Raw genomic sequence first — 62,784 nt, 5'->3', positions numbered from 1 at the left:
GCCTCCCAAAAAGACAGCCCTTGCGGAGCACAAAGCTCTTCCTCCCCGGCCCTTCTCCCCCTTGCGCTGACTGGGAGGCTGGAGACAGCTGGGGGAAGTTAGCTCAAATGGAAGAGCAGGGGAGAAGTCAGACCCATACACACATTCTCCAGCCTGCTCTGCTCTGCTTTGCTCTGCTGGGCTGGGCTCTAGTGGGGGACCTGCACCTTTCTTTCTGAGCTCTCACTGGAGCACAATCCCTTTCCTCCTCCCTCCCTGCTGGTCTACGCCAAGCTCATTGGCCGGGAGGGAGAGCCACTCAAATACAGAATTACTCACATCCCAGGGGTCCATGAAGGGAATGAGGAGATGGGCGGGGTGGCATGCGATACCAGCTCAGCTGGGACCGTGAGACCTCGCAGCCTCCTGATCTCAGGCAGCATGGCAGCCGTGGAGCAGAGCAGAGCACGCAGACAGCTTGGAGACAGCCAAAGCGGGGAAGGGCTGCGTTGGTCTGGAAGAGGGAGTCGGTGGCTGTCTATCCTGGTGGAGGCAGGGTCGCTTTGCTGTATGCTGGGCCAGGGGCCAGGGAGTCTGCTAGAGTTGCTGAGCTGGGCCTGCTCCGGGCTTTGCTTGGGTTAGAGGAAAGTGGTGAAGATAAGAACGGCCCTCCTGGGTGAGACCGATGGTCCAGCTAGGCCACTATCCCGTCTTCTGACAGTAACCGATGCCAGGCGCTTCAGAGGCAATGGCCAGAGCAGGCAATCGTCAAGTGATCTATCCCTGCGTTGTCTTCTGAAGCTTGGTGCTTGTTTCAGGGGCTAACTCTCAGCCCAGACACACTCCAGGGAGGGAGCGTTGGTGTTTGTGCCGAGGAGCGTGGCTGGGACTCGGACCCCGTTCCCCAGCTCTGGGTAGCGCCCCGCCCCCATTTCAGGCTGTGTTCTGCTTAAGGCCACAGAGCCCTTGCCTTTTTTTGCCCGGTGCCTGAGAGTCAGGCCAGCTGCGGGGAATTAGCTCAAGCGGCAGAGCGCTCGCTTTGCATGCGAAAGGTAGTGGGGGGCGATGCCCGCATTCTCTGAGCCTGTCGACTAAGGGCTCCTGATGAGCGTGGTGGATGGGAGAGCCGGCCATCTGACTTTTGGCCTTGCTGCCCGTAGCGGTCAGGCCGAAAAATCAAAAGCCATCCTCCCCAGGCCCACAGCCACCCAGGGGCTCCTCTGCACCATCTGGCCTGAGCTGGTGGAAGTGGAGCCTGGAACTGACCTGATGCGCTGAGGGTTATTTGCACTGTGCGCTTCACACAGAGGTAAAAACACAGGGCACAGATCTTTGAGCACAACCCTTGTCCTGAGGAATGGGGGGTGGGCTGCATAAAGAGAGACCGGCTCTCTCTGGCGGGGCTGCAGTGGCTCTTGACAGGGGCAGTCCCACTGTCTATTGGTACCAGAGTTTTGCCGGCCTCCTTTCCTGGGTATGCTCTTCTCTCCCTTGGGGGAACTGGCGGCCCCAAACTTCCCAGAAACCATCATAGCGAGGCCAACCTGAGCACAGACACCTGCTCAGCACCCCGGGGTGCAGCCCTGAACTCCGGCAATAAGCTACACTCAGCTGCCCACCCAACAAGCGTTACACGCAGGAGCCTTCGTGCCCCGGGTGTTCAGGTCCCTCCCAGCGCCAGCTTCAAACTCCGCTGCTCAGTTCTAAGCTTTGGCCACACGGGGGCAGCCTGGAGCTCAGCCAACTCCTCCCGTTGCTGGTTGCGTTTCCCGCTCCTCGTGGCAGGTTCACACCCCGCAGGCAGATCTCTGAATCGGAGCCGAACCGTTCCCCAAATCCAGCGCTTTAGCAGCAGCTTTGCTAGGAAAGTGCTGACGTCCCCAAGTAAAGTAAGAGCCAGAGCGCGGTGTCCAGGATCCTCTATTGGGCCCCTCACCGTGGTGTCTGTCAGGCGCAAGGAGAAACCAGGGAAATGTTTTCATGGCGTTTAAGGGCAGAAGGGGCCACTAGCTCAGCTATTCTGACCCCCGAATAACACAGAATTACACCATGACACATATTGATCCCACAGACCTTAGACAGATCAAAGCGTTTCAGCCCTCAGGAAGGAGGCTAAACTGGGTACCAGAGGCAGCGAACAAGGGGCCCCCAAGGCAATGGCAGGGAACTGACGAGGTGAAATATGCCCAGATGATCCCAGCAGGCGACCCACCCCCATGCTACAGAGGTGGGAGTCCCTGTTTCTCCTGCCCTTAAGAATCTCTGGTGGTAAGTGGGTCCCCCCAGTTCCCCAGATAAGAATCCTCCATGGGATTTCCCTGGCTTCACCTCCAGATAAGAACATTGTGTGGAGGGGGTGGGAGGAAGGTTGTCTGGCAGATATGTAAAGGGGGACTGCGTCTCCCTGTCTGGCCCAGGCTCCTGGGAGGAAGTGATCTCAATGTGTCTGGCTGTCTCCATTCCTCCCACCCATAAGAATCCCTGGTGTGTGGGTGCACCCTAGACCATTAAGGATCTCTGGTGGGTGGGTGTCTCTCTCGCCCTAGTCAGGACCTCTGGGGCGTGGCTGTATAAAAAGAGACTTTGACTCACCCAGGCTGGGCTGCCATCATGGAACAGACCAGGTCCTTCTGTGGAGGGTTTGCGTTCCTCCAAGGACGTGATCTGAGTGTGTGTGGGTGTCCCTGTCCCTTCAACCCTTAACAATCCCTGGTGCGTGGGTGCGCTGGGCCCCATTATAATCCCCTCTGTCTTACCCCCCATGAGGGATCCGTTGGATGTGGGGGTTCTCCATGCTACTGGGGGTGTCTGGTGCCCCTGTCCCTCCTGGTTAATAGTGAAGTGTGTGGGTGTCCCCCAGCTCGTTAAGGATCCATGTTGTGTGGATGCCCCTGTTCTTCTCATTAAGAATGTTGCAATGGCGCATAAGGGTGTGTCCCCCCACCCCATGAACTAGCTCCCATGTGTGGTTCCCCTGCCCCCATCCAGGCTCTGTGGTGTGTAGTTGTCGCTGTTCCTCTTTTCAAGATCCGTGTTGCTTGGTGCGTCCCTCCCCCCAAGTCAGATTCCCCAGCGTGTGGGTGCTCCCACCCCCTATCCAGGCTCTGCGGGGGAGGGGGGTGTATAAAAAGAGACCGTGTCTCACTGTCTTGCCCAGGCTATGCTGCAGGGGCTACTCACAGGCGCGACCCGACTACTGATCAGCACAGGAGTTTTGACCTGCTCTGTTTCCGACCTGGGCCGGTTCACCCCTCCTCCTTAGGCAACCTGGGGACCCCCAGCTTCCCAGGGATCACCATATTGATGCCGAGCTTAGTGCGGACACCCGATCGGCACAGCCCCCTGACCAGGCCAGAGAGAGCAGCAGGTTTCCCGTATTGTTTCCCGTGCTTGTTTTCTTGACTAGTTTCTCCTCTGCACCAACTTCCACTTTTCCTTTGTGAGCCTAGCTAGCTCAGTGGGCAGAGCATCAGACTTTTAATCTGAAGGTCCAGGGTTCAAGTTCGTGGTCAGATGATAAACTACTCCCCAAGGTCTTAAACTGTCTTGCTGGAGTCCTCTTTGATGTTACTTTTTCTCTGCAGGATTTTCCCTTTCCTCAGAAGGGTCTTTTTGTGTGTGGGTTTGAAGGGGCAACTTCCTGACAGCCCCTCTGTCCTTGCAGCCTGGAGGAATAAAGGCCTCTGGGCATATAGCATGTTCCTCCCCTGCACACACACATACACACACACACACACACACAGAATATCCCTAAGGAATTAGAATCACCTGCTGCCTTCCCCTGTCCTGCTGGATCCCCAAATGAAGATGCTCTTCAGCCTAAACCCATGTCCCCTCTTTTCCCAGTGCCCCTCAGACCCAACCCTCAGTCCCTCCTATGCTCACTGCTCTTCACTGCCAACCAAAGCCTGCTCCTCTTCACCCTTCTCCTCTGTCCCAACCCACAGCCCCCTCCTATTCCCAGTGCCCCTCAATCCCAACCCACAGGCCCCTTCTCCTCACGCTGCTCCTCAATCCCAACCCACGGCTCCCTCCTTCCCTCCAGCAGCAGGTGCTTCAGACCCCCTCAGGAAGATTTTCTTGCAAGGTTTCGTGTATGAGTCTGCATGTAGATTTTACAGTATGTTAGAAATAGGTTGGGTTGCTTGCCAAAATGATCACTTGTGGCTGGTGTTGGATTCCCAGTCTCCATGTTACAGGGGCAGGAGTAAAATAAAGGGTTGTTATCCTTGTTGTGTGACTCGAGGGCAGCACAACTGGGCTTGGCAGACCCTGATGGAGAGACTCACCCTCAATTCAATAGCACTTGCTGGACAGGGGTTCCAAAGCCAAGGGGGTTGTGTCCTGGGTCCTAATACTAAAATTTAGGTGTTAGACCAACTCTAACACAGAGTGGCAGTGGAGGGATGAGTGAGTCCCTAGACAACATAGTGAGTACGGTGCCTTCTTATTTTCCCCCTTTTCCACCCAGGATGGGGGGTGAACTGTACAGAGGCACCTCTGGGCTTGCACTGACTAAGGACAACAGCTGTGAGTGGGGTGCAGAGAGGGGATGGCTCATGTTAAAGGACTTTTGGTTGCTGGACTTATGAACCGTAGGGAGAAGGACACTGCCCAGCTTATCTGGGGGGTGGGTCTTTCCCTCGTGGTTTATGTTTATGTGTTGGGGCTGCTGACATGACTTCTGCTAACCCTGGGCTTACACTGCAGTGTAGACATACCCTGAGAGGGCATCTATACTGTGATAAAATCCCCCTGGCCCGGCTGGCCTGGATGATCTGATTTGGGCTCCTGGGGCTCAGACTGGAGCCCAGGCTCGGAGACCCTCACCCCTCGTGGGGTTTCGGAGGCTGGGCTCAAGCCCAAGTGTCTACACTGTAATTTTATAACCCTGCAGCACAAGCCCCACAAGCCTGAATCAACTGACACAGGGTTTGAGAATAGTGACTTGGGTGTGTTAATGGCAGTGTAGACATAATGCTGGGCTATGTCCACAATGCAATGAAACACCCACGGCTGCCCCGTGCCAGCGCAGGCTCCCAGGCTAGGGCCGTGGGGTGGTAAATTTGCAGTGTAGACATCTCAGCTCAAGCTCAAGCTCTGGGAGCCCTCAAGGTTGGGAGGGAGTTTAGCAAACAAACAAGGTAGAACGGCAGCGGAGTATTACCCTGGACTCAATGGCATTTCTCCATTGGTCTGTCTGCTTTGGGGCAGGGACAATAACACGTCCTGCTGCATTCGTTATTTCAAAGGGTGGTTTAGGATTTTCTTTCTCACACACGGTGCACAAAGCAGGACTCAACCCTCAGTGCAAACTAAATGAGCTGCCCACAGGTTCTGGCAGCCACAATGAGCCATTTGGTGTGAGAGCTCAGACCTGCCCCTGTCCCAGAGGGAGGGTGTCATCTGTGACAGGCACGACCACTGACCTATCAGCTCTTAACTCTCAAAGTTTCAGTAATTCTGTTATCAGTGCCTTGTGAGTATAATTTAAACAACCATACTGGGCTGAAGCAAAGGCCCCTCTAGCTCTGTGTTTTGTCCTCCCACATTAGCCAATACCAGGTACCCCAACAGTTACTCAACATGGTACCACGAGGAGTTGAACCCAGGATCTCCTCTTTACAAAGCAGGTGCTTTAGTCAGCTACGCCATGGTGCCTGTGGGTGGCTAAAATACAGTGTCTGCCCACACCTGACTCCCTGCCATCCCCACTGGGGCCTGAAAAGCTTTGCTTGTGTTTGGATTCTGCAAAGCAGAGGAGCAGGTGAGGTTTTCCTTGCAAGCTGTGTTTGTGTGTGTGTGACTGAATCTTTGGCCAGGTCTGCACTACAAAGTTATTTCAGCATCATTATATTGCTCAGGTATGTGAAAAACACACAATGCTCCCTCGGTCAGCAGCTTGTAGCTGGTGCACACACTGCAATGCCATGTCTGGTGACAAAACTGCCCTGTTTTGGTGACAAAATAAAACCACCTTGACGAGAGGCCTAGAGCTTTGTTCAGCAAACTTAAAGTGACAAATTATCAGTGTAAATGCTGCTGGTCATTATATCACCATAACGGGCCTCCACCAGTATCCCACCATGCCTGCCATGAACTCATCTGCCTTGCATTCCTGTTACAGAGGTTGGGTCCCTCCCCTTTCATAGCTCCAGAAAGTTCTGACAGCTGAGTTGCTATGTACACCGGGATTAGGTTCATATAACTGCATTGTCAGCCTAAGTAATGTAATTACTCCAATCTAATTTCGTAGTACAGACCTGTCCAAAGAATTACACACACACCTGGGGAGCAAAACGTCACCTGCTCCTCTGCTTTACAGAATCCAAACACGAACAACACTTGTCAGGGCCCAGTGGGGATTGGCAGAGAGTCAGGTGTGGGCAGACACAATGTTTTAAGTAACAACAAGCATCATGGCTTAGCTAATTAAAACACCTGTCCTGTAAACAGGAGATTCTGGGTTCAACTCCCACTGGTGCTGTGGGTAGTGGCTTTTGGGGCACCTGGTATTGGCTACTGTCAGAAGACAAGATTCAGAGTTAGATGGACCTATGGTTTAAATTACACTCACAGGCACTGATAATAGAGTTACTGAAAGTTTGGGTGTTAAGAGCTGATAGGTCAGTGGTCCACTCCCCTCAATGCAGTTTTACCATTTCCACTTACTAAACTCCCTCCCAACCTCTATAAAATTACAGGGCAGACATATGGGTTTGAGCCCAACCTCTGAGGCCCCATGAGGGTTTCTGAGCCCAGGCTTCAGCGTGAACACAAATATCTGCACCACAGTTTTTAGCCCCTCAGCTTTAGCTCCATGAGCCCAAGTCAGATGACCCAGGCCAGCCCTGCTGCCATCTTTATCCCAGGAGAGATGGACTCTAAGGGTACGTCTCCACTGCAATGTAAGCCCAGGTGTGGCACGCTGTGCTCAAAGCAGCACCCTGCAAGCCCCATATTCACCACTCTCATATAATGATGACATGGTTTGTACAAAGTCTGCCTGGTGAGGTATCATTTCAAAAGCCTTGCTCTGTTGAACATTAATATCATGTTGGATTGTGTGTGCTCACATTGGTTGGGAAGTTATGAAGTTTTGCTCTGTGTGTGTTACTGAGATATGTTATGAGGTTGGGAAATGCCCCCCACCAGCCTTTCAGGTGCGACAATGGAGGAGCCAGACTCGCTGGTGGCCCATTGAAGGGATCCACACTCCCAAGGACTATCCCAGGAACCGTGTACAATGCAGGCTTCTCCGAGATAGCACAGAGACAATGGACACTGCTTGACTCACATGGTAGCAAAGGAGCTTCCTAGCAAGTTGGAAGAAACTATGAAAGGGGGAAAGAGACATCATGACTTGGCCTCTCTCCCCCACAACTCAATACCTGTAAACACATCTGGATGGCAAACACTGAACTGAGATAAATCAGAAGAGAATAACAATAATAAATTCAAATCAAAGTCCCCAAACAGACTAGTATGGGTGTTTCAGCAGAAAATTTTCAGTCTGGGGAATTTTGTTTTCTCAGTCAGACCTTGCCAAGGGAAGCAGGGAGAAAATGTATGAGTTGCCTCCTTCAGAACAGCTTGGCCTAGACACTAGCTCTGGTTCACTGCTCTGGCCTTGCTCGGGTTGAGGGTATTTTAATAATTTGGGCAGGTCCCAGGGTGTTTGGGGGACAAGATGAGGATGTTCCCTTTTGAGATAAAAACTAAGAAATACAGGACTAGAGAATTATTTTTTTTTAGAAATCTGGGTTTTAGACATTTTATTTAAAGCAAGGGAGTTCTGAGTTTCTGAGAAGGTTTTTGTTTGCAAGAAGCACCGTTGTTTGATCTGTCATTGTACCAAAGGGGGAGAAGGTTGTCTATAAAGGATGGGTGAAGACTAAATGCATCCGATGAGGATAGGATTCAAACCCATGCGTGCAGAGCACAATAGAGTAGCAGTCCATCACCTTAGCCACTCGGCCAGCTCATCATAACTGTAAAAAACAAGGACAGGAGGAGAAATCTAAGGTCAGCAGAGACAGGGCCAATAAGGCATTTTTAAATACTAAGCGGAAGCAGGGGCTGAATGAGCTCCCCCCTCACATCTAGTGAGGAGCTGGGGGAAAGACTTCAGGAACAGACCGTGTTTGCACAGACACACCTACTCTGCCTAGCTATGCAGCATGATGGGGCCACTTCCCCAAAAAGACCAGTTTTGGCTGGTGGTGGGTTACAAATCACTTTAGGATTGAGTGGAATGAAATGTTATTATCCTTCCTGCATGAGTGAAGGGCAGCAGAACATACCTAGTCAGTCCTGATGGAGGGGTAGGTGGGTGAGGAATAGCTTTTATTGGACTTCATGGAAGTGATTGAGAACGTCACCCTAAAACAGTGGTCCCCAAACATTTCACACTGTGCCCTCTTATCCAGTTGGGGGAGGGCAAAACCAGAGCTTTAGGGATTCAGCCCTGGGTGGTGGGGCTCAGACTTTTGGCTTCAGCCCCAGGCCCCAACAAGTCTAATGCCAGCCCTGGCGACCCCATTAAAACAGGGTTATGACCCACTTTGGGGTCCTCACTCACAGTTTGAGAACCACTGCTCTATGCTAAAGGGAGAGAGTTTTCCTGTGGGTGTAGTTAATCCACTTCCCCAAGTGGTGGCAGCAATGTCAGTAGGAGAAGCTATATCGGTGGGTGCGCAAGCTGTGGTGTTTACCACATTTAAGAAGTTTAATCAAACCCCATTTTTAAAACCACCTGTGGTCTGGGAATGGCAAAGGACCTCGATGAAGCAGGGTTTGTCCTTCAAAGTCCTGGAGATCATGAGTCCATACTCCTTTGGTCATGGTGGTATAGCTCAGTGGTAGACTGCTTAATAGCAGATCAAGTGGTCCTTGATTCAAGCTCCAGTGTTCTCTTATAACCTTCTTTTTTTAAAAAAAGGAAAACATTTTCAATTCCATTCTCCATTATGTTCAGGAGCTCCGCTATACGGGAGTGCTTGATATGTATGTAAACACTCAACATTTCACTGTCCAAATGCATAAAAACCTAGCAAAGCTGTCCATCAGCTGAAATCAGTTCCAATCCTCTAAGTATCAATTTATGCTTTCATCAATTAAACAAAGGTATCATATGAATGTACATTTGCAGATCCCTCTTCTCCAGGAGCTGTGCTGTGCAGAAGAACAAGAACCACATCCAGGTTCAGTTCAGGAGTCTGATAACCAAAGAGCCAATAAATGTTCTGAGGGCTGGAGAAAAATGCCTTCTAGTGAGCTATTGAACAAGCTCAACCTGTTTAGCTTATCAAAAGAAGATTGAAAGGTGACTTCATTGAAGTGTTGAAGGGCCTTAATGGAGAGAAAAGATGGGGTATGAAAGGGCTCTTGAATCTAGCAGAGAAAGGCATAACAAGACCCAATGGCTGGAAGGAGAAAAGAGACAAATTCATATTACAAATAAGACGCAAATATTCAACAGCGAGGATGATTCACCACAGGAAGAAGCTACCAAGGAAAGTGGTGGATTCATCATCTCCTGATGTCATTTAATGAAGACTAGATGCCTTTCTGGAATGTGTTTGCCCCAAAAGTAGCTCTTGTGTCATACAGGAGGCCTGTGATATGCAGGGGGTCAGATTAGATGCTCTAATGGTCTCTTCTGGCCATAAAGTTGACTAATTTCTGAAAAACTGAGTGTAGCATGGGAGCAGCGTCTGATGTTTTCCTGTATAGCCGGCTTGCTGCCTAGAACGAACACTCCTTGAGTGGGGTGATCCACAGGGAGTAGCTCAAACCTCCAAAGTGCCTGGGCAGGGGCAGGACATTAGCACAGCAAGGGAGGGGTGTGGCAGTGACATCACAAAGGCCTTTTGCAGGACCTCAGACTATTGGTCAAAGGTGGTGGGGAGGTGGTGACCTCACAGAGAGATGCTGACATCAGCCAGGCAGGAGAGGGGTGAGGGGCCAGGGAAACCTCAGAGACCCCTGTGGCTTTGCTTCAGCAAGTCTCCTTCTCGAGGTCTCTCTTTGAGGACTGAGAGAGTATTCGGGTTCACGTACGTGAGCGCCAGGAGGAACCTCTTTCGAGTTTTCTCCTTCCCTTTTCCTGATTTTACTAGAAAACAACCATCCCTGTTTAGAAGGTAAGAGTCTCCTCAAGGTTTGAAACCTGTTCAGTCTGGTCCATCTGGTGACAGTTGAATTTTAGGCATGGAAAACACTAGCTTAAGAGGCAGAATTTTATTCCGCACCTGGGATTTTGTCCCTTAGAACCACTGGGGTCATTAGGGTTTGTCCTTTTTGTTTCACCTTTTCCTCCATCCATCCCTTCCTCCTTTCTCTTTGTCTCTTACTTCTTTTGTCTTTTCACCTGTTCTCCTCCCAACACCAGGAGCTGTGTGTGTGTGTGTGTGTGTGTGTGTGTGTGTGTGTGTGTTGCGGGGGAGTGCTCTGCAGCTCCCACTGTGGGAGGTCCACCCAAAAATGTGGGGCTGAAATAGTGCTCGGGCAGTGATCCCTACCCGTGACCTGGGCCATCCTTTGGGCTCTCTGGTGAGAACCCTTAGCCTCCCGTCCTCAGTCTCTATCCTGATTGGCTGATCAGGGGGTTATTGACAGGGAGGAGACTCGGGTCCTTGTTGTTCTCTTTTAAGCCCAAGGAAATAAGTCATAACCTGTTATATGTTTGACAAATTTTGCTGCTTCACTGCATTAATGGTCTCTGAGCAATTCATGATTCTCTCTAACATTGCAGTTCTCCTCAAATACTTGCTGAATAATTACTGTGCACTGTTGTTGGTCTGGAGCTCATCTGAGAGCACTTTATTCAGGTCATTCAATGTGTGAAATTTAAGTTCTGATGGTTAGTTTGAAAATCAGGGCTCTTAGGTCCTATTCCCATCTCTGCCACTGACTGGCTGTGTGACCTAAGACAAGTCAATTCTCCTTTCTCAGCCTTAACTTCTCCCTCTTTCAAGTAGGGATAATAATGATCCGCTCCTACCTACCTCATGGCGAGTGGAGGATGGGGATCCATCGGAGAGTGTCACTAAGAGTATCAGAGGGGTAGCCGTGTTAGTCTGGATCTGTAAAAGCAGCAAAGAGTCCTGTGGCACCTTATAGACTAACAGACGTATTGGAGCATGAGCTACTGCACATGGCTAAGCAAACAGAACAAACCCCCAATCCCCCCTGTGCTTTGGGAGCCAGGTTTGTGGTGGGAATTCTGTAGTTCAGATGACTTCACGCCTGGACATTGTGATTCTTTACCAGTTTCTCTGGCATGGGGGCAGTTTTGTGCTGATGGCTGAGTGGTTAAGGCGTTGGAGTTGAAATCCACTAGGGTTCCCCTGCGCAGGTTTGAACCCTGCTCACAGCAACGCCTGTGTTTTAGCCAGTCTCTCACCCAGGCAACACCTCTGTACAACCCCCTGAGACACTCTCAGTTCTCTCCCCACCCCAAGTAAATCCTGTTCTGCTCCTTTCATAGAGATGCCTGGGACACCCCCTCACACTGTGTCCCTGAGGGGTCAGGCAAACTCTCAGCACCTGAAGCCTCTGCCACTCACCTGGTGCCCCATAGATCAGCCATAGCCCTGGTTCTGCTCCTCTCTCTAGAGTGCGAAAGGAGCTGAGTCAGCGAATCCATGGGAGCTGCAGAAGCAATAGAGAAAAAATAGGTGCTCAGCGCCCACTGGCAGCCAGCTCCCCCCTGCCCACTACAGGCCTTGCCGACAAGCTCCTCCTCTTCCCCTTCAGCACCTCCCACTTGCCAGTGATCAGCTGTTCAGTGGGGTGCAGGAGGCGCTGGGCGGGGGATGGGGAGGAGCAGGGACGGGAAGAGGTGGGGGAGGGAGAGGAATGGGGCAGGAAGGTGCAAGCCAGGAAGAAATGGGACAGGGGTATGGCCTTGGGGGAAGGGGTGGAGTGGGGGCAGGGCCTGGGGTGGAAAGGGGGGGCTTTGTCACAGACCCCTCTAGGATCGGCCCTGAAGGGAAGCACCGACTATCACAGTGACAATACAACTGACCAGCCTTGCGGGGGAGGCTGAGGGAGATCCGCACTCACCAGGTCTCTTCCAGACACTGCTCTCTCCTGGCTCTCACTCTAGCAGCTGGGCGCCAAGGAGCCATTTCCCCACAGGAAGTGCATTGAGTGCCCCTGTGGTGCTGGGGGGCTGGCGCTGCTGCTGCCTGTGGGGCTGGCAGGGGGGCCGATGTCTGCGCAGACTCTCAGCTGCCAGGCCGGAGGGGGCACTTGGGACCTTACCAGACTGGCTCAGTGAAGACGGGGGGTTGACAGAGCAATACAGACGCTCTCCAGAGCACGGAGCAGCAGCCGCCCATGCAGCCAGGCAATGAGCATTTCCCACAGCCTGGAGCCGAGGGGGAGGCGGCAGCTGCTGTTCCAGCTCCTCAGGGACAGGCCCTGTCAGCCAACAGCCACTTCTTACTCCCCACAGCTAAGGGCGGCGGGTTCCTCTGGTGGGGGTGTGGAGCAGCCGTTCGTTTTCCTGTTCGCACTCCTCTGCCGTGTGAAAATCGGGGAGGGGAGGCAGAAGCCCCACTTCCCTCCCGAAATGATGTCCAGTGGGGGAAGCCAGGAGAACAGGGTGGGGTGGCAAGTGGTGGCCAGACTCTCACCGCCAGGGTCTAGCCTAGCTCAGGGTCCAGCTCAACTTCCTCCCCGTGTCACTGGCCCCGAGTCCTCTTCCACCACCAGGTCAACCCAGGCACTAGGGCAGGAACAGGGTGAGGCAGCAAGTCAAGCTGAGAGAGGCAGGCAAAAGCGAGTCTTGTCTTCATGGGCCGCTCACAATGACGTCCTTTTTGTGTGCAACTGCTGCAAAAAATATCCCGAACAGAGAAGCAACAGGCCAAAACCTTAATACACAGCTACCAAAGTAGCTCAGTTGGGAGAGTGTTAGACTGAAGATCTAAAGGTCCCTGGTTCAATCCTGGGCTTTGGCAGGCACTTTCATCTGCCTTTGTGCAGGGGTGGCTTGTTTTCTGGGAGCACAGCAGTGCCTGCACCCAAGGGGAGTCCCTGAGCTTGGGCTTCCCACTGGGGGGGAACACCTATGGGCTTCTGCCCCTAGTTGGCTGGCCTGACCTTTAACAATGAAGAATGGGAGCTGTCTCTCCTACATGAGTTATTGGTGGACCCAATATGGCAGGAAGAGAGTGAGACAGGGCAGCCCTCAGGAATGGTGGCAGAGGGCTGCTGGGCAGTGACAGGCAGGACTAGGGGCTGAAAACTCCTCTATGCAGATGAGCGAGGGCAGTGCCCTGGAAGGGGCATCTGTGAAAGTGGCCCTGTGGAAGGGATTTGGGGGCCCAGGAGGAGGCACTTGATGTTCAGTGCCTTGGAGCAGCTGGACTTGGACAGGGTGGGTGTTCAGGAAATGCACATTAACAACTCTAGGGTAGCTCGATGGGCAGAGGGTGATTGGTGGAAGGGCCCATCTCTCTGATCCTCCAGGCCAGTGAAGAATGATGGGGCTGGAGTCTTGTTCTTCACATTCATGGTGCAAGTACAGAAGGCGCTGGAGCTCCCACCAGGGAGAGCATTGCTGGTGGGCTTTGTGCTCTGTGGCACTGGTTACGGCTATATTAGTGTCTATGGTCCCCAGTTAAGGCATGAAAGGAAAGGTCTATTGAAGGAACTGGCTCCCTTCCTCTAGACTGCATGGTTTTTGGTGTCGGGGGGGATTTCAATTGGTGCAGCCGGCCTGAGGACTGCTGGTCCTGTTTTCCTGACCGTCAGAGGAAACTCTTCTATGGTGAGCACTACCTGGTGCAGGTCTGTAGCAAGGTCAGCTTAGAGGACGTGTTTCTCCACAGTGGAACCAGTGGAGGGCAGGTGGTAGCCTCCTTTTTCTCTGACCCGAGCTCACACCAGCCGCAGAGGGGATACACCTTTCTGCGAGGACAGGCCAGGAGTCGCAATGACAGGATTTACATGAAGGGGAGCGCGTCGACAGCCCAGTGCAGGGTGGTGCCAATGGACTGTTCGGATCACACAGCTCTCACCGTGTGCTCAATGTGGGCAATTCCCTGACCCAGGGCAGAGGATATTGGAAGCTGAACATCCAGAGCTTGCAAGATAAAGGAGCAGGGGGGCGAGGTCTGGCGGTGTTGGCAGAACGGGAAAGCATCAGAGGGTTCTATGGCAACCAGGGGGATTGGTGGGAGTCGGTGAGGGAGGAGTTGGCGGCTTTGTTCCGGCAATCGGGCAAACACCACAACTTTAAAGAAACCAGTGGTTCCAAGTCCTGCAGCGTCACCTGTGGGATTTCCACAAAAGCATCCAGGCAGGGGAGCCAGTCAGCGTGTGACTGTACGATCGGATCAAGCGACAGCTGCCCGAGTTCCAGGAGATGAGGCTGCAGCTGGCCGATATGAGCGGGAGCACTGAGTGAAGGGAGAAGCAGCCTCCCCTGACACTTGAGGCTGCTTGAGGCTCCCTGAGAACGGAGACAAAGCAGGGGGATGTGGGGTCTCAGGGCAGGACCCACAGATCCGGTAGTGCAGGACTATAGTCACTGGAGGAGGAGAGAGAGTCCTGCGAGAGGAAGCCGCTGGTGGGAAGCAATAAGTGCAGAGTGCAAACCAGCCAGCTGAGAGTCACAGGGGTCTAAAAAATGAAATAGTAGCAGGTCCCATGGTGTAATGGGCAGCACTCAGGACTTTGAATCGTGGATTTTGAGTTCAGATCTCTGTGGGACCTCTAGCAGGTATGTTGGTTTCCTGCAAAGCCCTGGAGCTCAATGTGTCTGGCTACTCTCTCTCAGGATGAACTAGAGTGAGTTCTTTCCCTCCTGCTAGGTGACTGATGCCCACTGGAGATAGGTCTTTGGTCTGGCTGGTTCAATGAGCTGGCGGCTATAGGTTGAGGTCCTAGAACTTAACAGCCTGGCTAGAGATTCCTGCGGGTTGACCATATGGTTGTTTCTTGCTGCTTCACCTGATGCCCGCAACTTTGGTCCCTGCAGCTGCCACACTCTTCCTCTTGCCCACATGGCATTTAAAGGAAGGAGTGCCAGGGCCAGGCTTCACAGTCAGAGAAAGGCAGGAAGGGGAAGAGTCCCAGGCTACCCTGTCACTGCTCTGCTGGCCACTGTCTCTCCTCTGGGATGTCTTGTGGTCCCACCAGGAGTGGCGCAGGCTCTCTAAAAGCAGGGCCACCTAGAAGATTTGGGGGCCTGGGGCAAAGCAGGGAAACGGACATAAAAAAGGCGCCACCTGCTGGGGTGCTTGTACTCACTGGGCGGCGTCCGAGTCTTCAGTGGCAGCGGGTCCTTCACTCGCTCCACGTCTTCGGTAGCACTGAAGGACCCGCCGCTGAAGACCCGGATTGCTGCAGGGTGAGTAAAAATTAAAAAGGCGCCTCTAGCCAGGGAAGGGATTCTCGGCCAGGGCTTGCAAGGGCCCCTGTGGGGCTTGAGGCAAATTGCCCCACTTGCCCCCCCAGGGTGGCGCTGCCTAAAAGTAGCAGCCACCAGAGCCCGAACAGTAGCCCCACCCCTGCCACTCGAGGCCACGCCCCTGCCCCACCCCTTCTCCCCAAGGCCCCGCTCCTACGCTGCCTCTTCCCCCAAGACCCCACTTCCCACTCACTGCTCTCCGTCCCCTCCCCACCCTCACTCGCCCTTACGGTCATTACAAAGTGGCAAGGCAGAGCCCTCCCATTTTTAAAAACCCTGGGGTGTTGTTCCCCCCTGTTCAGGCACCCCTGGGGCCCTGCACGTCACACAGCTCTCCCTGATTTCAGCTGTTAGTGAGGGAGCCTCACTGCTAGCGCAGACTGGGCAGTTTCTTGCATGAGAGACACTGTCCCAAAGCAGGACTAATGCTTAGAGCTGGTTATCAGTGATTTGAGATCTGTTGGTCTGCAGCAAGACTCTCCATTGAGTCTGAACCAGCTCTGTTATTACACAGGGAAGAACAAAAGGGTCAAATGGGGCCTGGAAGCCTTAAGAAGAATCCACCCCACCAAGTACAACACTTGTCGCTACCTGCTCTCAGCTCTGCTGAGAATGTTTTGGGGTCACTCCTCACCTTTATCAACCTAGGGGTCTTGGAGAATCACAATTAACAGGTGCTCCAGTGGTGCAATTGGTTAGCGTACAGTGCTAAGAGGAGTTATGCTGAGGTTGTGAGTTCAAACCTTACCTAGAGCACTGGTTTTCATTAACCAAATGGCTTCACCCCCTTATTTGCCCCTGTGGAATGTAGAATTCTAGCCCTGGGGACACTGAGGCAGGGGAGGAGTCAAAAATGCCCCCTTCATGCATTATCTCCTCTCCAGAGTGCAGGTCAGAATCTACAATCCTTTCTCCCCCCCAGCCCCTGTGCTAAGATCCCTCAAGCAGAGCCTGGAGTTCTGCCCATCCTTGACCCCTGAGCCTGGAGGGAGAGGAGCAAGGAGCCATTGTTAGAGGCTTTCCCTGCCCACTTCCCTGGCTCTTGTCACGCAGACAGCAAGCAGCAAAAGACCAGAAGTCGGAAGTGCAGACAAAGGGATGTTTACTGGTGTTAGTTTCCAAGCAAGCAGATTCCGAAGCCCTTCACACCAGTCGGGCTTATCTCTATAGACCGACAGAGTCTGTCCCACGTTGTTCCCTTCCCAGCTCTGACACCGCAGAGCGTTTACCCCAGAGCCCTACAGACAATTCTTTCCTGGATGCTGGTGGGTGAGTCCTGCCCACATGCTCAGGGTTTAGCTGGTTGCCATATTTGGGGTCGGGAAGGAATTTTCCTCCAGGGCAGGTTGGCAGAGACTCGTGGGGGTTCACCTTCCTCTGCAGCATGGGGCACGGGTCACTTGCTGGAGGATTCTCTGCACCTTGAAGTCTTTCAACGAGTTAAGGACTTGGATAGCTCAGACATAGGCCAGGGGTTTGTTACAGGAGTGGGTGGGTGAGAGTCTGTGGCCTGCGTTGTGCAGGAGGTTGGACTAGACGATCATAATGGTCCCTTCTGACCTTAAAGTCTATGACTCTATGAGCTCTGACACTGCAGAGTGTTTACCCCAGGTCCCCCTTCCCAGCTCTGACACCGCAGAGCCTTGCCTGTGTCCCTGTTCCCCGTTCCCTATTCCCATCCTCCACCCCCGTTAGCATGATTCCAATTTCCTCTTCCACTTCCTGTCTGACCCCAGTTTATATAGTAATATTCTCAGTTAGACCTTAACCAATCATTTTACTGAAATGTAACTAACCAATCCTAACCTATTGTAACAGAATTATCTAACCAATTACATCCCACTCCCCTGATTAACTTACACCCAGCAAAATTAACTCAGCAGCAGACAGAAACAATTAGAGAACCAGACAGATTGACAATAGAAAAGTGGGGGGCCAGAAAGATAAACCCTACAGAAATGAGGGTTTCACAACCACAACCATTGAGAAGGGATTTCGTGCCAGACCGGATGCTCCCTTAAGATCTGTTTCTTTATCTGCTGGTGATGGGCACTATTGGGACAGGATCGTCTTCCTAACAGCCCAACCCCACCTTAGTTCAGTGTGGCGGGTTTGGGAGGTGAGGATGGGACCGTTCGCTTCCCAGCTTATGGCTGCCCCTGCTGCTTAGCCAACGGCCTGAGCTTACGAACAAGGCTCAGACTCTCCGAGGGAGAGAAGGCCCAGACACAGGCAGACTGGGATTTTGGGTCTTTGTTTTATACCCCTGTCACTAGCAGGGGCGGCTCTAGGAATCCGGCCGCCCCAAGCACCTCTTGCAGACATGCCTGCGGGAGGTCCACCGGAGCCGCCTGCCGCCCTGCCGGCAAAATGCCGCCCCAAGCGCGCACTTGGCGTGCTGGGGTCTAGAGCCGGCCCTGGTCACTAGCTAAGTGATAAAAATGCACCTAAGTTCTTAAAGTCTAGGCCTGTACAGGCAGCCTGAATATCTCTATTCTAACAGCCATCAGTCACTGTGGAAAAATGATTCAGGGTTGTCCCTAGACATTTTGGTGCCCTACACGGCACCCCCGTCCCCCAGCCCGAGCTGGGGCAGAGCAGAGAGGCCCAGGCAGAGCAGAGCGGCCAAGAAGAGGTTCCAGCCCTGAAGGAAACAAGACTTTCAGCCCAAAGGTAAAACCACACAGGGACTCAAACCCTCAATTGCCTGATCTAAAGTCAGACGCCTTATCCGTTAGGCCACATGGTCACATTAGAAAAACCTCTCAAGTACTTCTTTAGAGAAGATGGACACTGTGTTTCTCAGATTCAGGTCATCTACTGAGGGGGCCTGAGACTCTCTGGGCACAAGAAGTCGAGTTCCCAGCGAGATGTGAGACTTAATTCTATGTAGCCATGTGCAGGGCTTTGGCAGGGAGGCTCAGGCATGGGGGACTGAGGTGCAGCGGATGGACCGGCTGACTAGGTTCAGAGATTTAGTTGCACTGAGGCACAGGAGGGAGAAGGAGGAGGAATCGTGCTGATGGTCAATGGCTGTGCAGAAAAAAGGGTGCTGATTCCCCCATTCTAAATGGGCTGGTTGGCTTGTCCCTTCTCTCTGCTGCAGAGCATGGTGGGGACTGCAGCTCACCCCTTGTGAGGCAGGAGAGCACAGATGCAAGGTGCTGGGCTCAAATGCACCTGGAGGGCAGCTCCAGTGAGGTGGGGCAGGGCAGGGCAGGGCCTGTGGTTTACGTTCTGCGTTGCCTGGTGCTGGGCCGTTGCACAATCCCCAGCCATGCCGCACAGCGCACCCCGAGAGGAGGTGGGGCGCCAAGCAGACGATCCAGCACGAGAGGGGAGAGGATGTGTGGTTGGGGGGAGGAAGAGCCTTGGGCTGCACTGGGGGAGTGCAGAGCAGGGGTGACATCCCAGAAACCTGCAGCAAAGGGATGGACAGGTGGGCTGGGTGGATAGAAAAGGCAGTGAGCCTAAAAGGGGAGTGGGGGCTAGTGGTCAGAACAGGGAGGGGGCTGGGTGCTAGGACCTCTGCGTTCTATCCCTGGCTCTGGGAGCAGAGGGGGGTCTAGAGGTGAGAGCAGGGGGACTGGGAGCATCTTCCTAATTCACAGGGTAGTTCTCTTCCCAGCTCGTGTGAGGGCGGGAAGCGCCACCAACCCCATTTCCTGGAGGGGAGAACTGAGGCCCAGAGAGGCTGAGTGATGTGCCCAAGGGCACTCGGGAAGTCTGTGGCAGAGCAAAGCATGTTCCCCCCACCCCCCCGCCGGGGTCTGGCCTGTTACTGGGTGGTGCAGGGGTGGGGTCTCAGGAGAAGGAGCAATGGGAGGGCGGGGTCTCGGGGCAATATGAGGGCGGGGTCTCGGGTGAATGGGTGGTGCAGGGGTGGGGTCATAGGGGGAAGGGGCAGTGTGGGGGCAGGGACTCGGGGGAAATGGGCAGTGTGGCATTGGGGACTTGGGGGAAGAGGTGGTGTGAGGGCGGGATCTCAGGGCAAAGGGGAAGCATGTGGATGGGCTCTCGGGGGAAGGGGCGATGCGGGGGCAGGGATTAGAGGGAACAGGTGGTGCAGGGGTGGAGTCTAGGGGCAATGTGAGGGCGGGGTCTCAGGGGGAAGGGGTGGTGCAGGCGCAGGATCTGGGGGTGGTGCAGGGGCAGGGTCTGAGGGAGAAAGGGAAGCTCAAGGGCGGGGTCTCGGGGGAAGGGGCCATGTGGGGGTGGGTCCTTGGGGAAAGGGTGCAGGGGAGGGGTGTATTGGGGGCAATGTGGGAGTGGGGAGTCAGGGGAAGGGGCAGAGTGAGGGTGGGGTGCTGGGGAAAAGGGGCAATGCGAGGGCGGTGCCTTGGAGGAAGGGGCGGGGTGGGGCAGGACTTCAGGGAAAGGGGAGGGGATTAGGGGGAACAGGCGATGTGAGGGGGGACCTCGGGGTTAGGGACAGCGTGAGGGCAGGACCTTGGGGGGGCACAGCGGGGGGGCAGGGCTTTGGGGGAAGGGGGCAGGGGCAGGGCTTTGGGGAAGGGCACAGCGGGGCTTGGGGGGGTCAGCGGCAGGTCTGTCTGGGGGTGTCACTGTCCCTGCAGCAGGTGTTTGGAGCCGGGCTCCCCCGGGGGAGGGGGGCGGGGCTGGGGGCAGCGGGAGTCGGGGGGTGACACGCAGCCGGTGCCGAGGCCCGTCGGACACACCCAGACCCGCTCACACCCAGCCGGGGGGGGGCAGGGGGGTTACAGCCCCAGCGAAGAAGGGGCGCCGGGAACATCCCCGCGGGGTGGACACGTGGATCCAGTCCCCGGACAGAGCCAGACCCGGCCCGGACCCGCCCCGCACGGACCCGCCCCCGCCCCGACCAGCTGCTTTGTGCCGGGGGGGGGGCGGGGAAAGGGGCAAAGCGGCGCAGCACGGTCCTACGCGGGGCAGCGTCAGACCCTGCACCGGGGGGGGGCTCTCTGGGGGGCGGGGCAGGGATGAGGAGTTGCGTTGGGGGGGAGGTGTCAGGGTGACCCAGGGACCCGCCCTCACCTGGGCTGGAGAGGATGGAGGAGCCCCGGGGCAGGCTGGGAGTTGTAGTTCCTGGCTCGTCTCAGAGCGGAAGTGACGCGCAGGTTGATCAGACAACGCGCCCCCTCCCGGTGCACTCTGGGAAGCGTAGTTCTCTCTCACACACACACGAGGCCTCTATGGGAAGGTTGGTCTGTGTGGGAGAGGGCAGGAAATCCCCAGGGTGGGGGACAGGGAGGTGTGTGCTGCTGGTGTAAAGTCAGAAACTGCTCCCGGCTGGCAGGGGATGCTGCTTGGGGTGGTGCCCCCTCTCACATCTATAGATTCAGAAAACACACCCAAAAATTTTAACAATATGTTGCTGGCACAAAAGGTCTGAGGCGACAGCAACAGTGATTCGTTGCCCGGAGTGCCTCGCTCCAATTAGACACACCAGGGTGGAGAAGCAAAAAAAGTTTATTTGAGATCTCAAAGCGCAGGATGCTTGGAGACACACGTCTCAGATCAAGCACACCCCAGACAAGCAGCTCTCTGTCTTTATACATGATCTTAGCTAAGCATGTCTATTACCCCCAATGCCCAGCTCCCCCCTCCCTCCCCCTCTTCTCCCTCCTTTTTAGTTCCCATACAGCAAATACATTATAACGTAGCAATTACTCTAAACAGGTTAGATCATACTTGGCAAAAAATATATTATCTCGTTAGTAACTTTTCTTGACCGGTCATTCTGTTTCACTCCCTTTAGCCAGGTGCAAGCAGGCTGTATAATTGCCTCCTGGTACTGATAACTAGTTGCCACACATTCCATTCTTTCCATCTAGCCTGTGGGGTTAATTAAAGTTTAAACATGGAAGCGGTTCAGACAAGCAGAGGCCTAATACAGGGAGCCTTCATTGGCACTGTCATTTTCCACCCTTCTGTTAACACTGGGCCATGCCTGGTGCCACCAACAATTCCCTCCTTTGAGAATACTCAACAAACCTTTGGCTGAGTGTTCTCATATACTGTGGACAAAACATAATTGAGTTCTATGGAGCTGGGGCTGTCAATGAGAGGGTACATAGGGACCTTCGGGGCACGGGGGGTACAAAGTTTACGGAGGAGCAGTTTAAAACAAGCAAGCAGGAGGAGGGTGACCAGGCACAGTATCACACCTGTGAGGAGAAGACGCACAAGGCCACTTCCCAGTCCTCCTAGGTTGGGCAACCAACTCCAAAGGGAATCAAAAATTGTGGGTTCCCTTTCCTGGGCCTTCCACTCCTCGAAAGCCTGTTCGGCTGACAGGATGTGTTTGTTAATGTCCTGTGAGTTTTCTGGGACATAAGTACAACATTCGTTCCCAATAAGGGCACATACCCTGCCCTGAGAGGCTAAAACATAATCTAGGGCCTGTCTGTTCTGCAAGGCCAGCAACCGGAGCTGATAAAGCTCTGAGTTAAGACTTTTTTCTATGGCCAGGGTCTCATTAGCAAACTTGGTGAGAAACGTAGAGAGCTTACGGTAAATTTGAGACAGCCGGCCCACCCCATAAGATGGGAGGAGGATCATGCCAAGTCTGTCTCCCTCCCTAATGGGCTCTGGGGTGGCATACAAGGACCTACGCTGCCTGGGGCGACCAGGGGGCAGCTTAGGGAGCACTCGAAGGGGAGGGGCAAGATATCCTACATAACAGCTTCCATACCACCGATTCGGGAGCCACTTATAGGCAGAGGTACCACAAACGTAAAAGGAGTGGCCATTTCCTACCAACCCATTATTCCCACTTCTCCATTGTCTTGCTTTGGCACCACTGAGAGTTCCAAACCGGGCGATGGAGTTGGATTTGCCATTAACATAGACTGGGAGAGAATCATTATCATCAGGGGAGACATAATACTGACAGGTGCTATTTCCAGCAGACCAAGTTTGATTGTCGGACTGGAACTGTCGATAGCACACTAACCCGGGGTCCACTGACCGCAGCCTAATAGGGGTAGGAATACGTGTCGAGTTGGCCTGCGGTTCCCAGGGGTCGTCCCTCAATGCATACTGGGATTCAATAGTACAGTTTTGTGACAAGAGGGTACCCGAGATGTTCTTTCCCCTACTGAATCATCCCCAACAGAGATCTGACCAATTTTGGGGAACCACCCTCCAGGGCAACCCAGCTGCATGGTGTGGGATTTGGGAGCATATCCAGCAGTTAGAGAGATTAAACTCTTGGGCAAAGCAAATCTTCAGGTTCTCATACGTATTTGACTCTAATTTGTTAGGGATTCCCCTCCATCCCGCATGTGCCTGGGGAGAAACGGGAGTTAACGAGAGGAGTGTTCCCATAGCAAAGAATAACATTGTGGCAAGCCCTAGGCCTGGATCCATACTGGGCAAGTGATCCTAAGGCCTAACAATTACAATTCCCCAAATACCCACAAAATTACTACTACTAATAACAAGCAGATTAAAAACAAAAGGGACCAGGCCCACAGGTTAGGCTGGCCCTGTGAAAATAAACACAGCCAACGCTCAGAGTGTTCACGGGGAGTGCGCTGTAACTGTCCAAAGGGGTCACAGGGCATTCCCAGCAGGCCTTACTGTCGCCTGAATAACAGCTTAAGTCCCAGATCGTCGTTGGCAGTCTTCTCCGCAGGTTGGATGGTCCACCGTTCAGGAGCTGGCACTGCTTTCAGACGGGAGTAGTGGATCCAGTTCTTGTATCCCTCGACCTTTGCTGCTGTGTGGGTGATCAGCAGGACGGTGTGAGGTCCCTTCCACTTCTCTTGGAGAGGCTCGTCCTTCCAGGTACGAACGAGAACGGAGTCACCAGGCTGCAGGGAGTGGACAGGGGCATCCAGCGGGAGAGGCTGCAAATCTTTGGTATACCTGTGGAGAGAACAGAGAACAGCAGACAGAGAGCACATGTACTGAGATAAGAAACCGCAGCCTACCTCCCACTCCCCTAACAGAACCGGTGTACCATTCATAGGCCATGCCCTCCCAAACATAATCTCGAAGGGACTAAGCCCTAACCTGCCCTTTGGGAGAGCACGAACTCGGAGCAAAACAAGGGGTAAGGCATCAGGCCACCGAAGAGAAGCCTCTTGGCAGACCTTTGAGAGATGCCGCTTGAGTGTCTGATTAGTACGTTCCACTGCTCCACTGGCCTGTGGTCGCCATGGAGTGTGGAGCTTCCAGGTGATCTGTAGAACATCCGAAATCCCCTGAATGACTTGCGATGTGAAGTGTGTTCCATTGTCAGATTCCATCCACTGGGGGAGTCCAAAGCGAGGAATGATCTCCTTGACAAACTTGAGAACTACCGTTCTGGCAGTGTTGTTACGGCATGGGAAGGCTTCAGGCTATCCGCTGAATCAATCCACCATGACGAGGAGGTATCTGAACCCTTGGGTCCGGGGGAACTCAGTGAAGTCTACTTGCCACACCAATCCTGGCCCTGGGGTAGGTTCCAGAGTGGCTGGTGGCACTGACACTCCTGGTCGAGGGTTGTTCTTTTGACAGACTAAACACTCAGCCTGTACCTGGGAAGCCAGGGGTCTTAATCCAGAGGTTAGAAAATACTTATTCATAAGCTGGGTGAGAGCCTCCCTTCCAGCGTGAGTGGTCTGATGTAGTTTCTGTAGTACTGGCCGTATTAGGCTTTTAGGTAGGAGGATTTTTCCTTCTGTGGAGTGGAGCCATCCCTCCTTTTCCTGGAGCCCAAGGGAGTCGGCCAGATTCCTTTCTTCACGAGAGTACTGAGGGGCTGGGAGCTCACCCACTGATGGGATGAGGGCATGCACATGGGCCTCCTCAGCTTCCAATGGTTCCAGGGTGGCAGCCCGCTTGGCTTCCCTGTCGGCCCTGGCGTTACCCTTGGCTACATCCTGGTCTTCTCGTTGATGAGCTTTGCAGTGCACCACTGCTACCTCTGAGGGGAGCTGCACCGCTTCCAGAAACCGGAGAATCTGTGTCCCATGCTTGACCGGGGACCCCTGAGCTGTAAGCATTCCCCTTTGTTTCCACAGACCACTGTGAGCATGCAATACCCCAAAAGCATATTTTGAGTCAGTAAAAATATTAACCCGTTTGTCTTTTGCCAGTTCAAGTGCACGGGTTAAGGCTACTAGTTCAGCAAGCTGGGCAGATGTTCCAGCAGGTAAACTCTCTGCTTCCACTGTATCGTAGAGGGTCACAACAGCGTAGCCCGCCCTCCTTTGCCCATCTATGACAGCACTGCTCCCATCAGTATACCACTCACAGTCTGCATTTGAGAGCGGTTGATCTTTTAAATCTGGACGGCTGGAGTACTGGGCATCTATGATTTCTAAACAGTCATGTTCCTGCTCCTCTGTTTCTGGTAACATAGTGGCTGGGTTGAGGGAGGGGCAGGTCTGCAGGGTAACTTCAGGATTTTCTAGGAGTTTAGCCTGGTACCGAGCTACCTGAGCCTGCGTGAGCCAGAGACCACCCTTAGTGTCCAGCAGGGCTTGAACCATATGAGGGGTATACACCTGCACAGTCCCCCCCAAAGTCAGTTTCTCTGCTTCACCAAGCACTAGGGCAGTTGCCGCGACAGCTCGCAAGCAAGCTGGCCACCCCTTGGCAACTTGATCCAGTTGTTTAGAGAAATATGCCACAGGACGTTTCCAAGTGCCTAATAATTGAGTAAGCACCCCTAGAGCCACTCCCTTCCTTTCATGCACATACAGTTGAAACGGCTTAAAGATGTCTGGAAGACCGAGTGCTGGAGCTTCCATTAGCTTTCTCTTTAATACTTTAAATGCCTTGTCAGCTTCTGAGGACCAGTGAAAGGGGTCGTGATCCATTCCCTTAACACATTCATACAAGGGCTTAGCCCACAGTCCGAACTCTGGGATCCATATTCTGCAAAAGCCTGCCATGCCCAGAAAAGCCCTGAGCTGTTTACAATTGCTTGGGACAGGAATTTGACAGATTGCTTCCTTCCTCTCATTTGAAAGCTGTCTCTCCCCCTGTCTTATGTGAAATCCTAAGTACTGTACTTCTGAGAGGGCAATTTGAGCCTTGCTCTGAGCTACCCGGTATCCTCTGAGTCCAACAAAGTTCAGGAGGCTCACAGTGGCGTGGAGGCAAGGGGTTAATCCCACCGCCCCTATTAACAGATCGTCAACATACTGCAGGAGGAGAATCCCGTCCGGAGTATTCCACTCCTCCAGGTCTTTGGCCAGAGCCTGGCCGAAAAGCGTAGGGGAGTTCTTAAATCCCTGAGCTAAAACAGTCCAGCAAAGCTGTTTTTTAACCCTTCGGTCGTCTTCCCACTCGAAGGAGAAAATCTCCTGAGATTGTGTGTCGACCGGAATTGTGAAGAAAGCATCTTTCAGGTCTAGGACCGAAAAGTGGGTGTACTGCCCTCCTATAGATGCCAACAGTGTATATGGGTTTGGAACAAGGGGGTGCAGAGTCTTAACCCGTTCATTAACTGCCCTCAGGTCCTGGACCAGCCGATAGGTGCCATTGGGCTTTCGAACAGGCAGGATAGGGGTGTTCCAGGCTGACTGGCATTCTCACAGTACCCCGTACTTCAGAAACTGATTTATAGTTTCCTGCAGCCCTTCTCTGGCCTCCCTCTTTATCGGATACTGCTTGATCCGCACCGGACTTTTTCCTGGCAGGAGCTGAACTTTAATGGGGGTGTGATGTGCTGCCTTTCCTGGGACCCCCGATGCCCATACTAGAGGAAAAACCTGGTCCTCCCACTGGCTCCACTCTGGGGCTTGCATGGCTGAGGGCTCAACTGCAAGAGTCATTATCCAGGCATTCTCTGGGGGCAGGGTGAGAGTGATTTCATCTTGGGTGAAATGCAGGGTGGCACCTAAGCGACAGAGCAGATCCCGTCCCAGTAGAGGCGTTGGGCAGTCGGGGAGGTAAACCAGCTTGTGGGAGAGAGTTCTGTCTCCCAAAGCACATTCTGCTGGGGCATACACTGGACATTTGATTCCTTTTCCTGTAGCGCCGACCACAGTGAGGGAATCTGCCACGGGCAGCTGGAGGGATTGATTTACAGCGGTTCGAGCTGCTCCAGAGTCTACTAAAAAGTCTATTTCAGAATTTCCCACCCGCATTTTTACTCGGGGTTCCGGGGGCAGGATAGTCCGTCTCCCCTGACACCCCTAGTCTTGATTCTCTGCTGCCATCATAGGGGTATCTTCCCTCTCAGGGCATTCATTTTTCCAGTGTCCCTCCTTCCAGCATATGGCACACTGATTGCGACCCAAACGCCTTTCCTGTGAGCCAGGGCGCCCACGTCCACGACCTCTCATCCCCCGGCCCCTTCCACCACCTTCCTGAAACTTCCTCTTGTCACTGGCCTGTACTGCTGCAACCATCATCTTCACTTGCCTTTTTTCCTTCTCTCCCTCTCTAAGGCTGTAAACCTTGTTTGCAGTTTCCAAAATCCGTGCCACAGACATGCCCATCAAATCCTTCTTTTTCTGCAATTTCCTTTTAATGTCAGGGGCAGCACGGCTGGTAAAGATACCTTTTATAATTGCCTCAGTTGCTGCATTATCAGGGTCTGCGTTAGTGTTTTGCCGAATGGTATCCCGGATGCGCTGCAGAAAAGCGACCGGACTTTCCTTAGGCTCCTGTATGAGCTCATAAGGCTTGGCCCAATTGTTATGGCGAACAGCTGAGCGTCGGAGTCCGAGCAAAAGCAGCTCCTTGTACACAGTGAGGCGGGTCCGATCCAGTGGATCATTAGGATTCCACCTAGGATCTGCTAGGGGGACCATATTGGCAGGAGTGGCAATATTAGCTGGATCCCGATCATGCCTTAGTTGTGCTTCTTCTCTTGCCTTAGCTATAACCTGATTCCTCTCCACTTCAGACAACAGGGTCCTCATAAGGATACTACAGTCATCCCAGTCAGGCTTGTGACTGGCAAAACATCCCTCAAAAACTGAAATAAACTTGCTGGGATTCGTGGAGAATTCCCCTGCCTGTGCCTTAAAGGCTGCTAAGTCCACTGGGTTAAAAGGCACATGTGAGTAAACTAGCATAGTAGTGGCCCGGCGCCCCTCTGCTCCCGGGCGAGCCACCACAGTCTCAGTAATCAACGGATAAAGTCCCACTGAAGGAGCAATCTCTGAAACCTGAGGCACCTGGTCTTTATACGGTGGGGGTGTAGGAGCCGAAGGGGACACCGACTCTGCCATTACAACCGGGGAGTGGTTCGGGGAACTAACAACAGTGACTGCCGAGCCTGTCGGAGTCAGATTACACTCTTGTAACAGATCTGACCTATCTCTCAACAACATAAACAACTGTGCATACATAAATTCATTCCACTTATTTATTCGCTGACAAAACAAAGCTAATTGAAGGATCGTGTTGTAATTAAGTGATGCCTCCGGTGGCCACCTTTCCTGGCCCTCTAGCTGATACTGAGGCCAGTTTACTGTACAGAATCTTTTCAGTTTACTTTTAGTCAATGGATCTTTTTCAAACACTTTCCAATTCATCAGAATGCATTCTAAGGGTGTACACCGTACCCTGCCTGTACTCTGTCCCTGCCCCATACCTATGGGAAGACACTGAGCGTCCCCAGGTCTTAACAGGCAAACAAAAGGTTAACAGCACTGGACTGTTCCTACCTTATCCACGAGACCGGTTCCCCACCATCGCCCGTAGCTGCTTCTCCACTATCTGAGCGCGTTGCACCGTAGTGCCCTCCGGGGTTGACCACACCGCGTCTCCGCCGAGGCCCCCGATGAAGTCACCGGTGCGCGCTGGGCATCAGTCATCGCCGCAATCCGTCGACCTCCAGGAGGGGTCCGGGCAAGGCTAAATTTAGCCTCAAGCCCACCCAGGGACGCCAAAACTGTTGCCGGCACAAACGGCCTGAGGCGACAGCAACAGTGATTCGTTGCCCGGAGTGCCTCGCTCCAATTAGACACACCAGGGTGGAGAAGCAAAAAAAGTTTATTTGAGATCTCAAAGCGCAGGATGCTTGGAGACACACGTCTCAGATCAAGCACACCCCAGACAAGCAGCTCTCTGTCTTTATACATGATCTTAGCTAAGCATGTCTATTACCCCCAATGCCCAGCTCCCCCCTCCCTCCCCCTCTTCTCCCTCCTTTCTAGTTCCCATACATCAAGCACATTATGAAGCAGCAATTATATTGAGCTGGTTAAATCATACTTGGCAAAAAATATATTATCTCGTTAGTAACTTTTCTTGACTGGTCATTCTCTTTCACTCCCTTTAGCCAGGTGCAAGCAGGCTGTATAATTGCCTCCTGGTACTGATAACTAGTTGCCACACATTCCATTCTTCCCATCTAGCCTGTGGGGTTAATTAAAGTTTAAACATGGAAGCGGTTCAGACAAGCAGAGGCCTAATACAGGGAGCCTTCAGTGGCACTGTCATTTTCCACCCCTCTGTCAACACTGGGTCATGCCTGGTGCCACCAACATGATGGCCAAAATTGGTTGGGGCTCTAGAACTTGTTACCCTGATGCCTGTGGTTTGACCAGGTGGTTGGGATTCTTGCTGCTTCACATGAGGCCCACAAGTTTGGCCATTTTGCTTGCAGCCACATATTACCTCTTCTCCACCTGGCACTTAAAGAAAGGAGGGCAAGGGCCAGGCTTCATAGTCAGGGCTAGGCAGGAGGGAGGCAGAGTCCCAGGCTGGAGCCCAACACACCTCTCCTCCTCTGGGCACCTAGAGCAGAGGTGGTTGGTGCTGACAGCTCCAAGGGAAGGCTTAAAAGCTACAGAGCAACCAAGGGCAGGGCCAGAGGAGGGGAGAACCATGCCTATGAGTGGCCAGCAGACAGGCACAAAGACACCCAGCCAGCCTGCTCCCTGGCATGACAAACCCCGACTGAAGACGTGCTTAATCCACTTGCTGATCATTAGGATAACCTGTCAAAATCTGTGTGTGAGGAGAACCCTCTTGGCTCGGAAAGAGCGAGGAAAAAGAGCAAGTGAAAAAAATAACTTGTGAGAGAGCAAGTGAAAAGAACATGAAAGGCAAAGAAAGAAATAAAGGGAGAGAAAAAATATTAGAAAAAGAGGGAAAGAAAGCAAGAGCGTGAAAGGTAGAGGGGGAAAAGAAAGCAAGAACATACAAGCTAGAGAAGGAAAGGAATGAAAAAGAACGAATGAGCCACAAGCGCTAGTTGAAGATGGAATGGGAGAGTCAGAGAAAGGACAGACTGACCCGTTAAGTAAGGTTGCACCCCAGATTCTCCATGTTGGGGGAACAGGCCCATTTCCGTCCTGGCCCTGCTTGGGGGATAATCCATAGGTGCCTATTGGCACCCCCATGCTGCGAGGAGGGGACAAGCCCCCCCCTCCCCTCCCCTCGGGACACGGGCTCTCCCCAATCCTGACCCCCTTCCCGCACGCTCCTTGGAATGGGGGGAAGGTGAGGGGAAGGCGTGTGCTGAGCAGCACCGTGGGTCTCTCTCTCTGGGGCGAAGGAAGAGAATATTTTTTGTACCAGAAGGAAAGAACAGGGGGCAGGGGCGTTTCTGGAGCCGGGGCGCACACCAGAGAGAGGAACTGAACACAGCCCAGCGTGAGCCCAGTGCCAGTTGGAGCCGAGACGCCTGCATCTGGAGGACCATCTCCAGAACCTACCTTGATGGTGCCGTCCGTCACCGCTCCCACACGGAGCTCCCCGCCTAGACCTCCCTGGACGAGGTGAGGTGGTGCATTGGCAAAGGGGGCTGTTTGTGCAGGGCTCTGCGTGTGTGTGTGCGTGCGTGGCGTGCATGCGTCTAATTTTGGGAAGTGAAGTCACAAACTGCTGGGGCTGGTTTCCTGTTGGTGTGAGCTTTTTCTTTTTTTTCTCTCATCTTGTTTTAGGGCTAGGGCTGGGTGGCTTCCTGCACTGCTGTTGACGAGGGCAGCGGCACAAGGGGCTCAGGGTGGAGCATCGGGGAGGGGGAAGGGTGCACGGGAGGTCACAGGGATAAGAATCACATTTAGCCCTTGCACAGCAATGGTGGTGCACTCACGCACTGCCACACCTTTTAGTATGATGACTATTTATCTGTACAACAGCAGCACCTACACAGACCGGCGCAGAATCAAGGCCCCCGTTGGGCCAGGCACTGCCCAGACACAGCGAGAGACAGGCCATGCCCCAGAGAGTTTACAGGCTCCATACCCAAAAAGTGGGAGGAGAAACAGAGGCCCAGAGTCACACAGCAGCACTGAGAGCAAAACCCAGGAGTCCTGGCTCCTCCTGCTCTAACCACTAGACCCCACTCTGCTCCCAGAGTTGGGGACAGAACCCAGGAGTCCTGGCTCCCTAAAAGGGGGGGAGTGGGGTCTAGTGGTTAGAGGAAAGGCAGATGGGTGTCAGGACTCCTAGGTTCCAGTCCCAACGCTGGGGTTAGAGTGGAATCTCCTATGTTAGCACATGTGGGGCTGGGAGCCAGGACTCCTGGGTTCTTCCCATCCCCCCACCCCCGAACCATCTTGCACAGCAGGAGGGGGCTAGGCAGGAAGCGGTGATGGGGTTAAAAACTACCAAAAAATGCAAATCCTCGAAGGAGCCTGTGCCAGGAACCGGGTGGTACAGAAACCATGGCCCCATCCCCACCTCTGATCCCCACTTGGCTGGCACTGGATTGTGCCCTCTGTGCCCCCAATCTGCCCCCTGCGAGCCCTGGGGAGCAGGGAATAGCCATGGTGCTGGGCCCCCCATCCAATTGAAGTATTCATTGTCGCAGTGACCCAAGGTGTGTGCACAGGATGGGGGGTGGGGGTGGGGGTGGGGGTGGATGGATGGATGGATGGATTTCTGCATGTGTTTGTGTGTGTGGTTTTCTGCAAGGGTTTGGGGTGGGGGAGATGTTATTACAGCTGTTGGTGTTGTGTTTGTGGCTGTGCAAGTGTGTGTGTTCATGTGGCTGGATTTGTGCATGTGTTTGCATCTGTTAGCAGTTGTATTGATGTTGGCTGGATTTGTGTGGGTGTTTGTGTATATTAGCAATTGTGTATGTGTGTGGCTGGATTCATGCATGTGTTTGTGTATGTTTGCAAGTGTGTGTGTGCTCTGCTGCCCTCTTTCGGCACAACAACTGTTTCTCTGTATGTCACAGCCCCCATACCGTCGAACCCGGTGCTGAATTCCCCATCTTACAAGGGCTGGCCGGCCTGACCCTTCTCCCCTCTGCGGAGTGTGGCGGGGGCTGCAGCTCACCCCCTGTGGGGCAGGAGGGCCCAGGTGTGGGGCACTGGGCTCCAATGCACCTGGAGATCAGCTCAGGTGAGGCAGGGCAGGGCATGTGGTGTCCATTCTGCGTTGCCTGGTGCTGGGCCATTGCACAATCCCCAGCCACGCCACACAGCGCGCCCCGAGAGGGGGCAGGGGGCCAAGCAGACGATCCAGCATGAGGGGGGAGAGGATGTGTGGTTGGGGGGAGGAAAAGCCTTGGGCTGCACTGGGGGAGTGCAGAGCAGGGGTGACACCCCAGAAACCTGCAGCAAAGGGATGGACAGGTGGGGTGGGTGGATAGAAGAGGCAGCGGGACTAAAATCTAAAAGGGGAGTGTGGGGTCTGGTGGTCAGAGCGGGGGGTGGGGGGAAGCTGGTGGTCAGAATTCCTGGGTTCTATCTCCAGCCCTGGGAGGGGAGTGGGAGCCAGTGGTTAGGGTGTGTGTCAGGGGGAGAGCCAGGACTCCTGGGTTCTCTCCCTGGCTCTGACTCTCTCTTGTGCAATCCCTCGGCAGTTACCCAACTCACCAGCGTGTGGGAGCGAGGGGCTTGGGCCGGGTTGTGACACAGCCCAGAGTCCTGTGCTGCCCCTTTGTTACCCAACCCGGGGCAAGGTGGGGGATGGCCTGGGAGACCCGCTAAGAAAGGCGCTTCTGGTGGGTTTGTGTGTGGGTCACGCTGCCCCCTGCTGGATAGACCCCTCTAGGTCAGAACCAGTCTCAGCCCGGGTCAGACCCCGGGAGCCCAGCCCCCTCTGTCGCCATGGCCATGTCTATTGGTCTCCTGGAAAGGTCCATTCTCATGGGTAGCTGTCCAGTGGCAGTGAGTTCCACAGGCCTCGGCACAGGCTGTGTGGGGCAGGAGGTCCTTGTGTTGGGAGCAGTGGGAGTGAACTGTGTGCGGTTGTGTCTCTGAGCACAATTGCGAATATTCTGGTGTGTGTGTGTGTGATTGTGAGTGTGGCTGGGGGTGTGATTGTTTCTCTCTTTGGGGGTTGGGCTAGCATGCCCCTCTGGGTGTGTTGTGTGTGAGTGTTCTTGGGACTGAGAGTCCCTTTCTGCATCAATGTGTGTGTGTGTGTCACTTGCTGCAGGATACAAAATCCTGCAAAGCCACCACACACACACACACACACAGAGTGGGGCTCAGCCACACCAGCAGAGGGCAGCAGGGAAACACATGTCTCTCCTGGGCCAGCTTGGACAATTTCCCAGCACCACCCGGCACAGTGCTGGTGCCCCCAAACGGGGGGTGGGCAGTGACCGGGCCGGGGGTGGGGGCAGATGTGCTGGATTCAGAAGGAAGCACTTTGGGAAAATCAGTCACAGCCCTTAGCAGAGCTGGGACACAGACCCAGTGACCCCTGCACCACCCTGGGAGGGGAGTGGGGTCGAGTGGTCAGAGCAGGAGGGGGCTGGGCACCAGGACCCCTGGGTTCTTTCCCTGGCTCTGGGAGTGGAGGGGGTCTAGAGCAGGGGGACTGGGAGCCAGGACTCCTGGGTTCCATAGGGGAGACTGTTTTTTCCTGTGCTTCCCTCCCTAGAGATCCCAGCCCAGCCCCCTAGTGGAGAGTGAGTGGGAGCCGGGGAAGTTGCTCTCCCACTTCAGAAACATGATTCAACCTCCCCTCCACCATGGGCTGTGACCTCATGGACCTCCCCATCCCCAAGGCAGACAGTAGAAGCCCCGCCCACCAGAGAAAGGGGGGGTCTAGCTGCACCCACAACAATCCCACTCATGGTTGCAAAGAAACCCCCACAACCCCACAAACCCCTGCTAGGACAGGATCTGCTGCTCCCACTGCTTTCCTTATCACCATGAGCTGCTCCCGGCCAGGCACCACACCCCAGTCACACGCCTTTGGTCACTATGCAGCTCAGTGGCAATCACTGCCCCGAAGTGACTCCGGTGCAGAAACCCACAGCACGAACTCCCCACACCGGATTCTGTCCACACGCAGAGAATTCTCTCCGCCGGGCTCCTTCGGTTCCTCTCGCTGCTCTCCGTCCTGCCGCCAGACTCTGCTCATCTGCATAACCCCGCCCATGGACACGCGACACCTCCTGTCCTTTTGGTCTCAAGCTAATGAGTTGCCTGCGGGGAGTGAACGCGTCAGCGCACGTCACAGCCCCAGCGCACGTCACAGCCGCCAGGCGGGGATTGTCTGTGAGCCCCGCGCTGGGGGCGGGGCTTCAGGGAGAGACCCAGCCCCATAGACAGACTGGGGCAGGGAGACATTGGGGGAAGGGATGAGGGGATGGTGGGAGAAGAGGGGAGGGAGAGACCCAGCCCTGTAGTGGCCGGAGATATTGGGGTCAGGAGGGGAGAAGGGGTTGGCAGAGACCCAGCCTGGGGTGCAGCGGAAATGGGGTGGGGTGGAGGGAACTGGGGGAGAGAAGAGACATGTGGGGTGGGGTGTGTGAAATATTGGTCCAGGGAAACTGAGTCACTCCCAGGACATCGTGTGCAGCGGAGAGCACAGGGGCAGGGAGAGAGCCCCAGCCCCACAGAGCCCAAGAGGGATATTGGGGGCAGGGGAGGGGATGGAGGGAGGAGAGACCCATCTCCATAGACCCCCAGAGGCAGGAAATGAGGGGAGAAGGGGGAGGGAGGGATCCAGCCCTATAGACCTGTAGGGGCAGGGAGATATTGGGGGCAGGAGGGGAGAAAGGGGGTTGGCAGAGACCCAGCCCGGGGTGCAGGGAAATGGGGTGGTTTGGAGGGAACTGGGGACGAGAAGAGACACAGGGCAGGACACATGTTGGGACAGAGAAACTGACTCACTCCGAATACATGCGGAGCAGGGCAGGGCGGAGGCAGATCATGCTGGTCCCAGGGTAATTTCGGGGGGTTCTGAATCCCCACTCAGCCGGGGGGCTCCCCTCTGGGCTGAGGAGCCCTGGGGTGGGGCGGGTGCAGGGGCTGGGTGTGTGTGTCAGGCTGGGGGAGCTGCCTGGGCAGAGGAGCTGGAACCAGGGGCGGCTCCAGGCACCAGCACACCCAGCGCCTGGTTGGGGGGGACAAGCTGCAGGGGGGGGGGCTCTGCTGGTCGCCGCGAGGGCAGCAGGCACCCCAGCCCCTCCCCCACTCTACCCCCCTCACCCCACTCCCCTCCCAGAGCTGGGGGAGAACCCAGGAGTCCTGGCTCCCAGCCCTGCCCCTCCCCCGTATTTCCACATGGCTCCATCCAACAGCCCCGCCCACGAGTGGGGAGAGACGAGGCCAAGGGAGAAGCAGGCGGGGGGGGGCGCTGGGGGCCCGGCGCTGCGGGGGAGACCCCGGGACACGCAGGTTCGCGTCAGGAGACGGAGGGGGCGGGGGCGGGGCTCTCTGGGGGGCGAGGCGGGAATGAGGAGTTGCGCTGGGGGGGGGGGGAGGTGTCAGGTTGACCCAGGGACCCGCCCTCACCTGGGCTGGAGAGGACGGAGGCGCCCCGGGGCAGGCTGGGAGTTGTAGTTCCTGGCTCGTCACAGAGCGGAAGTGACGGACGGTTGCTCGGGCCCCCTCCCGGTGCACTCTGGGAAGTGTAGTTCTCTCTCTCTCTCTCTCTCTCTCTCTCTCTCTCTCTCTCACACGCGGACTCTATTGGAGGAGGGGCCGTAACTCGCCACTTCGCCGCGCCCCTCCCCGCTCCCTGATTGGCGGAGAGAGCGCGGGACAGAGACTCGGCACGTGGGGGGAGGCCCCGGTTCCCTCGCCCCGAGGCTTCGCTGCCCCCTCCCCGCCCCCGGGCGCGCGCTGCGGCCGTTGGGATTCGAATCCCGCGTGGGATCCGGGCTGGGGGGGGCACAGGGCAGAGGCAGCACGGAGTGAAAGGGCTTCACCCCCCCCCCCCAGCTGGGCCTGGGGGGCAGCAGCGGGGGGGGGGCTGAGCTGCCTGGGAGCAGCCCCACAAGCAGCAGCCTGGGGCCGCGGGGCTCCTCAGCCCCCCCCAACCTGCCCCCGCAGTGTCCCCCCCCCGCTGTGACCCTCCCTCCAGCCCCGCCCCCTCAGCGCCCCACCCCTAATTGCCTCCACCCCATTTCCCCATGGCTGGGCCCCACTTTCCCATCCCCCCACTGCCCCAGTCCATCCCCAGGGTGTGAGGTTCCTCATCTCCCATCTCTGCTGCCCCCCAGCCTGCCGGGTTCCCCTTTTCAGCCACTGTGGGGTCCTCCAACCCGCCCCCACCCATCCACTCTGGGCTCTCTAAATTCCACCTTCCCACAATGCACCTTGGTAACCCCACCCTCCTCTGTCCCTAATCCCCCTAGTCCCTTCCCTGGGGTCCTCCTGGACACCCCAACCCGCAGTCCAGCCCCCACATACATCCCAGTCCCTCATTCACACCCTGAGCTAGTCCTTCAGGGACCCCCACAGCCCCCCAAACTCCTCCATCCATGAGCCCCGTGAACCTGTGGCCGGGAAGTGGGGGAAGCTCCCACTTAGATGCCCAGAACCCCCCCTTATCACCCGCTAGCTCCTGGTATTCTGGCCGGTGTCCAACTTCCCCTTCGCTGTTGCTCTTCAAACCTCCTCCAAGCAACCCCCCCCCACACAGTCCCTTAAGATGTCAAACCTCCCCTGGAGCCCAACCCGGGGGGGGGGCACCCCACCTGAAAACCCTACGGCACCATGGGAGTGGTAGTGTCCACTGCCTCCATCTCCCACCAGCCAGGACAGGCCCCACAGCACCATGGGAGTGGTCATGTCTCCTGCTTCCATTTCCTGACAGCCGCTGCCAGGCCCGGCCCAGACTTCCCATTTCTGGTGCGAGTCCGGCAGCAGATGCTGCCATGAGGCGGTGCTGGGAAGGGTGGTGCTGGTGTCAGGAGAAAGCAGGAGGAGTAGGTGGGGTCTGTGCTCCTGCGGGGAGGTGCTGCCCTTGCTGTGAAAAGGCCCCGCCATTAGGGGAGATGTCATCTCCCTGCCCTGCCACGCTCTGCACCAGCCCCTGCTTGTCACGGGAGCAGGGCTGGCTCCAGGCACCAGTGTAGCAAGCAGGTGCTTGGAGCGGCCAGTTCAAAGGGGCGGCCCGTCCGGTGTCGGGGCAGCACGTCTGGGTCTTGGGCGGAAATTCGGCGGCGGGTCCCTCATTCCCTGTCTTAGTCTTTGAGCTGCCGCCGAATTGCTGCCAAAGAAAAAGGGGGGGAGGGGGAGGACTCGCCGCCGAACTGCCGCAAAAGCAGCAGTGTGGTTGAGCTGCCGCCGAAGAGCCACAGCTTGTCCTTTTCCCCCCTCCTGCTTGGGGCGGCAGAAAAGCTGGAGCTGGCCCTGCACAGGAGGAGCAGGCTCCAGTCTGCGGAGCTGCAGCAGGGAACCCCGCAGCAGGGAACCCCGCAGCCCAACGCCCGTCAGGCCCCCCCGTTCTCCATGCCCCTAATCCCTGCTGCCCCCCCCCCCACCCATCAGTTATAGAACAGGAGGCAACTTAACTTCTGCTCACTGTTCCCGGTGGGGCTCTAACAGAGCGCGAACCGGAGCCACTTCACTTCCACTCGCTGTTCCCTTCATAGACGCAGGGTCAGAGCTCTCACAGGCTGGGCAGCAAGGAGCTGGTGCCGTTTGTCTCACCCCAGTGGATATTGCAGCCCTTAGGATAGAGGTTTGTTCTTTAAACATGGGGTCAGTCTCCTGTGGGGTTGGGCCACAGGAGAGCCCCGTGCCCCTTCCTGTGCTTCTAACCCTGCACTGTTCACCCTGCGTCCTCCCCCACGCCCCTAACCCTGTGCCCCCCTCTGGCACCCCTAACCTCTGCACCCCTAACCCTGTGCTCCCCCTACACTCCCTCCAGCACCTCTAACCCCAACATCCCCAACCTCTGGTGCCCCTAACCCTGCACCCCTCCAGCATCCTTACATCCCTCACCCCTAACCCTGTGCTCCCCCCGAACCTTAAACCTGTGACCTCTGGCACCCCTACACCCCAACCCTGCCCCCCCTCCTGCAACCCTCACCCTGCCCCCTAACCTCTGCACCCCTAACCCCTGTGCCCCCTCATGTCCCCCTAACCCCTGCACCACCCTCTGGCACCAAATCCCTGAACCTCCTCTGGTGCCCCCAAGCTCTGCACCCCTAACCCTGTGCCCCCTCCAGTTCCCCTAATCCCTGCACCCCTAACCCCTGCCTCCTCCTGCACCCATAATCCCTGCACTGTGCCCCCTTTTCCCCTAACCCCTGCACCCCCTCCTGTGCCCACTTGGGGAAACTGACCTGGATGCACGGAGTAGCTGGCATTGCTGCTCGCTCCCCCCGCCGCCCCTGAACACTGCTCCTCCGCACATCGCTAGGGGGCTGTGAGGGGGGAGCAAGGAGCGACATCAGGGCTCCCTGCCTCCAGGTCACCTTCCCCACCTGGGCTGCTGCTCTCTGTCCTCCCCTTATGCAGCCCAGGTGGGGAAGGTGACCTGGAGGCAGGGAGCCCTGATGTTGCTCCTTGCTCCCCCCTCACAGCCCCGTAGGGGGGCACGGAGGAACATTGGGGGGAGCAGTATCCGCTCATCACCGCTCTCTCCCCCTTCTCTTCCCCTCCCTCCCCCCATGTTCCTATGCCGGGAGGGAGCAGGGAGAAATCTGGGCACCACCCCAAGCAGCTCTCCCCTGCCAGCCGGGAGCAGTTTCTGACTTTACACGAGCAGCACACACCTCTCTGCTACCGTACAGCACCGCCCTTGACCATGGTACCCCTGGGCAATGCCCTGGTGTCACCCACCCCTAAGGCTGGCCCTGGCTATGGGCTTCAGAGGGAGTGACCAGACCAGGCAGCCATGGAGAGCTCCAGCCCCTGTTCTCCCCTCCCAGCTTCTAGCAATCAGAGGCCAGGGACATGCTTCCATGCTGATGACAGGTACTGCTCAATAACGATCCAAAGTACATTCATATTCCTCATCTGAGTCAGATGCCACCCACCGAAGATTGATTTTCCTGTCTAGTGGTTCAGGTTCTGTAGTGTCTGCATCAGAGTGTTGCTCTTTGAGGACTTCTGACAACATGTTTCACACCTTGTCCCTCTTGGATTTTGGAAGGCGCTTCAGATTCTTAAACCTTGGGTTGAGCGCTGTAGCTATCTCTAGAAATCTCACGTTATACTTTCTTTGCATTTTGTCAAATTTGCAGTGAAAGTGTTCTTAAAGTGAACAACATGTGCTGGGTCATCACCCAAGACTGCCATAAAACGAAATAGATGGCAGAATGCAGATAAAACCATGGAGCAGGAGACATACAGTTCTTCATCAAGGTCTTCAGTCACAAATTAATGCATTATTTTTTTAACAAGCATTTTCAGCATGGAAGCATGTCCTCTGGAATGGTGGTTGAAGTATGAAGGCATATGGATGTTAGCATATCTGGCATGTTAATACCTTGCAACGCTGGCTACAAAAGTGCCATGAGAGAGCCTGTTCTCACTTTTAGGTGACGTATATAAGACACGGGCAGCATTATCTCCAGTAAATGTAAACAAACTTGTTTGTCTTAGCGACTGGCTGAACAAGAAGTAGGACTGACTGGACTCTACAGTTTTACATTGTTTTCTTTTTGAGTGCACTTCTGCAACAACAACAACAAAATCTACATATGCAAGCTGCACTTCAATAATAAAGAGATTGCACTACAGTACTTTATATTTTACAGTGTAAATATTTGTAGTAAAACTATATATAGTGACCACTGTACACTTCGTATTCTATGTTGTAATTGAAATCAATATATTTGAATATGTAGAAAAACAAAATATAATAAATTTCAATTGGTATTCTATTAACGGTGTGATTAAAACTGAGATTAATCATGATTTTTTTAAAGTTAATTGTGTAAGTTATCTGCGATTAATTGACAGCCCTAGATTTGAATGTTTCTGTCCCATGCAGGACAAGCTGGAATATCTGTGTGCAGGGAAAGAGCCTGGGGGGAATTGTGCTGGGAAATTATTTCCTGTTCTGACATGTTCCCAGTTGCCCTTTTTGCCCTAACAGGCTGCAGCGCAACATCCATGTTTTGCTCCAGCTCATTCCGTCCTCCCAGGGGCCGGGGAAGGGAAATGGCTGCAGTGGAGCCAGGTGAGGGAGGGATTATCAGGGAGTTGCTGGCGGGTTCCCGTGGCGGGGAGAAAGGGCAGTAAATACATAGGGGGTGGGAACTTCCAGGGAGGTTGGTCGGGGTGGGAGAGGGCAGGAAATCCCCAGGGTGGGGGACAGGGAGTGACAAACCTGCTGGGATTTGTTTACTGTGAGGCTCCAGCATTTCTCAAATGTGGCCACCAGGGGCTTTTATTGTGGCCACAGCCTCCCGGGCTGTAATTGAGGGGGAGTCGGGGGCAGCAAAGCAGCGGCTCTTCCCCCCGACTGCCTGCAGGGGCTGGTCCCTACCTCCTTCCCGAGTCACAAACACTGTAGGAACAGGCAACCAGTGGGAGTTCCCCACCTCCCCACGTGCGGTGGGGCTCGGGCTTCAGGCTTCTGCTCTGGGCTGGTGGGCGACAGGCCCAGTCAAGATACATGGAACGTAGGCTGGGTGGGGAGAAGTCTGTGTAACTCATCCAGTTATTGATATACATGTGACCTCAAATATTACCAATCTGTGTTCCCCCCCACACACACAACCCCCCCCCCAACCAACCATCTCCCAAACAGACCCTCAGTCTGGAAAGCATTCATCCCTCATGTTGTTGAAAAAACTCACAGCAAACAGAAGAATCTCAGCTTTTAAAACAATTTTCCAGCAAGACAAAGAAACTCACAGCTGTAGACTCAGAAAACACTCCCAAGGAATTTTAACAATATGTTGTTATGAAAAACTTAAGTGCTAAAGAAACCTGATTTTCCAAACATTTTAAAAAAAAATCTTCTCAAATCAGCATCTTTAGAGTGAATCTGCTTTTTTAACCACACAATTCTCCCCAAAAGGAGAGGCACTGGTCCTGGAGACACTGCAATACCAGGTCAATGCATGGGGTGGTCAGAGCAAGCTCCTTTTCCATCCCCTTGTTTCAAAAATCAATTTAATATACAGTCCTTAAATAAAGGACTTATCAGATATTAAGCTGATAAGAACAGACACTACGCTTGATCTTAGCCAAAGGCCAAGAAGCGATGCTGTTAGTCTTGGATGTTAGGCAGCCGCTCTTCCCCCACTTCTTTCTACTTCAGCACGAGGAGCACCCAGACACGCACCAAACACCATTCACGAGGCTTTGATAACTAGGTAACTCAAAGTGATGATCACTTCCCCGAAATGACTCCACTGGAAGAATTCAAAGCAAGAGCCCTTAACACACAATTCTGTTCAAAGACAGAGAAGTCTTTCACCCTCCTTCCTCTTGCTGGTTTCCCTGTGCATGCCTAATTTGCATAAACCCACCCACTGACATGTGACTAACAATCTCTCACTGTTAACTCTTACAGCAAAACAGCCCAAAGAAAGCCTATGCAAGCGCTATACCGCAGCCCCAATGCTCTTTTCTGATCCTTCTCAAACGTACAGTCATCAGGCACACATAAGATAGTTTTGCTCCATACCAGTCCAGTTCCTTGTCTAACCACTGCACACACATGGTATAACCCTACCCTGAGCTGATTCCTGACTTTTGCGCTCAATACAGGAAAACGAGAATTGAGAGAGAAGCTGTGCAGGGAAGTCTTCCTCAACTTGCACTCCACTCCCCAAGGGCCTTTCGGGCTCTTCTGTGGACTTCAGGTTCCATTTGATTGCCAAGGTTTATGGTCTTATTAATTAGCCATCTCCTAATGCAAGGATGCTACATGACAGACTAAAGATCGATTTTCCAAAAGAGCTGAGAAACAGAACTAAAGCTGAGCACGAGGTGTTACATTTACATGAGCATCCAGAATCTGACTGTGCCCTGGCAAGTTCAATGCTTCCGAAAGAAATCAGAAAATAAGCAGCCCGTCAGTTCCCCCTGCTAGCACCCAGATCTAGTCAATCTGTAGGGAAATAAGGAAAAGGTGATGAATAAAGAAGTCAGGAAATAACAAGGAAATGAAGAGGTTTGTCGAACGGGTTTCTGTCCGATATACCATCTTCTCAGCTACCAATCAAAGTTAAAGACCTAAAGTCGACCTATCGGCATAAGTACAGATGGTTGGATGGAAATTAAAAGGAGCTGCTGTCACAAGTGTTAGGAGCCCGCAAGCAGCATGCAGATCGTTTAAAAATGCTGCAATTAGAGGCTGCAACAAAGTTCCTCCTCTACCTTGGTGGGTCCTGCGCTTATTGGCAGATTTGCTCACCTCAGTGATCTTCCCCTCTGGTGGAACCCACAGTCTGGGTCAACTCCTCCTGTGTCTGATCAGGAGTTGGGAGGTTTGGGGGGAACCCGGGCCTGCCCTCTACTCCGGGTTCCAGCCCAGGGCCCTGTGGATCGCAGCTGTCTATAGTGCCTCCTGGTACAGCTGCATGACGGCTACAGCTCCCTGGGCTACTTCCCCATGGCCTCCTCCAAACACCTTCTTTATCCTCACCACAGGACCTTCCTCCTGATGTCTGATAACGCTTGTACTCCTCAGTCCTCCAGCAGCACAGCACACTCACACTCACACTCTCTCCCTCTCCCTCTCCCTCTCCCTCTCCCTCTCAGCTCCTTGCGCCTCTTGCTCCCAGCTCCTCACATGCACACCACAAACTGAAGTGACTCCTTTTTAAATCCAAGTGCTCTGAGTAGCCTGCCTTGATTGGCTGCAGGTGTCTAATCAGCCTGTCAGGGGTGCGGAAAGCCCCAGGGTAGGTGCAAGGAAGTTTTGGGCCCTAGGTGAAACTTCCACCTTGCACCCTCCCACCCAGCTAACCGCGTCTGTCCGTTCCCCCACCCCCCGCAGCTAACTCAGCCCCCCACCTGGGGAGCCCCCCTGCAGCAACTACTCCCCCCGTGGCAGCTACCCCTGCCTGGGGAGACTTCCTCCCCACCCCACCCCCTGCCACGGCAGCTTACCCTGCCTGGGGAGACCTCCTGCGGACATGGGTGGCAAGTTTGTAGAAATTTTGGTGGTGCCCAGAACCCGCCCCCCAACTCTGCCCCCCCCAACTCTGCTCCCACCTGCCTAATGCTCTGGGAGGGGGCTCGGGAGGGGGAGGTCTGGGATGCAGATCCTGGGCTGGGGATTAGGGTGCAGGAGGGGTGCAGGCTTTGGGATGGAGTTTGGGTGCTGGGTGCAGGCTCTGGGCTGGGGCAGGGGGTGGGTGTGCAGGAGGGGGTGAAGGGTGCAGGCTTTGGGACTGAGTTTGGGGTTGGGAAGGGGTATGTGGGAAGGGGGAGGGGGTGCACCTTGTGGGGAGGGAGTTTGGGGATAGGAGGGAATACAGGGGTGAGGGCTGTGGGGCTGAGGATGAGGGATTCATGATGCAGGAGGGGACTCAGGGCTGGGGCAGAGGATTAGGGTGCAGGGGTGAGGGCTCTGGCTGGGGCTGAGGATTAGGGTGCGGGGGGATGAGGGGTTCATGCTGCAGGGGGGCTCAGGGCTGGGGCAGAGGATTAGGGTGCAGGGGGCTGAGGGCTCTGGCTGGGGCTGAGGATTAGGGTGCAGGGGGATGAGGGGTTCATGCTGCAGGGGGGCTCAGGGCTGGGGCAGAGGATTAGGGTGCGGGGGGATGAGGGCTCTGGCTGGGGATGAGGGTTTGGGGCATTGGGGAGGCTCAGGGCCGGGGGAGAGACCCAGCTCCAAATATTGCTGGAGCAGGGCCCCCAGTTCTGAATATTCCTGGAGCCCGGGCACCGCACACAGATATAACCTGCCGCCCCTGCCTGCGGCAGCTAAGCCTGCCTGGGGAGTCCGCCCCAGATCACGGCTCCACCCCCTCCACTGAGCACCCCGGCATGGCTCTAATTCTCCTCCCCGCCCAGGCTTGCGACGGAATTAGAGCTGGGCTGTGTGCTCGGCGGAGGAGGCAGAGCGGAGGTGAGCTGGGGTGGGGAGTGGTTCCCCTCTGCGCCCCCAATCCCCCATTACTGGGGACCGCCCGCCCCGCGCGCCCCCCCCCAGCTCACCTCCACTCCACCTCCTCGCCTGAGAGGGTTATTAGGCGCCACCAACCACTAGGCGGCCACCTAGTTTGCCCAAATGGTTGCACGGGCCCTGGTGTTCACAAGCATTGTGAAAACGTGCAATTCCCGCTCACACTGCACAGGGGCAGCACAGCTCCGGGGTTCTCTGGAATCACACAATAATGCCGGCTTTGTTCCCACAGCACCTGGAGCTTTGCACAGTGAAACATGGGGGTGCTGCAGCCCCCGCCGCAGCCCTTGGTCCCGCACCTCTGCTTCTCTGCAGGGAACTTGTTATGCCACGAGGGGCTGCAGGGAGACTGTGCAGGAGACCCAGGCCCACGCGCTGAGCACGGCAGCTCCAGTGCTGTGTGCGGGATTCATTTCTGCTCTCTGATAAAACTGCCCCAGGCTCCTCTGGCCAACTAATATTCGTCCAGGCTCCCGGGCGCTGTTAGTATCTGTCCAGAGCTCTCGCCAGCCCTGCCCCAGGAGAGCTGGGCACTCGCCCTGCTCTAGGAGAGCCAGGCAGGCCCTGAGCGCTAGACGGTGACCCTAGGCCAGTGGTGCCAGAACAATCTGTATAGTGGGGGGGGGGGCTGAGCCACCCAACCAACTGTAACCCCTGGGTGTGATGGAAACCACGTCAAGCCAGGGGCTGCTGCAGCCCCCCCAGTTCCAGCCCCTCTGCCCAGGCAGCTCCCCCAGACTGACACACACACACAGCCCCTGCACCCGCCCCACCCCAGGGCTCCTCAGCCCAGAGGGGAGCCCCCCGGCTGAGTGGGGAACCAGAACCCCCCAAAATTACCCTGGGACCAGCATGATCTGCCTCCGCCCTGCCCTGCTCTGCATGTATTCGGAGCGAGTCAGTTTCCCTGTCCCAACATGTGTCCTGCCATGTGTCTCTTCTCCTCCCCAGTTCCCCCCAAACCCGCCCATTTCCACTGCACCCCGGGCTGGGTCTCTGCCAACCCCCCTTCTCCCCTCCTGCCCCCAATATCTCCCTGTCCCTACAGGTCTATAGGGCTGGATCCCTCCCTCCCCCCTTCTCCCCTCATTTCCTGCCTCTGGGGGGGTCTATGGAGATGGGCCTTTCTTCTGCCATCCCCTCTCCTACCCCCCCATATCCCGCTGCCTCTAGGGGTCTATGGGGCTGGGTCTCTCCTCCCTCCATCCCCTCCCCTGCCCCCAATATCCCTCTGGGGCTCTGTGGGGCTGGGGCTGGGGGTCTCTCCCTGCCCCTGTGCTCCCCCCTGCACAGCATTTCCTGGGAGTGACTCAGATTCCCTGGACCAACATTTCACCCCCCCCTCCCCCACCCCACATGTCTCCCTCCACACCACCCCATTTCCCCTGCACCCCAGGCTGGGTCTCTGCCAATCCCCCTTCTCCCCTCCTGCCCCCAAGATCCCCTGCCCCTGCAGGTCTATGGGGCTGCGTCTCTCCCTCCCCCCTTCTCATCCCATCCCCTCATCCCTTCCCCCAATAGCTCCCGGCCCCAGTCTGTCTATGGGGCTGGGTCTCTCCCTGAAGCCCCGCCCCCAGCGCGGGGCTCACAGACAATCCCCGCCCGGCGGCTGTGACGTGCAGTGACGGGCTCACTCCCCGCGGGCGACTCATTCACTGGAGACCAAAACGACAGAAGGTGTCACGTGTCCATGGGCGGGGTTATGCAGATGAGCAGTGTCTGGCGGCAGGACGGAGAGCAGCGAGAGGAACCGAAGGAGCCCGGCGGAGAGAATTCTCTGCGTGTGGCCAGAATCCGGTGTGGGGAGTTCGTGCTGTGGGTGCCTGCACCGGAGTCACTTCGGGGCAGTGATTGCCACTGAGCTACACAGTGACCAAAGGCGTGTGAATGGGGTGTGGTGACTGGCCGGGAGCAGCTCCTGGTGATAAGGTGCCCCTCACTCCCAAACCGTAGCCCCCGCTATCCCAGTCCTGACCTCCAGCCTCACAGCTTTGCGGGTGCCCCTCACTCCTGACCCGCAGCCCCCGCTATCCCAGTCCTCACCTCCAGACCCACAGCTCTGCCGGTGCCCCTCACTCCCGACCCGCAGCCCCTGCTATCCCAGTCCTGACCTCCAGACCCACAGCTCTGCTGGTGCCCCTCACTCCCGACCCGCAGCCCCTGCTATCCCAGTCCTGACCTGCAGACTCACAGGTCTGCTGGTGCCCCTAACTCTCGACCCGCAGCCCCCTGCGCTCCCTCCAGCTCTGCTAGTGCCCCTCACTCCCGACCCGCAGCCCCCTGCGCTCCCTCCAGCTCTGCTGGTGCCCCTCACTCCCGACCCGCAGCCCCCGCTATCCCAGTCCTGACCTCCAGACCCACAGCTCTGCGGGTGCCCCTCACTCCCGACCCGCAGCCCCTGCTATCCCAGTCGTGACCTGCAGAATCACAGCTCTGCTAATGCCCCTCACTCCTGACCCGCAGCCCCTGCTATCCCAGTCCACACCTGTAGACTCACAGCTCTTCTGGTGCACCTCACTCCCGACCCGCAGCCCCCTGGTTTCCCCCCAGCTCTACCATTGCTCCTCACTCCCCACCCCCAGCCCCTGCTATCCCAGTCCTGACCTCCAGACCCACAGCTCTGCCGGTGCCCCTCACTCCCGACCCGCAGCCCTGGCTATCCCAGTCCTGACCTCCAGCCTCACAGCTGTGCGGGTGCTCCTCACTCCCGACCCGCAGCCCCTGCTATCCCAGTCCTGACCTGCAGACTCACAGCTCTGCTGGTGCCCCTCACTCCCGACCCACAGCCCCTGCTAGCCCAGTCCTGACCTCCAGATCCACAGCTCTGCCGGTGCCCCTCACTCCCGACCCGCAGCCCCTGCTATCCCAGTCCTGACCTGCTGTGATGGAGTAGGGGCTGTCTGTGTGGGGGTTGGGAGAGCCAGGGAGGATTTTAGGTGAGGGACAGGTATTCAGCCTGTACCATGAGCTAGGCGGGGGGAGGGGAGGTCCACACCTTTGCCCGGGGAGCTAGACAAAGCCAGGGAGCTGGCTGGAGGGGGTTGGGTCAGTTTCGGTTTGGGGCTTGGGGGGGAGAGTTCAGGGAATCCTATGCTGGGATCCAAGCACCCTGAACCCCAGAAGGACTCGACTGAGGGGTCCTGGTTGTGCTGTAGCCTGTGCTCCTGTCTCCAATAAACCTTCTGTTTTACTGGCTGGCTGAGAGTCACTGTGAGTCCCAGGAAGAGGGGTGCAGGGCCGGACTCCCCCACACTCCGTTACAACTGGTGGTAGCGGTGGGACCTACTGCACCCCATGGACGGCGCTTCCTGCAGTAAGTGACTGGGGAGCAGCAAAACGAAGGGGGACTGACGGGGACCAGGTGGGCTGAAGAGACAGACAGTTTCAGGAGGTGATTAACCCCTGGGAGTGTGTGACCAGAGAGACGGACTTTTGCAGTGGGGCAGGAGATTTTACCCCAAGAGCCTTTTCCCCAGCTGGTGAGAAGCAGAGAAACATCCAGGCTCCAAAGGCGCTATGTAGCAAGTATCCTCCAGCACAGGGACAGAGGGAAACTGCTCCACACACTAGCCCGGGCAGCCGCCCATTTTCTTTGGCAAGTCAGGAAGGGCAAAGGCGAGACTGGAAGCACCTGGGGCTCATGTCCCAGCCTTTGTGACACCCAACCCCCAACTCCTTCCCGGGGCTCTAGCTGAAGCCAGAGCATTGGCCTGAGCGGCCAAGAAGAGGTTCCAGCCCTGCAAGGAGCAGGACGTTCAGCACAACAGTTTAACTGTGGTCTAAATAAAGACTGGGAATGGTTGGGTCATTACACCAATTGAATCTATTTCCCTATGTTAAGTTCTCCTCACACCTTCTATGGGCCATCTTAATTATCACTTCAAAAAGTTTTTTTTCCTCCTGCTAACGATAGCTCATCTCAATTGATTAGACTCTGCCTGTTGGTATGCATACTTCCACCTTTTCATGTTCTCTGTATGTATAAATATCTCCTGTCTGTGTGTTCCAATCTATGCATCCGAAGAAGTGAGCTTTAGCTCACGAAAGATCATGCTACAATAAATTTGTTAGTCTTTAAGGTGCCACAAGTACTCCTGGTTTTTTTTTTGCAGACACTGTGTTTCTCAGGTCAGCTACTGAGGGGGGCCGAGACTCTCTGGGCACAAGAAGTCGAGTTCCCAGCGACACGTGAGACTTAATTCTCTGGAGCCAGGTGCAGGGCTTTGGATGGGAGGCTCAGGCATGGGGGACTGGGGTGCAGCAGACAGACCGGCTGTCTAGGTGCAGAGATTTAGTCGCACTGAGGAGGAGGAGGAGGAATCCTGCTGACAGGCAGTGGCCAGGGCCGGTGCAACCACTAGATGAACTAGTCGGCCGCCCAGGGTGCCAAGTGGTTGGGGGCACCAAAAATTGCACTCAGGGGAGGCCGGGGAGTGGAGGTGAGCTGGGGCAGGGGGTTCGGGGGGTGCGGGGGGGAGGGCTGCCCACAGCAAGTAACGGGGGTGGGGGTGTGCAGGGGCACCGCTCCCTGTCCCAGGTCACCTCTGCTCCGTCTTCTCCCCTGAGCACGCCACCCCCGCTCTGATTCTCCTCCCCTCCCAGGCTTGCTGCACTAAACAGCTGATTGGCACCGCAAGCCTGGGAGGCGGGAGAAGTGGAGCGGCGCCAGCGTGCTCAGGGGAGAAGGCGGAGCGGAGATGAGCTGGGGTGGGGAGCTGCTGCAGGGGGGCTGCCCGGCTCTTCCCCATGGCCCCCGCCCCTGCACTCACTGCCTGGTAAGTGGAGTGACCCAGCCCCAGCCTGGTCCACTCCCCTGGCTCCCAGCCACGCCGCCGGCGAGTGCTGTGGGGCGGTTCCCCCCCGCCCAAGTTTGGGAGCCAGGGGAGCAGAGCAGGCTGGGGCTCCAGGCCTCTGTGGGGGGAAGCAGAGAGGGGCTGGTCCCAGGCCTCCGTGGGGGGAAGCAGAAGGGGGCTGGCCACAGGCCATCATGGGACCAGGGTGGCTGGCTACTTCCTGCAGGAAGTGGAGCGACCCGGCCCCAGCCTGCTCTGCTCTGCTCCCCTGGCTCCCAGGCTTGGGTTGGTGTTGGCTGGATTTGTGCGGGTGTTTGTGTATATTAGCAATTGTGTGTGTGTGTGGCTGGATTCATGCATGTGTTCGTGTATGTTTGCAATTGTGTGTGTGCGCATGCTCTGCTGCCGTGACAACCGTTTCTCCATATGTCACAGCCCCCATACTGTCAACACCGACGGTGATTTCCCCATCTTACAAGGGCTGGCTGGCCTGACCCTTCTCCCCTCTGTGGAGTGTGGCGGGGGCTGCAGCTCACCCCCTGTGGGGCAGGAGTGCCAAGGTGTGGGGCACTGGGCTCCGATGCACCTGGAGAGCAGCTCAGATGAGGTGGGGCAGGGCATGTGGTGTCCGTTCTGTGTTGCCTGGTGCTGGGCCAGTGCACAATCCCCAGCCACGCCACACAGCGCGCCCCGAGAGGGGGCAGGGGGCCAAGCAGACGATCCAGCACGAGGGGATCATTCTCATCGGTAGCCGTCCAGTGGCAGTGAGTTCCACAGGCCTCGGCACATGCTGTGTGGGGCAGGAGGTCCTTGTATTTGGAGCAGTGGGAGTGAACTGCGTGCAGTTGTGTCTCTGAGCACGACTGTGAATATTATGGTGTGTGGGGGGTGTGATTGTGAGTGTGGCTGGGGGGGTGATTGTTTTTCTCTTTGGGGGTTGAGCTAGCATGTCCCTCTGGGTGTGTTGTGTGTGAGTGTTCTTGGGATTGTGTGAGTCCCTTTGTGCGTCAGTGTGTGTGTGTGAGTGTGTGTGTGTGTCACTTGCCACAGAATACAAAATCCTGGCAAGCCATTTCCTACTGGTTAGCTCAGCAACACACTGATACAAACAGTGTCACAGACACACACACACACACACTCACACACACACAGAGTAGGGCTCAGCCCCGCCAGCAGGGGGCAGCAGGGACACACACGTCTCTCCTGGGCCAGCTTGGACAATTTCCCATCACGACCCGGCACAGCGCTGGTGCCCCCACACCGGGGTGGGCAGTGACCAGGCAGGGGGTAGATGTGGCGGATCTGTAAAAGCAGCAAAGGGTCCTGTAGCACCTTATAGACTAACAGACGTATTGGCGCATGAGCTTTCATGCGTGAATCCCCACTTTGTCGGATGGATTCAGAAGGAAGCACTTTGGGAAAATCAGTTAAGGCCCTTAGCAGAGCTGAGACACAGACCCAGTGACCCCTGCACCACCCTGGGAGGAGAGTAGGGTAAGGGTGGTGCAGGGGTCACTGGGTCTGTGTCTCAGCTCTGCTAAGGGCCTTAACTGATTTTCCCAAAGTGCTGGCAAAGAACCCCAGGTACCTAAGAGACAGGGACTCACATCCCTGAATGGGCTTTAAAAAAGGCAGTGGTTAAAAAGTTTGGCCCTGAGTGGTCAGAGCAGGGACGGGGCTGGGCACCAGGACCCCTGGGTTCTATCCCTGGGTCTGGGAGTGGAGGGGGTCTAGAGCAGGGGAACTGGGATCCAGGACTCCTGGGTTCCATAGGGGAGACTAGTATCAGAGAGGTAGCCGTGTTAGTCTGGATCTGTAAAAGCAACAAAGAATCCTGTGGCTCCTTATAGACTAACAGATGTTTTGCAGCATGAGCTTTTGTGGGTGAATACCCACTTCATCGGATGCAAGGGGAGACTTTTTCCCTGTGCTTCCTCCCCTAGAGATCCCAGCCCAGCCCCCTAGTGGAGACTGAGCAAAAGTGGGGGGAAGTTGTTCTCCCACTTTGGAGTTATGATTCAAATCCCTCCCCCAGGGGCTGTAACATCATGAAACCTGCCCCCCAACACAGAAAAAACTAGTCAGGTTAGAAGAGTTCTAGCTGCATCTCCCAGATACCCCTTTGCATAGCAACAAGCCCCCAAATCTCCTTGCACCCCCTGCTAGGACAGGACCTCTTGCTCCCACCACTTTTCTTATCACCACGAGCTGCTCCCGGCCAGGCACCACACCCCATTCACACACCTTTTGTCACTACTTAGCTCAGTGACAATCACTGCCCCGAAGTGACTCTGGTGCAGGCACCCACAGCACGAACTCCCCACACCGGATTCTGTCCACACGCAGAGAATTCTCTCCGCCGGGCTCCTTCGGTTCCTCTCGCTGCTCCCCGTCCTGCCGCCAGACACTGCTCATCTGCATAACCCCGCCCATGGACACGTGACACCTTCTGTCCTGCTGGTTTCAAGTGAGTGAGTTGCCCTGGGGGAGTGAGCAGGTCACAGCCCGTCACAGCCCCAGCCAGGGCCGGCTCCAGGCACCAGCTCAGCAAGCAGGTGCTTAGGGCAGCCAAGGGGAAGGGGCGGCACGTCGGGCTCTTCAGCAGCAATTCGGCGGCAGGTCCCTCGGTCCCTCTCAGAAGGAAGGACCTGCCACCGAATTGCCGCTGAAGACCCATAGGGGCAGGGGATATTGGGGTCAGGAGGAGAGGGGGTTGGCAGAGACCCAGCCTGGGGTGCAGGGGAAATGGGGTGGGGTGGAGGGAGCTGGGGGAGAGAAGAGACATGTGGGGTGGGGGGGTGAAATGTTGGTCCAGGGAAACTGAGTCACTCCCAGGACATGCTGTGCAGGGAGGGAGCACAGGGGCAGGGAGAGAGACCCAGCCCCATAGAGCCCAAGAGGGATATTGGGGGCAGGGGAGAGGATGGAGGGATGAGAGACCCAGCCCCATAGCCCCATAGACCCTGAGCCCCTCTCTCAGTTGAACCCCCTGTCCTGAGCCCCTTGCCGCATCCTGCACCCCGACCTCCTGCCCCATCCCAACCCCCTGCCATACCCTGCAACCTGACCTCCTGCCCTGAACCCTCTGCCACAACCCGCACCCCTCCTGCAACCCTGACCCCCTGCCGCACCCACCCACACACGGGAGACGGCTCTGGAGAAGCCGCCCCCCCCCCTCCCAGAGTGAGGGGCTCCTGGGGGCTGTTTGCAAATCCAATCTCCTTTGGGAGAGATTCTCTCCCCATCTTTCTGCCTCCCCCCAGACAGACAGGGGACTCCACCGAGGAACCCTAATGCCACTCACTTGCTCTGGTGACGGAGCGATGGATGGAGGATGTTCAGTGTCGTCCCTCGCCCTTCTCCTCACTCTCCAAGCCCAAGGCAGGCTGGAGAGGGGGGTGGTGACCTGAGGAGTTACCCTGCCCAGCCAGCTGGCAGGGTGATGATACCGGGCGATCGGCTGGCTGGGAAAACAAGAGTCAGTCTCATTGCCAGGGAAAGGAGAAACTTGGCCAGCAGCAGGGGGTGCAGAACATCACCCTAGTGCGGGGGTGACAGCGCCTCCAGGATCCTGAAATCCCAGCACTTTACACACCTTCCTGGAGCCTCCCAACCCCCCTCGGCTGTCGGGACTGTGACCCCAACCCCATTGATGAGAAACAGGCCTGGGGAGGGGAAGCTACTGGCTCAGGGTCACACCAAGTGTCAGAAGGATGGATGGGACCCAGCAGTCCTTCTTTCCAGGCCCCTTCGCTAGCCCCTGCTGCACACTCCCTCCCACAGCTGGCAATTACAAGCAGCCCTCATGGCCGCTCCCCCTGCCTTTGAGAGGGAGTGTGCTCCGCTGCAGTGACTGGACCAGGGGATTGGGAGTCAGGACTCCTGAGTTCCATTGCTGGGTTTCCTATTGGTTCCACTGCTGGTTGTTTTCCTTTTCCTGTGGGACTTTGGGCAGGTTGCTCCCCCCTCTAGGGCTCTGTCCCAGCAGTCAAATGGGGATTTCATACTTTCCCGCTATTGGAAAGTGCTGGGAGAATCCCCCAGCCAAAGCTGCTCTGACAGCGCTAAGCAGCATCTGACCATTCAAGGGCGGAGCGCACTGCCCAGGAGGAGGAGGGTTTGGCTCTGGGGTTTCACTTCAGCCCAGTCTAGAGAGAGGGGCCCAGCCATGGAGTTTGGCTCTAGAATACCAAGTTTCCAATTTGTTAAGGGTGTTTTGAATTCCAATCCTGTGCTCCAAAGTGCTTGGTGTCATTTGCCAATTTTAGAAGCCTGCTCTCCGCTCCATTTTCCAAATCAGTAATGAGAATATTGAATAGCACCGGACCCCGGACTGATCCCTGCCGGACCCACTAGGTGCACCCTCTCCGTTGGACAGCCAGACATGGAGAAGGGCTCTTGGAGTCTGGGCTTTCAACCAGCTCTGCACCCACATGGCACTGATTGCATCTAGACCGCATTTCCCTCGTTTGCTTGTGAGAATGTCCTACGGGACTGTGTCAAAAGCCTCAGTAACACCGAGATAGATCCCATATACTGTTTACCCACCTCCACTAGGCCCAGAACCCTGCCAAAGAAGGAAAGAGGATTGGTTTGGAATGATTTGTTCTTGACAAATCCATTCTCACTAGTCCTAAGAACCAAAGTATCCTGTAGGTGCTGCTGACAAAGTGATTGTTTAAGAATGTATTCCAGGATCTCCCCAGCTATGGAAGTGAGGCTAGCTAGTCTGTAAGTCCCAGGGGTCTCTTTGTTCCCCTTTTAAAGATAGGTCCTGTCTTGTTCATGGATGGGAGGATTTTTTTTTCCAGGGATCTCAGATGAGAACTGGGGCACAATACCTGTTTAGTTAAGGCCACAAAAATGGAGGCAGGTACCTCTGCTCTCCTGCTGGCAAAGAACCCCAGGTACCTAAAAGATGGGGAATCACATACCTGAATGGGCTTTAAAAAAGGCAGTGGTTAAATAGTTTGGCCCCGACCATTTCTTGTTTCCGCAGACTAGACATTTTAGCAAACTTTAGAATTCCTTGGTGCTAAACTCTGTGAAACTCCCCTTTCTCCTTCACAGAGGGCTTTAACGCCCCTTATCTCACTCAGGCTCAAAACTGCCCAGAGTTTGAGAATTGTCCCTGTTAACATTGGGCAGACGGGGAGGAGCCTGAGGTACAGAGAAGGGAAGTGACTACCCAGGAAGGTGGTGGCAGAGCCAGAAAGAGAAGCCACCGGTCCTAACTCCTGTTCTAACAGACAAACACCCCACCACCACCCCGAGGCAGGGATAGAGCCCAGGAATAGAGATGGTGGGGAAATTTCATTGAAACCGTTTCTGTCAGAAAAGCCCATTCAGACTAAACCAGTTTGTTTCTCAAAATCATAACAAGTGGGATGAAAGTTCTTTGCAAAAATATGTTGTTGCAAAACAAAAGCATCTCCTGTTTGTCACAGTGTGTTAAATTGTCTCCTCGCACACAAAGAAGAGACACTTGGATCTCAAACATTAGATAAGATGCTTCAGTCTGAGCTAAGTAGTTGCTGCTCTTAACAATTTCAAAATAAAAGAATACAAATGAAATAGACTATTTCAGCTATTCTATTATGTGTTAATCTGCTCTGAGTAAACGTGATAGGACACCTCATATTATGCACTAATCCTAGTGACACTCTCCAATGGATCCCATCCTCCACCCACTGTGAGGTAGGTAGGAGCGGATCATTATTATCCTTACTTGAAAGAGGGAGAAGCAAAGGCTGAGAAAGGAGAATTGACTTGTCTTAGGTCACACAGCCAGCCAGTGGCAGAGTTGGGAATAGGACCCAAAAGCCCTGATTTTCAAAGTAACCATCAGATCTTGAATTTCAGACACTGAAGGAACTGAATAAAGTGCTCTCAGATGAGCTCCAGACCAACAACAGTGCACAGTAATTATTCAGCAAGTATATGAGGAGAACTGCAATGTTAGAGAGAATCATGAACTGCTCAGAGACAATTAATGCAGAAAGCAGCAAAATTCATCAAACATATAAGTGGTTCTGACTTATTTACTTGGGCTTAAAAGAGAAGAACAAGGACCTGAGTCTCCTCCCTGTCAATAACCCCCTGCTCAGCCAATCAGGGTAGAGACTGAGGACGGGAGGCTGAGGGTTCTCACCAGAGAGCCCAAAGGATGGCCCAGGTCACCGGTGGGGATCACTGCCCGAGCACTATTTCAGCCCCACATTTTTGGGTGGACCTCCCACAGTGGGAGCTGCCTGTAGATTGCCACGGACTCGCAGGGGCGAAAGAAAATGCAGGCCTGTTATTTACCAGGCTGCACGTGGCAACAGACTATATTGGTAAGGGATGCAAGGAGAGTATGGGTCACGATGCAAACTGCAGAAAAACACACACACTAAAATTAATCAATTTAAAGTTTTATTGGGGATAATTACAAGGGGTAAGGGAGCAGCGTATGATTAGCTAATAGAGTTAATGAAACTTAAAACACACAATGACTAAAATATCTACTAACAATATTTATAAACAAAGATGCAGCATTTAATAATAACTGATACTTACAAATACAAACCAATGCATAACGACCGGCAAACGTAGAAGCTCTTTTTTAAACACGTGAGCTGAGAGAGAGGCTTCGAGGTGATCAGGCTCGGTTATGGGTGTACACAGGATTCGTTTTTCTTTCTCCTCTCCCTGCCTGCACATGGCAGGCAGGCCTAAAGTACCAACTATGACATCATAGAAGTGTCATAGGGGACGGGGCCCAAAACCTGTTTGTGTCCGTTTCTGATTGGCACAAGCAAAGTTTACACCAAGTAGGGGAGCAGGTGCCTTAAAGTCTGGCTTCGCCCCCAAAAGGTGAGGAAATGCATATTGTCTTAGAATGCGTTCAACACTGAATGACAAAAGAAGAGGCCAGGGCAATACCGGTATGGGCAAGTTTTACAGGATGTAGACAGGAACTCATCTCAACACTGCCGAGCACTCCCCCACAAAACACACACACACCGCTCCTGGTGTTGGGAGGGGAACAGGAGAAAGGACAAAAGAAGCAAGAGACAAAGAGAAAGGAGGGAGGGAAGGATGAAGGAAAAGATGAAACAAAAAGGACAAACCCTAACATCCCCAGTGATTCTAAGGAACAAAATCCCAGGTGTAGAATAAAATTCGACCCTGTAGCGGAGTGGCTATCCGCTCCCGCCCGGTGGGGCTTTAAAACAGCCCTGGGAAGGGGCTTTTGGCTGGGCTGATTGGGAAAGTGGCTGCAGCTGGAGGCCACGCCCCAAACTGAACAGGGCCTATAAGAAGGCAGGGAAGCCAGGAGCAGACAGTCTCTCTCTGGCTATAGAGAGAGATGGGCCTGGCTGCTTAGAAGCAGAACAAGAGTACCTGGGTGAAGCAGGGCTGGGAAGGCTAAGGAGCTGGGGAGCTCTGGCCAGGAAAACCCCAGGCTGCAGCCTAGCGGTAGGCCAGAAGGTACTGGGGGGGTTGCAAGGGACAACCCAGGAGTAGGCAAAGCAGCAGGTCCAAACCCCCTTGGCCTGTGATGAGTGGGCCGATGCTGCAGTCTGCCCCAGGGTGTGGGGCTAGACCATGACTGTCAGTGGCCACTACTGAGGCAAAGTGGGGATAGTAGAGTGGGGGTTCCCCTGGGAGGGGGAGACCCAGGTATAGTTAAAGGGGCACCGGGTCCAGGGAGGGACACGGGGCCGAGAGTAAAGCAGGTGGATCACCAGCCTGCAGAGGGCGCTCCGGACTGGAAAAAGAGCTAGATTCGGAAAGCAACCAGCAGGAGGCGCCGCAGGGGTGAGTCAACCCGTTTACAGACCCCCTTAAACTCGTGTTTTCCATGCGTAGAATTCAACTCTCACCAGATGGATCAGACTGAACAGGTTTCAAACCTCAAGGAGGCTCTTACCTTCTAAACAGGGACAGTTCTTTTCTAGTAAAATCAGGAAAAGGGAAGGGGAAAACTCAAAAGAGGTTCCTCCAGGCACTCACGTACCTGAACCCAAATACTCTCTCAGTCAAAGAGAGACCTGGAGAAGGAGACTTGCTGAAGCAAAGCCACAGGGGTCTCTGAGGATTCCCTGGCCCCTCGCCCCTGTACTGCCTGGCTGATGTCACCATCTCTTTGTGAGGACACCACCTCCCCACCACCTTTGACCAATAGTCTGAGATCCTGCAAAAAGTCTTTATGATGTCACTGCCGCACCCCTCCCTTGCTGTGCTAATGTCCTGCCCCTGCCCAGGCACTTTGGAGGTTTGAGCTACTCCCTGTGGATCACCCCACTCAAGGAGCGTTCGTTCTAGGAAGCAAGCCGGCTAGACAGGAAAACATCAGATGCTGCTCCCAATGCTACACTCAGTTTTTCAGAAATTAGTCAACTTTATGGCCAGAAGAGACCATTAGAGCATCTAATCTGACCCCCTGCATATCACAGGCCTCCTGTATGACACAATAGCTACTTTTGGGGCAAATACATTCCAGAAAGGCATCTAGTCTTCATTAAATGACATCAGCAGATGGCAAATCCATCACTTTCCTTGGTAGCTTGTTCCTGTGGTGAATCATCCTCGCTGTTGAATATTTGTGCCTTAGTTGTAATATGAATTTGTCTCTTTTCACCTTCCAGCCATTGGGTCTTGTTATGCCTTTCTCTGCTAGATTAAAGAGCCCTTTCATATCCAATATTTTCTCTCCATTAAGGCCCTTCAACACTTCAATGAAGTCACCTTTCAATCTTCTTTTGATAAGCTAAACAAGTTGAGCTTGTTCAATAGCTCACTAGAAGGCATTTTTCTCCAGCCCTCAGAACATTTGTTGGCTCTTTGGTCATCAGACTCCTGAACTGCAGCTGGATGTGGTTCTTGTTCTTCTGCACAGCATAGCTCCTGGAGAAGAGGGATCTGCAAATGTACATTCATATGATCCCTTTGTTTAATTGATGAAAACATAAACTAGACACTGAGAGGACTGGAACTGATTTCAGCTGATGGACGGCTTTGCTAGGGTTTTATGCATTTGGACAGCAAAATGTTGAGTGTTTAAATTCATATTAAGCATCCACATATAGTGGAGCTCCTGAACATAATGGAGAATGGAAATGAAAATGTTTTCCTTTTTTTAAAGGAAAGTTATAAGAGAGCACTGTGGTTTGAACCAAGTACCACTTGATCAACAGTCAAGCACTCTACCACTAAGCTATACCCCCATCACACCAGTAAAGTGGAATTGTGATCTCCAGGACTTTGAAGGACAGACCCTGCTTCATCGAGCACCTTTGCCATTCCCAGAACACAGGTGGTTTTAAAAATGGGGTTTGATTAAACTTCTTAAATGTGGTAAACACCACAGCTTGCGCACCCACCAATATAGCTTCTCCCACTGACATAGCTGCCACCTCTTGGGGAAGTGGATTAACTGCACCCACAGGAAAACTCTCTCCCATCAGCATAGAGCAGTGGTTCTCAAGCTGTGAGTCAGGACCCCAAAGTGGGTCATAACCCTGTTTTAATGGGGTCACCAGGGCTGGCATTAGACTTGTTGGTGCCTGGGGCTGAAGCCAAAAGTCTGAGCCCCACCAGCCAGAGCTTCAAGCTCTGGTTTTGTCCTCCCATAACTGGGGCAGGGCTCAGGCTTTGTCTCCCCTGCCTCTGCCCAGTGTGGAGGGGCTTGGTCCCTCTTTCCAGGGCCATGTAGTAAGTATTTTTTTGGCAGAAGGGGGTTGTGGTGAAAGGAAGTTTGAGAAACCCTGGCATAGAGCCTCTGAATATGTCTAGACTTGGCTCCCTGTGGCACTGTGGGTGATCAGACACTGAAAATACAGCCGTGGAGACACCACACACCAGCCTTGCCTAGCAGGCAAGAATCAAACCTCCACAGAAAGACACCCAGTTGCTTTTCCTAAGCACTCAGCCACCACCACTTAACCAAAAGGCTTTTCTACACGATGGTTCTGTTCTAACTGAAGGGTCATTTCCAATTGTTTGCTCAGACCAGCATTAGGGAAAATGGTGCCCTTGGCAAAGCTTGTACTTTGGCACTTCCCCATTGCCCCTGGACGATCCCCACTCCCCCTTTACCGCTAGCTCCTGCACTCCCAACCCTTGCGCCTCCTTCACCCCTAATTTCTGCCCCTCCTGTGCCCCCTTTGCCCTTGTCTCCCTGTGCCACCAGCCATTGCCCCACTCCTGCAGCCCCTTCACATGGCTCCAGTGCTGGGGGCCCCGCACTTGTTCTCCCTTTTCCTGGGCTTTGGCATCACTAGCCCCTGATTAGCGAGTAGGGTTCAGTGGTTCCCAAAATATGAGGCATGACTCCTAGGGGGACACAGAGGAACAGTCATGGGGGCACCTCAGGGCCTGAGCCAGCCCCCAGGGAGGGAGCAGCACTCAGCCCCACTCTGTCCCAGCTCTTCCCCAACCCCACCCTCAGCCTGGGGCTCTGGCTCCCAGCTCGGCCTCGACCCCCTTACCCCTATCTGCACCCCTCTCCCCAGCAAGCAACAGCCCCACTCCCAGCCTCGGTTCTTGACTGCGGCTTCCGCGGGGCCACAGCCATGGATGAGGGCGCAGTGTGAAATGTTTGGGGAATCACTGGTTTAGGGTGATGTTCTCAATCACTTCTACAAAGTCCAATAAAAGCTATTCCTCACCCACCCACCCCTCCATCAGGATGGACTAGGTATGTTCTGCTGCCCTTCACTCATGCAGGAAGGATAATAACATTTCATTCCACTCAATCCTAAAGTGATTTGTAACCCGCCACCAGCCAAAACTGGTCATTTTGGGGAAGCGGCCCCATCATGCTGCATAGCTAGGCAGAGTAGGTGTGTCTATGCAAACACGGTCTGTTCCTGATGTCTTTCCCCCAGCTCCTCACTAGATGTGAGGGGGGAGCTCATTCAGCCCCTGCTTCCACTTAGTATTTAAAAACTCCTTATTGTCCCTAGCTCTGCTGGCCTTAGATTTCTCCTCCTGTCTGTTGCTTGACAGCTCAGATGAGGTGGCCGAGTGGTTAAGGTGATGGACTGGTAATCCTTTGTGCTCTGCACGCATGGGTTTGAAGCCCATCCTCATGGGATGCATTTAGTCATCACCCCTCCTTTGTAGACAACAATGTCCCCCTTTGGTACAGTGACAGATCAAACAATGTTGCTTCTTGCAAACAGAAACTCAGAACTCCCTTGCTTTAAATAAAATGTCTAAATCCCAGATTTCTTTAAAAAAAAATCTCTAGTGCTGTATTTCTTAGTTTTTTTCTCCAAAGGGAACATCCTCATCATCTCCCCCAAACACCCTGGGACCTGCCCAAATTATTAAAATACCCTCAACTCATGCAAGGCCAGAGCAGTGAACCAGAGCTAGTGTCCAGGCCAAGCTGTTCTGAAGGAGGCAACTCAAACGTTTTCTCCCTGCTTCCCTTGACAAGGTCTGACTGAGAGAACAAAATTCCCCAAACTGAAAATTTTCTGCTGAAAAACCAATACTAGTCTGGTTGGGGACTTTGGTTTGAAAGTATTATTGTTATTATTCTCTTCTGATTTCTGAATCAGTTCTGTTCAGTCTTTGTCCTCCAGGTGTGTTTCCAGCTGCTGAGTTGTGGGGGAGAGAGGCCAAGTCATGATGTCTCTTCCCCTCTTTCATAGTTTCTTCCAACTTGCTAGGAAGCTCCTTTGCTACCATGTGAGTCAAGCAGTGTCCATTGTCGCTGTGCTATCTCGGAGAAGTCTGCATTGTACACGGTTCCTGGGATAGTCCTTGGGAGTGTGGATCCCTTCAATGGGCCAGCAGCGAGTCTGGCTCCTCCATTGTCACACCCGAAAGGCTGGTGGGGGGCATTTCCCAACCTCATAACATATCTCAGTAACACACACAGACCAAACTTCATAACTTCCCAACCAATGCGAGCACACACAATCCAACATGATATTGATGTTCAACAGATCAAGACTTTTGAAATGATACCTCACCAGGCAGACTTTGTACAAACCATGTCATCATTATATGAGAGTGGTGAATATGGGGCTTCCAGGTGCTGCTTTGAGCACAGCGTGCCACACCTGGGCTTACATTGCAATGGAGACGTACCCTTAGAGTCCATCTCTCCTGGGATAAAGATGGCAGCAGGGCTGGCCTCGGTCATCAGACTTGGGCTCCTGGACATAAAGCTGAGGGGCTAAAAACTGTCGTGCAGATATTTGTGTTCACGCTGAAACCTGGGTTCAGAAACCCTCACCCCTCATGGGGCCTCAGAGGCTGGGCTCAAGCCCGTTTGTCTGCACTGTAATTTTATAGTCTTGCAGCCCGAGCCCCATAACCCTGAGCCAGCTGACCCGGGCTTTGGGACAGGTGCCCTGGGTGTGTTAATCACAGTGTAGACATAACATTAGGCTACGTCTCCAGTGCAATGAAACACCCTCCTGAGGTTTCTTTCAACCCTAATCTTCTATGATTCTATGTAGCTGCAAGTGTCTCTTTGTGTTCACATCTGTAAAGCACCATGGGGACTCTAAGATTCCCATCCACTGAGCTGCTTGATGAGGAAGGACTGGAGAGAAGGGTCCCATCAGGGCTCCCTGAGACACAGGGAGGTTTTGCTGTTCATGGATCCATGTAAAGGAAATTGTGTCTCTGTGTGAAAATGGGGAGGGAAATGAAACACCCACATGGTGGTGCCTAAGGCAGAAGGGACCCCTATAGGATTAGAACAGGATAAGTTCTCAAGCAGCATGTTTCTTACTTTGCCCATCTATCAATTTTGATTATTATTGATGGAAATATTTTGCCATTGGGTTGTGTGTTTACACAGAAATTGACATTCACCAACAAATACGTAATTCTTCCAGTCCTGCCAAGTCTGCTGATGGTGAGTTTAGAGGGACAGAGTCACTCTTCCCACTCCCCATGCCAGGCCTGTGCTCTCCAGAGTATCAACTGCCCATACAGCTGGGATCCTTCCCTGATCTCCCTTCAGACGTCTGCCCCCCATCCCCACTTCTGGGATCCCCTCTGAACACTGTCCAACTCCCCTGCTGGCAGGATCCCTTCCCATTCTTTTCATTTCCTGCCTCCCCTCTGAGCAAAAGCTCTGGACTTTTCCCACACTGGGAATTGAACCCAGGCCACCTGGGTAAAAAACAGGAACCCTGACCACTAGACCATATGGTACTTGCACAAGCAATAATCCATTTACCCATTCACTAACACATTCACACATTCACATTCATTAACATTTAAAAGTAGCCTTTCAAAAAACTTCAAAAACGGACTTCAAAGAGAATTTGCAGAGTTACAATTTATTTGCAAACTTCACACCATTAATTTGAGCTTGAATAGGGACTGGGAGTGGCTGGCTCACTACAAAAGCAATTTTCCCTCTCTTGGTATTGACACCTCCCCATCAATTATTGGCAGTGGACCACATCCACCCTGACTGAATTGGCCTTCAACACTGGTTCTCCCCTTGTAAGGTCCCTTCATGTCATGTTCCAACAAATATTTATGCCTGTATCTGCAGTTTTCACTCCATGCATCTGAAGAAGTGGGTTTTTGACCCATGAAGGCTTATGCCCAAATAAATCTCTTAGTCCTTATGGTGCCACCAGACTCCTCGTTGCTTTTGTGAAATAAAACAAAACACATTCTAAGCTGATCTTAACCCTTTCAGTGCCCTTACAAACTTAGATGCTTCTCACCACAGGCTGGCTGGTTGCGTTTCAGCCGGGGTCTCCCCTTTGATCAGCTCCTCAGTCACTTGGTGTGGTGGTGTCTGTAGGTGGAGGTGGAAGAGAGAGATAAAGCATGGCGAATGTCTCTCCTTTTATCATGTCCTTCCTTCCCCATTGGCTTTGTGGCCCTCTTCAGAGTCAGGTGAGCATCACTGCATCTCTCCAAGCAAGGCTGAGCAATTCCCTTCGTGTGGCCTCATGCAGGTGATGGCTGATTCCCCCAACTTACAGCATAGTGACAACCATACTGCACAATTCTCATAACTTCATATGCATGTATATGAATGGTATACATAGATGGATAGAAAAATGACTTTTAGCGGATCATATCCTTTCCCCTGATACCTTACAAGTCATGCTTTATATGTAAGATCACGATTATATGAAAATGAGGAATATGGGGGTTACAGCCGCTCCCCCAAAGGTATAGAATGTCACACTGAGATTCTATTTTCATTTATGTAACCAACTTTGACCTCTCTGCCTAACACTTATAATCACTTACAATCTATCTTTCTGTAGTTAATAAACTTATTTTAATGTTTTATATGAAATTGTCCAAAGTGCTTGGGAAAGCTGCTCAGATTAAAAAGGCTGGTGCATATTCACTTTCTTTTTGAGGAAGTGGTGAATTAATTAATGAGCTTGCACTTTTCAAGAGGTTTTGAGCAGTGTAAGATGGTACATTTCTGAGGTGCAAGGCTGAGGGCTGGGGAGATATGCTGGT

At 54.4% G+C, this 62,784-nt stretch overlaps 3 non-coding genes across 3 annotated transcripts; 2 read left to right on the top strand and 1 right to left on the bottom strand.

Annotated features, from left to right (window-relative positions):
• Positions 1–12,877: 12,877 nt before the first annotated feature.
• TRNAF-GAA lies at positions 12,878–12,950 on the top strand. Its single transcript has one exon. It is a non-coding gene; the product is annotated as a tRNA-Phe (tRNA).
• Positions 12,951–40,469: 27,519 nt separating this feature from the next.
• Positions 40,470–40,659, bottom strand: LOC123361417. The gene has a single exon (XR_006576164.1). It is a non-coding gene; the product is annotated as a U2 spliceosomal RNA (small nuclear RNA).
• Positions 40,660–59,326: 18,667 nt separating this feature from the next.
• TRNAT-GGU lies at positions 59,327–59,414 on the top strand. The gene has a single exon. It is a non-coding gene; the product is annotated as a tRNA-Thr (tRNA).
• The last annotated feature ends 3,370 nt before the right edge of the window (positions 59,415–62,784 follow it).

This window comes from Mauremys mutica, unplaced genomic scaffold, assembly GCF_020497125.1.
Source record: "Mauremys mutica isolate MM-2020 ecotype Southern unplaced genomic scaffold, ASM2049712v1 Super-Scaffold_1559, whole genome shotgun sequence".
NCBI classification, from domain to species: Eukaryota; Metazoa; Chordata; order Testudines; family Geoemydidae; genus Mauremys; species Mauremys mutica.
Note: the sequence above shows the minus strand (reverse complement) of the source record. Positions and strands in the feature narration are given on the sequence as shown.